This window comes from Brassica rapa, chromosome A03 (genome assembly GCF_000309985.2).
Source record: "Brassica rapa cultivar Chiifu-401-42 chromosome A03, CAAS_Brap_v3.01, whole genome shotgun sequence".
NCBI lineage: Eukaryota > Viridiplantae > Streptophyta > Magnoliopsida > Brassicales > Brassicaceae > Brassica > Brassica rapa.
In genome coordinates, this window is record NC_024797.2 from 36,621,699 (window position 1) to 36,693,659 (window position 71,961).

Below are 71,961 nucleotides of genomic sequence, written 5' to 3' on the forward strand. Positions count from 1 at the left end.
GAGAACACAAAGATGGAGGTAAGGGCGAGTAGGAGCAAGCGAAGGAGTTTAGACGAGTCTTACTTGTTTTTGTCGTACAATCTCAATGAAAACTCCGATTGAGACGAAACGAAAAGCGATTCGATGAGGATTCAAAAGAGAACCCAAAGGAGGACCTTTCTGAGGCCTGACAGGTCGCTATGTAGCGAGTGAAGGTCTGACAGGTCCCTACGTAGCGAGTGGAAGCAAGCCAAGAGGAGTCCTACTTGTTTTCGTCGTAAAATCTCAACGGAAACTCCGATTGAGACGAAACGAAAAACTTTTCGATGATGATCTAAAAGAGAACCCAAAGGAGTACCTTTCTGAGGCCTGACAGTGGATGTAGCGAGCTGGAGGTCTGACAGGTCGCTACGTAGCGAGCGGAAGCAAGCCAAGAAGAGTCCTACTTGATTTTGTCGTAAAATCTCAACGGAAACTCCGATTGAGACGAAACGAAAAGCATTTCGATGAGGATTCAAAAGAGAACCCAAAGGAGGACCTTTCTGAGGCCTTACAGGTTGCTACGTAGCGAGTGGAGAGTTGGCTTCAGCTCGGTCGCTACGTAGCGACCGAGCCGTGTGCGTGCTCAGTCGCTATGTAGCGACCGAGCTGTGTATGTGCTCGGTCGCTACGTGCTCGGTCGCTACGTAACGACCTAGCCGTGTGCGTGCTCGCTCGCTACGTAAAGACAAGGTAGTTCTTATTCCGAATCTGCGTTTGAACGTTTACAACAAGGTAAGTGCCTGGGCTACGAGAGCTGTCGGTGAGATTTCTAGTTCTAAAAACCCTAAGATGGCAAAAACCTAATTGAGTCGCAGCTCGAATAACAAAAACGGAAAAAAATTGCCTAAAATCGCTTTAAGTGCTAAGTTTACTGTGAAAAAGTTCTTCTCATGCCTCTCGCCTAGGACTCCTTATATACTCGCTCCTAGGTCGGTTTACGCTTTTCCCCTTCTGCCCCTAAACCGTCATAGCCTAAAAATGGAGATATTCCATTTTTCCCGATCTTCGTAATTATATTCGAAAACTTCATATATATCCGCGGAAACTTGACATTTATCTTTCCTTGCGAACCAAGCACAAACCATCATACGGCTTATGGGCTATTGGTTAAGAAATCGTAAGTGGGCTTCAAGTCACGTCTTAGGTCTCTTTGGGCCGTCTTTTGACTCGAAACGTTTGTTACGGTTTCTTCGATAAAAATGAACTTTCCGCGGTTTTTATCGTAAAGTTTGATCGATGACTTCGAGTGACGAGAAACATGAAATGGTTCAGCTACGATATTTGAGAGATAGCACTAAAGAGTAGACGAGAATGCATGTATTCGCGTCGTATCGATGTTTTGAGAAAGCTCGATCGCTTCGTAATGATCGAATCGTTCATGTGCTCGCTCACTACGTAGAGACCGAGCTTTGTTCGAGCTCGGTCTCTACGTAGCGACCGAGCAGTACGTGTGCTTGGTCGCTACGTAGTGACCGAGCAGTAGGCGTGCTTGGTCACTACGTAGCGAACGAGCAGTAGGCGTGCTCGGTCGCTACGTAGCGACCGAGCTTGGTTCGAGCTCGGTCGCTATATAGCGACCGAGCTGTGTGCATGCTTGGTCGCCGCGTATCGATCGAGCTTGGCTTGTCCGCGGTCCGATTGCCATACTCGAGCTTGTCTGCGGCCGATTTGGATACATGTCCGTTGCCTTCGAACAATCGATATTTAGTTGTTTGATTGAGATTTGAACAAGATTTTACCGCTAGGCTCTTCGTAAGGATATCTTTACGAAGATTATTTTTCGTAAAATGTTCATGCTGATTTTTACGGACTTTCAGACATTGATTCCGTCGTGACCGATTTTGACCCCAACAGCGGACATCCAACAGGTTTGAAGTACCTCACCAAATGAGCAACACTATCTGGATCTTCAGTAATAGGAAAATCCTTGGAATGCGAGAATTGCCAATGAAACGGCTTGGCAACGGCCGTATCATTCGGGACAACGATACGACGGTCCAAACCATTCATCTTAGCCTTCTTTGGAGGACGATCACGCCCATCCGAACCTGTTTGGCTGCTCGACTTAACACGAGCAACTGACGTTTCACCTTCGGGATCTTTGGTCCCTTAGGATGAAGACCGTGGAAGTCGGGTCTCCTCATGCAGAACCTTTGTAAGCGTGTCGCTCACGTCTCCGGATCGAATACATTCCACATTAGCAACACCAGTTCGAGTTTGCACCCTGTCGGAATCACAAGAGTTTGATCTTCTCGAAGTCATGTTTGTTAGCAAGCAAAAATGAAACTGAGTGAAATACTACGACAAATTCCAGAACAGAGCTGAAAGCTTTACAAAGATCAAGCCCTCGCGATATCCCAACCGACCCAAACAAAAGAATCTCGAAAACTAGGAAAACCGGGATATTCCAAAATTTTATACTTATCCGTTGGAAGATATTCAAAATGTCGAGATCAAAGATTGGCAAAATCTGAAAGATATCAAACAAAAAAAAAGCTAACTAGAAACGGAAACATCGGGGGACAGACGATGTAATAACTCTCACGAGCAGATAGAATTTTGGTCGAGAAAAATTCCACTCGACCAATTTGGAGGTAGTTCGACCAGAATTAAAAATAAAAATTGAGTCAGTGAATTAATCTTTTGACGGGGCTGTCTTTTGGTCGAAAGACCATATCTTGATGGTTCTAGTCGAGTGTTAATTATTATTGTCGATTTTTATTCATGCTGGGCGATTTTCTTCAGAGGAGGACGAGATTCGAAGGATGAAACATATTTAGTCGAAACAGTCCGAAAAATATCGACAAAACTCTTGAAATTATTTCTGAACAGTCGCATGCCATGCACCTTCTAGCCTACTTGCTTCTTCAGTAATTAGGTCACATTACATGCACCTACTTGCTTACCTGCTTGCTCATTAGAAGTCACATGCTGGTCACAAGCTGTTTGCTTCAGCTGCTTGTATCTTTCTTCCTGGAAGGGAAATGTTCAGCTGCTTGTGCTGCTTGGTGTGCTGAAGCATGTCACCAGCTGTCTAACCTCAGCTTTGTCTTTTGTGGGAGAAAACCCTCATCTGAAGCAACTCCTTATGATATAAAATACCCTCTTCTTTCCTCTGGACATCCTGTTACTGCAAGAAAAACCAGAGAAAAATTAAGAGAGAAAGAGAGAAATAAGAGAGAAAAATCTGTGAGAAAAATTAGTTGAAAAATTCAGAGAAAAGAATTGAGCAAGGACGAACCTTTCTCACCATCCTGTGACTTTATCCAGTGTGTTCTTGTGTGGTTAAGAGCTGAAGGTTTGGCATCCAAGAGTTTAGAATCACCCAAGTTCTTTAGCCTTTGATTTTATCGGTAAGAACATATGGGTTTGATGAGATCAGTTTTGCTTGAGCTTCAGTTCTTGTTAGGTAAACAAAACGATTTGGTCTGTTTCGGATCTTGAACCTATCATGGATATCTTGTCCTGATCAGGTTAGACGTGTGTTCAGCTTGATGTTTATATCAACCAAGTTCATCTTAAAGCTTGAGGAAATCGGTAAGCCATAGCTACTAGTTCAGAGAAGTTTTGTTTGGAACAAGTGGACTGATTTGTTAAGCTTCCTGTCTAGATTAGTTTTTAAGCATGTATGTGGATTGATCTTGGTTCTGTTATGTCGCTTAGATATTTTTTTAAAGGCTTAGCTGAACTGAATTATCCTTCAACCGAATTGAACTGCTTTGAACTAAGCTGAGTAGAGTTTCTGTTTGAATCGACCTGGCTGATCTTGTATCCACACGTTCTGAATCAGGAGTGAAATTGAGTGTTATTAGTTGAGCTCGAGTTTAGTCTTCCCTAGATAGATGGTTGATCATTACTGAATGTAGATGATTGGTAGGCTTTGTCTCTTGATCAATTATTGAATTGGGGAGGTGTTTACTTTGTGTAAAAACTAATAAATATTTATGAATGATCATAGAGGTTTATTCTAAACCTTAGTACTTGTTCTCAAGTACTACAAACTATGTATAGTATTAAATATATAAGTATAAATCATGTGAAGTCTTATTGTATACTCACTCTCCCGAAAGTTCCCGCATTACCGTGAATTGTTCCTGCGATACGGAACAAGGATACGAAGACAAGATGATGGGGTCGCACCCTGGAGGCCGTGTAACTGCATGCAGCGTTAGATGTTCGATCTTGGAATATCTAATGAATATGGTGGTTATATTTATTTCTCTGCTAGGCTCGGTTAGCCTTGGTAATTTTCCGGGTTTAGTCTATATATATATATATATGTGTTATAAGTATGAGTGAATGGCAGGTGTCGTGGAGGTGATGTTTAAGATAAGATTCACATCGATGGAATGGTAAGGCTTATATATGTATTTTTATGAGTTATGGAATATATTTCAACTGCATACAAATGGAGTTGATTGCTTGAGATATTATTAATATATGTTGGGGTGAGGGAGTAGGCTCACTGAGTAAACTAGTTACTCATGACTCATTTGTGATGCAGGTAACCAATAGGCGGGAGACCTTACTCTAGGACGCGAAGGAACATCATTAGCCAGCGGTAATTTTATTATTTTGTTATTTCTTATGTATAAGATTTGTTGACCGCAAACCTCGAGGTTAATTTATAAAAATTTTGTAAGATACTTTTGATTGATATATAAAGAATGTTTTTTTAAGTACAGGTTCCATATGATATTAGTCCTTGTCCGGACAAACTAACTATCGGGTATTGCTTTGTCGGGTTGAAAAGCCTAGAGTTATATACGATAGGACGTTGGTGTTCTTTCGTTGTTGGTCTAAGGAGATCAGAAGTATTCTGAGAACCTCAGATCGACCATCGAAGAACATCGACCGTGTCATTTCCGGTCATCTACGATCGGGGGTGTCACAGACGACCCCCCCGATTTGATCCACTGAATCATCTGAAACTTGAGGAAGATCAAACTCAGAGATCGACCAATCAGGCACAGCGGCCGATGCAAGAAGATCCACACAATCTTTTTCCATTTCCTTCAAACGAGAAAGCTCCGCGTTCACAGTCAAGCCCCCATCCTTGAGCTCGGTCAGGAGATCGATAATTGCGACCACCTCCTGAAGCTGAATCGCAGCAGATATTTCATCTTTGCTGCTCGCCCACTTACCCTTCAAAGATTCAAGAACCTCCCGGTGCTTGGCTGCAGTGTCACGACGAGCATTACGAGAAGCGCGGCGGACGTCCTGATCTCTCTCAACCTCGAGTGTTCGCAAGTCTTTCCCTTTGAGCGACCACCACGGATTTGAGAGCCTTATTTTCCAGATGAATTCTCTTCCAGTCTTCAGTTAAAGCTTTGATCTTTTCAGCATCCTCCTTCCCTTCTCGCTTGGTAGCTTCAAGCTCCTTCGAAAGCCTCTTGATCTCAGAACCAATGCTTTTGATTTCCTTATTATACTGAGAAGCCGCGACATGATCTTCCATCATCACGATATATTCATTGAAAGCCTCCATCACCTGAAAAGAAATCAAGATAAGCAAGTACTACGAAGTAGCTTCTTGAAACAAGGTAAACAAGAAACAAACCTTAGAACTCGCCACAGCGGCCTTAGAGTAGGCTTCCCTCTCAACTGATGAAGCAAGGGACGGAAGACGGCAACCTTCTGATGTTCCAGACGTCCCAGCTGAGGTTCATCCTACCGATCAGATCTGACAGATCGATCGGGCCGTCTATCGGCTCGACCCACGAACGTCCGAATTTGGAGCTTCGTCTAGATCCTTGACAAGATGCTCAAACTGATCAAACTGAAGCCCGTCTCTCCCGGCCAACTCGTCAAGCCATGACTGATGGTCAAGCCAGAACCAACTTAGTTCGAGCCAATTCCAATTCAGACCATGGCTTCTCTCTGTTGGCTCGATTGGCCCATACTGCACGTACCGGCGACCGCACTGATCGACCCTTTTGATCAGTTCATGCACTTTGATCATCCAAATCTCACTAAGGCAAGGATCCTTCACCTTTCTGAAGACATAGGACGCACTTGGCCCAGTCTGGTTCATGAAACAGACATGGTGGTTTGTACGGACAGTTCCACATCCGTCCTTCTCCTTACCGCGGTTCATGCTTCAGGATACAACAAATCTGGACAGAAGCCGAGTAGTCACCTTGTCTAGTCTTATCTCTTTATTTTTGTATTAAAGACTAGATCTAGATCTAGATCCACTTTTCTATTTAATTCCTAGATCTACATAACTCTATAAGTATGGAACTCTTTAATTTTGATAAATCAGAAATCGTTTTGGTCAAAAGCTTTTGAGTTTAAACTCTTTGTTCTTCGTTTAAGAACTTGTCTTGTTTCTTGGTGAGTTATATCCAAGTAAACACTTCCTCAAATCGTTGGTCTTGTGAGTCATATCAAGCAACGACGAGAGTTCCTTCACTTGGTGGTCTTGTGAGTCATATCAAGCACCATTTGGAGTCGGGAATATCGAAGGCCAATCTGCATCCTTCGTGAGACCCTTCAATCCATCTAGTTCTCCTTCTGGAGTTCATATCCAAATCTGATCCATTCGAGTGAGCCGAGCTTAGGTTCCTTCAAGTGGTATCAGAGCCACTCGTTTGGTATCTTCTAAATCATTCATCTTTCTCATCTTCCATTTCTAAATCATAAATACTTCTTCTTCTATCTATCTTGAATCCGGGCTCCTCATTACCATCCTCTATCTATTAAAAAAAATATCTATCTATAAAAGAAAAAAAAAAGAATTTGAAAAGTTTTTCATTTGGGGATCGGTGGTGGAAGAGAAATCATGTTGGCTGAGGAGAAATCAAGCCTTTGAGGTGGTTAAAACGGATTCCCAAAACCAAAAATCTCTTATCATTCTCTCTTTTAAAATTCCCTTGTGTTTACTTGGTTTTTGTCCATTGAGTTTCTTTGATTTGTTCTTCTTAGAACTTTTGAGTGAAAACTTACTGTGTGACCATCCAAATTCTGAGAGAAACACGTGTGTGGGTGAGGATCAAACACTTGAGAGAGTGAGGATTTTTATCTAAAGTTTTATGTTTAAGAAATTTCAGGAACCATAAGTAGTGATGATGAACGGAACCGTCCCAGAAACTCAGTTGCTGGATTGTCTAACCTTCAAATGCGTGCCTTGAATGATTCTATGTCTAATATGTTAAACGCAGGTTTATATCAGATCCACCAGAGGCTTGATGAGATTCAGGCCAGCCAAGCTCCTTCTAGAGCCGGAGAAAGAAGAGACCGTCCGCCTAGGAACACTCGGTCAAACGATGAGATCCGAGAGGAGGACGATCAGGAGGACGAGGCCAGATCAGCATACTGTCCAAGAAGAGGTCCTAGAACCCAAGATCCAAGTGATGTCAATCCATTTGCTAGAAATGGTCGTACTGATGATAGCTTGAACGGATTAAAACTGAAAATTCCACCTTTTGATGGTAAAAATGATCCTGATGCTTTTCTTGAGTGGGAAAGGAAAATTGAGCATGTCTTTGATTGTCAAAACTATTCTGAAATTAGAAAAGTAAGGCTTGCTGCCACTGAATTCTCTGGTTATGCTATTAATTGGTATGATCAGGTGTTGACCCAAAGGAGGAGAACAGGTGGACGGCCGATTGAGACATGGGATGAGCTTACCGTGTTGATGAGGAAACGTTTTGTGCCAGCCCACTACAACCGCGATCTCCACCAGAAGCTAAGACGCTTGCTTCAGGGAACCAAGTATGTGGAAGATTATTACCAAGAGATGGAGGTCTTGATGACCAACACGGACACGGACGAGCCCTTGGACGCCACCATGGCCCGCTTTCTTTCAGGCCTCCACCGTGACATCCAAGACCGCATGGAGCTTCAAGAGTATGGTAGTGTGGAACATATGCTACACAAGGCCATCTTGATCGAGCAACAGCTCAAGAGGAAGAGTTTCTCGAAACCGGCCATTACTTCTAACCCGGCCTACTCTCCTAAACCGGCCTTTGCTCCTAAGCCAAGCTACCAAGACAAGGGTAAGTCTTCTTCCACAACACATAATGCTTTTAAAACTAATGTCCCTGCTCGTGATGACAAAGGAAGGCAGTAGAGGCTTCTGGCCGAGCAAGAGACATTAGGTGTTTCAAGTGTCAAGGTCTAGGACATTTTGCCAAAAACTGCCCCAACCAACGAGTGATGATTCTCATGGAGAATGGAGAAGTTGAATCTGAGGATGAGCAGGAGAACAAAGAAGATCTTGGTCCGATCTTTGATGAAGAGGATGATTCCTTTGGATATCCGCATCACGGGCCACTAGTCGTTGCTAGGAAAGGCATGGTCGAGTCTATCTTCGATGAGACGAACGGCCACTTGGTCGATGGTTCCGACCCAGCCTTTGATGATGAGTCCGACCCGATCTATGATGAGGAGCCTTGCTTTGACTATCCAGCTCATGGCCCTCTACTTGTCATGAGAAGAACTCTGAGTGTCCAACCCAAAACCATTGAATAGGAACAGAGGGAGAATCTCTTTCATTCTCAATGTTTAGTTTCTGAAAAGGTTTGCTCTTTGACTATTGATGGTGGGAGTTGTACTAATGTTGCTAGTGTCACTCTTGTCAGGAAACTAGGACTTGCTACTCGGCCTCTCTCTCGTCCTTTCAGGTTGGAATGGCTAAACGAGGCTGGAGAACAGTATGTGAAAGAGCAAGTTACTGTCCATATTACCATTAGCCGATATGAGGACGAGGTCGTTTGCAACGTTCTTCCTATGGACGCATGCCACATTCTCTTGGCGGCCATGGCAATTTGATAAGAGAGCCATGCATGATGGCTTCACAAACCGACACTCCTTTGATCATAAAGGGAAGAAGATCACGCTTGTTCCTTTGACACCTTTGGAGGTTCATCAAGATCAGATCCAGCTCAAGAGGAATCGTGAGAAGGAACCCAAGCCAGATGAACCTGAATCATCCCAACGGAACTCCAATTTATATATCAAACAAAGTCAGGTCAAGAGATCTCTTTACTCTTAAAAGCCATTTCTTTTACTTGTGTACAAAGAATCTCTTATGACTTCTTCTTCTGACCTTGCACCGGAGATTCCGAGTGAACTTTTAGATGTTTTGCAGAAGCATTCTGATGTTTTTCCAGAAGAGAATCCTAAGGGATTGCCACCAGTACAAGGCATAGAGCATCAGATCGACCTTGTTCCTGGCGCGTCTCTACCAAATCGGCCATCTTACCGTACCAATCCGGTGGAGAGCAAGGATCTACAGAAACAGATTGGTGACCTTCTTGAGAAAGGCTACATCCGGGAAAGCCTCAGTCCTTGTGCCGTTCCTGTCCTTCTCGTGCCCAAAAAGGATGGTTCTTGGCGCATGTGTATGGACTGCCGTGCCATCAACAACATCACGGTAAAGTATAGGCATTCCATCCCAAGGCTAGACGACATGCTTGATGAGTTGCATGGATCATGTGTCTTTTCTAAAATTGATTTGAAAAGTGGCTATCACCAGATTAGGATGAAGGAAGGTGATGGGTGGAAAACCGCATTTAAAACCAAGTTAGGATTGTATGAATGTCTTGTTATGCCATTTGGTCTTACTAATGCACTAGCACTTTCATTTGTTTGATGAATCATGTCTTGAGGTCATTCATAGGTCATTTTGTTGTTGTCTACTTTGATGACATTCTTGTATATAGCAAAAACCTTGAAGATCATAAGATGCATCTAAAATCTGTTCTTGAAGTTCTTAGAAAAGAAAAACTCTTTGCCAATCTTGGTAAATGCTCTTTTGGAACAGATCACGTGGTGTTCTTAGGTTTTGTTGTAGGTGCTGATGGACTTAGAGTGGACGAGGAGAAAATCAAAGCCATCCGAGACTGGCCGAGTCTTTCGACCGTGGGCGAGGTAAGAAGCTTTCATGGTCTGGCCGGTTTCTATAGACGGTTTGTTCCAGACTTCAGTTCCATTGCTGCTCCGCTGACTGAAGTGATCAAGAAGAACGTCGGTTTCAAATGGGAACAAGCCCAAGAAAAAGCTTTTCAGATGTTAAAAGGGAAGTTGACTCATGCTCCTTTACTTGTACTTCCTGATTTTTCTAAAACTTTTGAGATTGAATGTGATGCTTCCGGAGTTGGGATCGGTGCTGTCTTGATGCAGGATAGGAAACCCATTGCTTACTTCAGTGAGATGCTTGGAGGCGCCACCCTCAACTACCCCACCTATGACCAGGAGCTATATGCTTTGGTGAGAGCTCTTCAAACGTGGCAACACTATCTTTGGCCTAAGGAGTTTGTTATCCACACGGACCACCAGTCCTTGAGACATCTTAAGGGTCAACAGAAGCTGAACAAGAGACACGCACTTTGGGTTGAGTTCATTGAGACATTTCCTTATGTTATCAAGTACAAGCAAGGTAAGGAAAATGTTGTGGCTGATGCCTTGTCCCGAAGGTAGAGTTCTTTCAGCCCTTGAAACTAAACTACTTGATTTTGAATTTATCAAAGACTTGTATGTGACTGATCCGGATTTCAAAGAAATATTTCAGAAGTGTTCCAAAGTGGCTTACAGAAAGTACTTTCAAAATTCTGGATTTTTATTCTTTGATAACCGTTTGTGTGTGCCCCAATGTTCTTTGAGGAGTTGTTTCTCAGGGAATCTCATGGAGGAGGTCTTATGGGACACTTTGGAGTCAAGAAGACATACAAAATGGTTTATGATCACTTCTACTGGCCAAGCTTGATGAAGGACGTTGAGAGGATTTGTGGCCGATGTTTGATCTGCAAGAAATCCAAAACCAAGGCATCTAATCACGGTTTGTATTCAGCTCTACCCATTCCCTCTCATCCTTGGGTAGATATTTCAATGGATTTTGATCTTGGGTTTCCTAGGACTAAAACTGGCTGAGACTCCATCTTTGTGGTTGTTGATAGATTTTCGAAAATGGTTCATTTCATTCCATGTCATAAAACTGATGATGTTGTGCAAGTTGCTGAATTTTTCTTTAGGGAAATTGTTAGATTGCATGGAATGCCTAAGACCATTGTCTCTGATCGTGATGCTAAGTTCCTTAGCTATTTATGGAAAACTTTGTGGTCTAAATTAGGAACCAGATTGATGTTCTCTACGACTTGTCATCCACAAACTGATGGCCAAACTGAAGTAGTGAATAGAACTTTGTCTGCATTGCTTAGATCATTGGTTAAGAAAAAACTTAAGCTTTGGGAAGAAGGTTTGTGTCATGTTGAGTTTGCTTATAACCGTGCTATGCATTCTGCTACTAAGTTCTCACCTTTTGAAGTCATTTATGGCTTTAATCCTTTATCTCCACTTGATATTTTACCTTTGCGTTTGAGTGAAGGAGTTAGCACAGATGGCAAAAGGAAAGCAGACACTATCAAGAAGTTACATGAGCAGGTTCGTGCAAACATTGAAGCCAAAACCGAAGGGTAGAAAAGATATGCCAACAAGAAGAGAAAGGAGGTGATCATTGAGGAGGGTGATCTTGTTTGGGTTCACATGAGGAAAGAACGGTTTCTAGAAGAAAGAAAGTCTAAACTTATGCCTCGGGTCGATGGTCCATTTCAGATCCTTGGAAAGATCAATGACAATACCTATCAGCTTGATTTGCAAGGTAAGTATGATATTTCTTCAAGCTTTAATGTATCTGATCTTTCTCCTTTTCTTGTAGATGGTCCAGATTTGTGGACAAATCCTTTTAAAGAAGGAGGGAATGATGTGCCCCAGTCCATGGACCAGACCGATCAGAACGTTCCAGACGTCCCAGCTGAGGTTTATCTTATCGATCAGATCAGACAGATCGATCAGGCCGTCTATCGGCTCGACCCGCGAACGTCCGGATTGGAGCTTCGTCTAGATCCTCGACTAGATGCTAAAACTGACCGAACTGAAGCCCGTCTCTCCGGCCAACTCGTTAAGCTAAGATTGATGGTCAAGCCAGAACCAACTTAGCTCGAGCCAAGTCCTATTCAGACCATGGCTTCTCTCTTTTGGCTCGATTGGCCCATACTGCACGTACCGGCGACCGCACTGATCGATTGATCGGCCCTTTTGATCAGTTCATGCACTTTTATAATCCATCTCACTAAGGCAAGGATCCTTCATCTTTCTGAAGACATAGGACGCACTTGGCCCAGTCTGGTTCATTAAACGGACATGGTGGTTCGTACGGACAGTCCCACATCCGTCCTTCTCCTTACCGCGGTTCATGCTTCAGGATACAACGAATCTGGACAGAAGCCGAACAGTCACCTTGTCTAGTCTTATCTCTTTACTTTTTGTATTAAAGACTAGATCAAGATCTACTTTTCTATTTAATTTCTAGATCTACAAAATTCTATAAGTATGAAACTCTTTCATTTTAATAAATCAGAAATCGTTTTGGTCAAAAGCTTTCGAGTTTAAACTCTTTGTTCTTCGTTTAAGAACTTGTCGTGTTTCTTGATGAGTCATATCCAAGTAAACACTTCCTCAAATCGTTGGTCTTGTGAGTCATATCAAGCACCATTTGGAGTCGGGAATATCGAAGGCCAATCTGCATCCTTCGTGAGACCCTTCAATCCATCTAGTTCTCCATCTGGAGTTCATATCCAAATCTGATCCATTCGAGTGAGCCGATCTTAGGGTCCTTCACCTGCGGACGTCATACGACCAGCTAGGGAAATCAGATCGCTCTGAACCGCAAACGAAGAACCATCTCCCTCGGGAACAAACATATGACGAGATGGACCAGGCAAGGGCCCCTCCGACGATTGACGTCGTTTACGAATCACCATGGTCTCGTCATCCATACCAGGACTCAGCGAAACAGGATGCCGACCCTCTTCTGAAGCATCGTCATCGTCGGAATCATGGATTGGGATTAAAGGAGACTTTCCTGAAGTTCGACTTCTCGGTGCAGACCCGGAAGTTCGGAATGACGACCTCCTCACGAGCTGTCTATTTAACCTATCCGAAGACTGGTCATGAGCAGGAGAAGCCCCCGCGACCTCTCGGGAATGCCTGGCCTCATCTTTGGATCCCTCGATTAATGAAGCTCTGCCGGTCCCCACTGGCAAGGCAAAAACAGTCTGAATCCGAATCCGGTCAAAAGTGGACCAATTCGAACGACCTCTCCGAAGGATCAACATCAGACCGCGAATCTCATCCGACATCGAAGAACTTCCAGCGGGAACTACATCAAGCAAAAACGAAACGAAAATTTTAGTTTTCGATCCCGATAAACCCTAAACGCATAGGCAGGACGAGAACTAACCGATATTTTCAGCCCAACGACGAGAAAGCCGGGAAAAATCAAAGTCACCCATGGATGCTCGATCCATCCAGAAAACAATGAATTGCTCTCGCCACTTCTCGTCTCGATAAGGAATATCCTCTATGACGTGACGACCTGGACGTGGAGACACAAGGAAAGTCCCAGGGGTCTGATTGTTCCACTTCACCAGAACGAACTGACGGAACTCCTTAAGACCAAAAGAAAGACCCTCTTCCCTAGCCTTAACCAAAAAGGTGACAAGATGCCTTCGAAAATTCGGGAGAAGCTGAGAAAGCGATAGCCCAATCTCCGCCAAGATCTCAAGTATCGCTTCCGGGATCGGGAAGATAAGACCTCATGAGTGGAAAAAGGAAAGATAGGCTCCGTAGTAGCCCACTCTCACGGTTTCAGGGGTCTCATTCGCACCGGCCAAATCAAGGACGACGGAACGATCAACCCCATAAACCTCGTAAAGGTTCTCGAGATCATCTGCGGTTGTAGTTGGATGAGGAAAATTGAGAGACGAACACATCTTTAGCTCGAAGAATATAAAGATTCAGAGCAAGGGAGAAAGATATTTGAGATTGGAAACGGAGATAAGGCTATAAGAAAAACCTCCCATGTATATATATAAGCCACATTAATTAACGGCTATATCATCGCTATCAAGAAAAGCAATTATAACCTAGTCCACGCCCTAGCGGCAGCTAAAGTAGCCTTTACCAATTAAAATAGTAATAAAAGAAAACGCGCCGACAAACGGCTCTTTTCAAAAACGATTATTAAAACCGAACCCGAATGATTGCAATAATCCAACCACAAGATCCATACCGAAGGATAACCGCCTCCTTTTCCTTTTCGATCAAATCAAAAGAGGCTGGGGGACAAATGTTGCACCAAACTTTGGTCACTACCGAATGGGCCGAGACAGGCCGAGGCCCACAACGAGAATCGAACTCGAAGAAGAGGTCGCAGAGATCGCATAACAAGAAGCTGAGATCGCAGAGCCACCACGGAGATCTCGGAGTCGACTTACTATAAAAGAAGAAGAAGAAACACGGAAGAGGACACATTGAAAACCCTAGAGAGAGCTACACATTCATATCGATCTTGTTGTCTTCCCACTTTTAGATTCTTTCTTTCTCGTTCTAGTTCAATTCATTGTATTCGATCCCAGTTATCAATAAAGTCTATTTTCGCCTACCGTAAACTACTTAACATCGTTGTGTTCTAAAGATAGCGTTGCCCACATCATTTGTTTTCCAAAGATCAACCCCGATCACTATCAAATACTTTGGGTAGAATTTAGGTTATACATCTATTATAGAGTTGATTTTGCTCCAATGGTTAACTCTATAATAGAGTTACTTTATAATATAGTTGAACATAGATAAATGTTGTTTATTTACTCTATATTTGGAGTAAAAAACAACATTTCTCTATATTCTACTCTTTTATGGAGTAACTCTACTATAGAGTTAACCATTGGAGCAATATCAACTCTATAATAGAGTTACTCTATTTTAGAGTGAAATATAGATGAAATTATAGAGTACTATTGGAGATGCCCTTATAAAGTTACTCTATCTAAGAATGAAATATAAAGAATATTATTGTGTACCATTGGAGATAGTCTTAGCCTAAACAATGGCTGGAAAATACATAAATATAGGTTAGACACGTCTAGGGGCTCTTTGCAAATAGGGAAACTTTTGGGCCAAAATGTAATTCTTGAAACTTCAGTCGGAGACCCGCCAAAGCGAACGAGTGTCGATCGATACACTTGGAATGTCAATTGACACTACTTGCAAATATCGAACTCTGGCTTCAACATTTCAGGTCACTTTAAGCTCTGAATGACTTTAAAATTTCTATAATGCTTCAAAACGTACATAGACCTGAAAGACCTTGAATAAGACTTGAAACATAACATAAAGACTCTATAAATAGACTTATACCATGGTTAAAACCGGTAAAAACTAAGACATATCACTCCTGAAGGAGAGTCAACTGTTGTCATTTTGGATTCTTTGGAGACTATGGAAAAATAAGAATTAACTATTATTTGCATCCAATAATATTTTGGAAACGAAAACGGTTAAAAGAGGTAAAGTGGATGTCACCAAATGGATGTATCATACTATGAACTGACTCATATTTGTACACGACGACAAATTAATAGCAGAGGTCATTCCACATGGTCTCCTCCACCGAGTTGGATGGGTAAAATGCAACTATGATATCTCTCATCATTTAGAGAAAAAAATAATCAGGTATGGATGGGTAATATGTGATAGTAATAGCATTGTCTTGGAACGGATATGGGTAAATTTAAAGGTAGACCAACAATAGAGGAACCAGAATTTTCTGATTTAGTCTGCGCAATCCAAGCTTCTTGGTCAACGCGGAACACCAACATTATTTTCAAAGGAGACAATGCCGCCACTATCAACAACGCAAATTTCAAACAAAGGTTTCATTATTATATGTCTACAGTCAGTTGTTGGAAAGAAATGTTCACTTGTTATAAGTTCCAACATACAAAACGAATAAACAACATATTAGCGAACTCATTAGCTAGGAAATCTTTTATGTTAAGTGTTCAATTGAAGTTGTTCTATGATTGTCCTCAATTTCTTGTGGTTCTGGTAAACAATGATAATGAATTAGTGTTTTAGTCGAAAAGATCAAGAAAAAAACCAGAGTCAGTAATTCGAATTGGGGATCTCTGGCACAATGTTCAGGATCTTTTCCAGTTAACCTAATGATCTCTAATAGTACAACTAAACCATTTTAGGAGGGGGGGGGGGGGGGGGGGGGGGGGGTGAAAACATGATGTTTAATTTTTTCAGTGCATGTGTTTCGACAAGCCTCAACATCTTTAGAGCTGGTCCTAGGCAAAGCCGGATGAAACATTGGCTTCAAACCCCTAATTTTGTTAAAGAATATTACATAAACATTGGCCGCAAAATTTACAGCCGCAGAAATCTCAGGGCCAAACGTCTTGGAACATTTTGAATTTGCATTGCAGGCTTTATAGCTTGGTAAAGGAATGCAGGTCTTCATTTTCAGACTTTTTCAACTATTGTATTTGTGGATAGGGAAAGCAGACTTCCTCTAGCTCATTGTGTTTGGTGGTTTGGCGAATTATAAGCTCATACGTCCGACGTTATTCATAATAAATTAGACCTAAAGTGTACATTTTAGCCCCAGTCTGTAAACTATGAATTTCTCTGTATCTTTAAATTTGTTTTGGATTGTATTATATTAATACATTTAAGCCTATTTACTTAGGACGAAACCCTTTCTACACAATCCATGATGCCCCAACATCATGGTTCGAATTGGGGATAATAAACAATGATAATGAATTCGTGTTTTAGTCGAAAAGATCAAGAAAAAAAATCAGAGTCACTAATTCGAATTGGGGATCTCTGGCACAATGTTCAGGATCTTTTCCAATTAACCTAATGATCTCTAATAGTACAACTAAAACATTTTAGGAGGGGGGGGGGGGGGGATGAAAACATGATGTTTAATTTTTTCAGTGCATGTGTTTCGACAAGCCTCAACATCTTTAGAGCTGGTCCCAGGCAAAGCCGGATGAAACATTGGCTTCAAACCCCTAATTTTGTTAAAGAATATTACATAGACATAGGTTTCCAAATTTGTAAAAGAAAAGATTATAGAATTTTTTTGCAAAATTTACAGTCGCCGAAATCTGAAGGCCAAACATCTTGGAACGTTTTGAATTTGCTTTGCAGGCTTTATAGCTTGGTAAAGGAATGAAGGTCTTCATTTTCAGACTTTTTCAACTATCACAAATAGGAAAAGCAGACTTCCTCTAGCTCATTGTGTTTGGTGTTTTGGCAAATTATAAGCTCATCCGTCCGACGTTATTCATAATAAATTAGACCTAAAGTGTACATTTTAGCCCCAGTCTATAAACTATGAAAATCTCTGTATCTTTAAATTTGTTTTGGATTGTATTATATTAATACATTTAAGCCTCTTTACTTAAGACGAAACCCTTTCTACACAATCCATGATGCCCCCCACCACCTAGATCATTAATAGTACAACTAAAACATTTTAGGAGGGGGGGGGGGGGTGGGGGAGGGGGCAATGTGAAAACATGATGTTTAATTTTTTCAGTGCATGTGTTTCGACAAGCCCCAACATCTTTAGGGCTGTTCCTAGGCAAAACTGGATGAAACATTGGCTTCAAACTCTTAATTTTTTTTAAAGAATATTATATAAATATAGGTTTCCAAATTTGTAAAAAAAAAGATTATAGAAAATTTTTGCTAAATTTACAGCCGCCGAAATCTCAGAGCGACACGTCTTGGAACGTTTTGAATTTGCTTTGCAGGCTTTATAGCTTGGTAAAAGAATGCAGGTCTTCATTTTCAGACTTTTTCAACTATTGTATTTGTGGATAGGAAAAGCAGACTTCCTCTAGCTCATTGTGTTTGGTGGCTTGGCGAGTTATAAGCTCATACGTCCAACGTTATTTATAATAAATTAGACCTAAAGTGTACATTTTAGCCCCAGTCTGTAAACTATGAATATCTCTGTATCTTTAAATTTGTTTTGGATTGTATTATATTAATACATTTAAACCTCTTTACTTAGGACGAAACCCTTTATACACAATGCCCCCCACCAGCCGCCCCCCCCCCCCCAGAATTAGCAACTTCACGAAGTTCTCAAACCTAGAGATGGCAATTATGAGATTCGACTAACTAACAAGATTTTATCAACTGATAGAAATGAACAACTAGTTTCAAGTTTCGTGTACAAAGCTATTGACGATCACAAAGTTCTAATCACAAGTTCCTGACATAGATAAAATATTGCGTCTTTTATTAGTATAGTTATTTTACGCAACATTTGTTTTTGGTCTCGGTAGCTAACTCTTCTAATAATTAACAAAAAGACTGAATGAGAGAAAGAAAAAGTCACATTCTCTAATTATTTACAATACAAAAGAGAACGTGACTTTGTAGTTTGTAGAGAACAATTTATTTATTTACTTATAGAGGCTAAGCATGAACACTAGCGCTTTATATTTATAGCTTTTCCACGATTCAAGGCTCCCTACCGCTCCCGCCATTGCTGTCATCTTCATTTCCAAAGTTGTTAGTAGTAGTAAAAACAATTCCTCCTTCAGTGGATACATGAGGCATTCTTATATTGACATCAATGGAAGATTCAATGTCGTAAGTGGCAGGAGTTTCTCTACTTTGTGGCGGAGGAACAACTCCTATAACGCCACCACCACTAAGAGGAGGTTCGGTGCCACCACCTGTTGGTAGAAGAGACGGAGAAACTCCTATAGCATCACCACTAAGAGTAGGTTCAGTGCCACCACCTATTGGGGGAAGAGACGGAGAAACTCCTATAGCATCAACACTAAGAGGAGGTTCGGTGACAATAGGAGAGCGAAGGGGTGCTATAATTCCACCACTAAGAGGAGGTTCAGTACCATTGATGGCTCCACCTTCTTGGATAGGAGACGGAACAACTCCTACAGTGCCACCACTAAGAGGAGATGGAGCAACTCCTATAATTCCACCATTAAGAGGAGCCTCCGTACTATTACTAGCTTCGCGTTCTGGGGCAAGGGATGGGACACCTATGTCCCCGCCACTTAAAGGAGCTTTAGTTCCATTAGTGGCTTCACCTTGTGGAGCAAGGGACGGGACAATTTCTACTGAGCCACCATCAGGGGAAGGTGCGGGACTAGTATTGTTTGGCAAAGTAGGTATTGGTGTATATATAGGTCTAGTATTGTTGCCTATAATGCCTATAATAGGGTCAGTGATGTTCCCAATAATATTGCCGATGATGTCTTCAAGTTGCAACTTTTGATCCTTGAGTTTGGTATCATTGTGCATACCTCTGGGCCGACTTGCACCAACATTATCACACAAAGCTGCAATGAAGACCACCACAGTTAACTTGGTTATATTCATCTTTGGTTTTAATTACTTTTTATCTAAAATATATGGTCAGGTTGTGTTCCCAATGTCATTGCCACAAGTATATATATATATATATATATGACAAGTTTTTCGTATTTGTTACGAAGAACTAAGTAAATGTGATAGAGATTAGGATTTAATGGTAGTATTGGATATTCTTACGATATGTTTTTCATATTGAATTTACCAGTCAGTCAATCAGAGATTGTGAAAAGAACAAGCAAGAAAAGAAGTTATTTCTTTTGCCGGGAATTGAAACATGGATATCTTGTAATGTGCAATCTGCAAGAAATTCATAGCTTGATTTGAGATCCAGACCTGTGTGTAGAGAAGCCTTTAAACTTTAACAAGTATGATACGGTGCTTCTACATTAAAGAAGTTATTTTAAACAACAATATTTACAAAGTTTTATATAACTCTTGAAATTTTTTATATTTTTGTAACAAAAGAAAATTTATATATTTGTAACCAATGTTCTAGAAATCGCTAGGCGGTAACTTGTCGCTAAAAGACTAGCGACTAGGCGGACAATACGGGCTTAGGCAAGGCCTAATGTTAGCAATTTCATTATTTTTGTTTCTGAACAACTCAAATTCATTGTTTTAGATGAATTTTCCAACGTACGTAACTGTCAAAATTTTAAATAAATTTCTAATATAAATGTTTAGTATCGTGTAAAGGTAACTTTCTTTTAATACCAAGATAGGGATTGCAATAAATCGTATCTAATCAAATACCTATCTATGTTTTCAACAAACTTTCATGATTTTTAGCTTGAGTAAAGAAGTTCCATGATAAAAGAAATTCCTAAATATGGATACATTCATTTTCGTAAGACCATCGGTTAAAATCCAAAGCTAAAAGTATGTTGCTAATAATCTAAGATGAAGTTGATTCGTATAGTTGGCGAAATTAGTGTCCTCTCTCTTCTCTCTAGAGCCCGTCCCTTTTACCCAATACAATTTTTTCAGAGGGAGGATGAACTTTTATTTTTGATGTAAAACGTAACTTCTCTATACTCAACTCGCCGTTCGTAAAACAACGAGCTGTAACTCACTCGTAAGAGATCGTGATTTAAGAATAATCTCCAAACAAAATGAATCAAAGAGAATTACAGAGTTATATCCAGGTTTAAATAAAGTTTTACAATCGAATTTTCTGAATGAATGAATCTAAAAGTCTCTCCTCTCTTTTATATTCTTCTTCGAAACTAACGAGTTACTGAGTCGACCCGCCAACGACTCGTTAGTTTCGCATACTCCACGTGTCTTCTTCTCATAGGTTTTCCCTTCCTCCGTAACAACTTCCTAACGACCACTCTCCATACGCCAGCTGTCTCATCATTTCTTTTGTAACAATCTCTTCATATAGACAATTTTAGTGTGTATGTTTCAACCAAATCAGAATCAGTTTTCACTCCTATCTTTCTCTGATTTGAATTGAACATTAACAAAGTTCTATCATAGTTCTTCTCCTTCTGATGGCCTCGTTTATTTCGTTTGAAGGAGAGATTGCCGTTCCTGTTTTGCTGGAAACGCTTAGATCTTGATTTGGATGCGGTGTCAAGCTTCACTTCGTGTCTAGGTGAAGTATCCTTGATGATCAAGACCTGAGATGTGGATCTTTGTTGGGGATTCAAGTTCAAATTCAGAAGAGTTGTAGTTGCCATAAACGTCAATGTTCCGACAAGGTTCTAGTTTTGATTCTTCTTAAGATCTTCCTTGGACTCAATCCTAGCAATTGGAGAAGAAAATCATGAAAGCAACGGCGATTGAAGATATGAAGAACATGCAAACAGCCTCAAAGCAAACCATGACGGAGATGGATGGTTTCCGGCGAGTTTTCGGCACCGCCTTCTTCTTTCAAGGATTGAAGAGATGAAGCCACGAGTCTACAAACATGCACTTAATCATTATCTTTAAGTTATGGGCTTCATTTGGGACACAATATAATTTGTGCATGTTTGTAAAAATTGCCTTTTTGAATAAAAGTGAATCAGTTGACAAAAAAAGTTGATTCTTATAGTTAGAAAAGTATTCTAATAAATAAGTCTTGGAAATAAGGAAAGTATTCTAATATGTCCCGGTTAGAAAAAAAATATTCTTACTAGCTCCACTCTTTTTCTAACTACCCCACCCTTTTTCTATTTTCCTTCTTACCCTTTCTTTCTTTATTATATTTTGTTCTTTCTCTTATACAGCGAGATCCGCCTTTGCTTATTCTTTTTTTTCGCTTGGGCCCCAACTTATTTTTATGTACCAATCAGATTTGTTTCCAAAAGTGTAGAAAACAATTTGTTTTAATGAAGAATTATTAATATTTGTTTTCGACTAAAAAATAAACTAAAGATTAGATAAAATAAAAATTCAAGAGGGTGGTTTCTAATTCTAATAATTCATTAAGGAAATTCTCATATTGTCCCAACTCAATTGAATCCAAAACCCATTAATTTCATTTTTGTTGCATATGCATAATTGTAGAAGAGATTTTTTGTAATGATAATGTGACCCCCCCCCCCCCCATTAATTCATTAAGAGATTTTTTGTAATAAATAAGTCTAGGATTCTTCTTAAGATCTTCCTTGGACTCAATCCTAGCAATTGGAGAAGAAAATCATGAAAGCAACGGCGATTGAAGATATGAAGAACATGCAAACAGCCTCAAAGCAAACCATGACGGAGATGGATGGTTTCCGGCGAGTTTTCGGCACCGCCTTCTTCTTTCAAGGATTGAAGAGATGAAGCCACGAGTCTGCAAACATGCACTTGATCATTATCTTTAAGTTATGGGCTTCATTTGGGACACAATATAATTTGTGCATGTTTGTAAAAATTGCCTTTTTGAATAAAAGTGAATCAGTTGACAAAAAAAGTTGATTCTTATAGTTAGAAAAGTATTCTAATAAATAAGTCTTGGAAATAAGGAAAGTATTTTAATATGTCCCGGTTAGAAAAAAAATATTCTTACTAGCTCCACTCTTTTTCTAACTACCCCACCCTTTTTCTATTTTCCTTCTTACCCTTTCTTTCTTTATTATATTTTGTTCTTTCTCTTATACAGCGTGATCCGCCTTTCCTTATTCTTTTTTTCGCTTGGGCCCCAACTTATTTTTATGTACCAATCAGATTTGTTTCCAAAAGTGTAGAAAACAATTTGTTTTAATGAAGAATTATTAATATTTGTTTTCGACTAAAAAATAAACTATAGATTAGATAAAATAAAAATTCAAGAGGGTGGTTTCTAATTCTAATAATTCATTAAGGAAATTCTCATATTGTTCCAACTCAATTGAATCCAAAACCCATTAATTTCATTTTTGTTGCATATGCATAATTGTAGAAGAGATTTTTTTGTAATGATAATGTGACCCCCCCCCCCCCCCCCCCTTTGCTTATTCTTTTTTTTTTGCGTGGGCCCCAACTTATTTTTATGTACCAATCAGATTTGTTTCCAAAAGTGTAGAAAACAATTTGTTTTAATGAAGAATTATTAATATTTGTTTTCGACTAAAAAATAAACTAAAGATTAGATAAAATAAAAATTCAAGAGGGTGGTTTCTAATTCTAATAATTCATTAAGAAAATTCTCATATTGTCCCAACTCAATTGAATCCAAAACCCATTAATTTCATTTTTGTTGCATATGCATAATTGTAGAAGAGATTTTTTGTAATGATAATGTGACCCCCCCCCCCCCCCCCCCCCCCTTTTCTTGTTATTTCATTTTATTTTAAGGAATTAATTTCCAGAAACAAGAAATGAAAGAATATAAGATTTTTACTCAAGTTTTGGAAGGTTCATATAGACATTGAAGCTCACGATTCGTGGTCATTAACGACTTGGTAGCATTTGTAGTGACAAAAATCATTTCCAGGCTTAAGGTATGAAATCATTTTTTTCCAGTAACAAGAAAAGGAAGAATAGAATTTTTTTTTGTAGTCACAAGAAAAGGAAATCTTCCCGAAGTCTTCTGAAAGTCTTTCTGGGTGCTTGGAGAAGCTAAATAAGTAATCTCATAGGGTGAAGGTATGAAATCATTTTTTTCTCAGATATATTTGCGAAGACCTTCAGAAGACTTCGCTAGATGTGTTCTCCATCAAGAAGTGTACCCTAGAAGTCTACTAACTTTTCTTTGTTAAGAAAAAAAAACCGAAAATCCCAGAGAAGACTTCTCGATTGACTGAAGTTTGTCAGAAATTTGACTTTTTATTGAAGACTTCTCGGCAAAAACTTCTATAGAAGTCTTCTGAAAGTTTTTCCAAAGTCATCTCACTGTCGCAAGAAGTCTGTATGGGTTAATTTTGCAATTTAAAAATAATAATGAAACATTTAATATTAATGAGAAGACTTCTTGAGATTTCTTGTCAAATTTTATTCCGGGTTTCGGTCAAACGTTTGGTTATGAGAGAAAACGTCGGAAAACTTCTAAAGAAGTCTTCTTTGGAAAAGTTCAATATAGTCAATTGCAAAAGTATCTCAGGTAGACTTCTTGCGACATTGAGAAGACTTTCAAAAGACTTCTCTGGAAGTCTTCCCGAGAAGTCTTCTATAAAAAGTCAAGTTTCTGACAAACTTCGGTCAATTGCAAAATTAACATGTTTATTCGAGAAGACTTCTCGAGAAGTCTTCTCTTACATTTTCGAGAATTTGTCAAATTCAAAATTAAGCCAATATTTACAAAAGAAGACTTCTCAAGATGTCTTCTTTAGAGTAGAGTATTTAAGAAGTCTTCCTTCGTAAATTTGCAATTGCAAAAATTACCTAAATAGAAGACTTCTTAGGAAGTCTTCTACGTCAATGTTTAATAAACTTTCATTTTCATACAATTAAATTGACTTTTTAGTAATTTTTTTATTAATTCATGTGTATTACTCTATATTGGGGTTCCTGGATACTTCTTAGGAAGTTTTCTACATCAATGTTTAAAAAACTTTCATTTTTTCTACAATTAAAATGACTTTTTAGTATTTTTTTTATTATTAATTCATGTGTATTAGTCTATATTGGGGCTACTGGATGAAATTCATAACTTATTTGGTGATAATAATGAGATTTAAAATATTTATGTTTAGTAGTGTTTCTATCTAATCCAAAAAGTGTTCTACGTTAGATTTTCAAGAGTGTTAAATAACTTCAAGGTATGTTCTTAACTTTTAAAAGTGTTAAGTAGCTTCAAGAATATCAAGTCATATACTTTAACGTGTCTTTTTAGATCATAAGGTATAATTTTAACTTACATGAGATTTAAAATTTCAACTTTCACTTAAAATTCAAGTATGATCTTTTGTGAATTTGAGTAAATTTTGTTGTGAAATCTTCTCTCTTAGTTTTAGTAAATTTGACTGAGTTTTTTTGTGTTATTGTGTGTTTGTTATGAGTGAGTAGAATGGTTACAAAAATTTCTTGGTATGTACTTTTGGAAAAACATGAACATATATACCAAATTCTTTTGATTAACATCTCTTCAAGTTTACAAAAAATTCACAACTAAAATAATACACATACAAATCATAAACAAAACTATTACAAATGATGCTAGATATCATTCCTCAACATATATTAGCTTGGACTCCACTTGACATCATTCCTTTGTACCACTTTGGGTAGAACACTTCAGAAGACTTCCTGAAGACTTCATGGGAAGTCTTCTAGCATAAAATACATTAGAAGATTCCCCAAGAAGTCTTCTAAGAGTCTTCCGAGAATCTTCCAAAGTCTGACTCAGATCTGAAAAAAATATGCATATTCAAAAGCATTCAAATGGCTTCAAAACAGAAAAAAACTTCAAAAATAAAATCTTTATGCTTAAAAAATAAAATTAGGTTGAATCTATTACTTTTTAGAATCTAATATATAAAACACAAAATACTATCCAAAATTTGTACCACTTTGGGCAGAAGACTTTGGAAGACTTCCTGAAGACTTTGTGGGAAGTCTTCTAGCATAAAATGCATTAGAAGACTTGCCTAAAATCTTCCGAGAGTCTTTTGAGAAGTCTTTCAAAGTCTGTCACAGATCTGAAAAACCTCCAAATTTAAAACATTCAAATGGCTTCAAAACAGAGAAAAACTTCAAAATATAATTTTATGCTTAAATAATAAAAAAACACAGTCACATTAGGTTGAATCTATAGCATTTTAATATATAATATATAACACACAATAATGCATATCAAAATTTCTAGATCTATCTTTGAATGAGTGAAAGATGAGAACCATATAGTGAAAACCCTGCAAAAAAAAAGATAAATTAGTGAGAAGATATAAGAAAAGAATGAGAAATGTATTTAAAGTTTGTTTTGATGTGCAAAGAGATTAGAGAGAGGTTGGAGAGTTTTAGAGTGAAAAATATTACATTTTTGTTGCAGCTATTTGAGAGGAAGAAAGAAAATGTGTAAATTTTCTTTATATAAATTTTCTTTATATATGGAAACAAAAATTCCAATTAAGTTAAATATTTTCGATACGGAAGACTTTCCATCTATCTTCTTGGGAAGTCTTCTAAGAGAAGAATTCTTGGGAAGTCATCTAAGAGAAGAATTTTTGGGAAGTCTTCTAAGAGAAAGTCTTACAGACCCCAAAATCAAATACATTAGAAGACTTCTCTTTAGGCGGGAAAGCTAAATTTTACTGAAATTTAGGCGAGAATATACCAGAAGTCTTCTTGGGAAGTCTACTAGAAGTTTTCCAAACCATAACCTAATCAAATAACTAACTAAATAGCAAAAACACAATTTATTAAATTTAAAATCAATTTATATGGCGTTTAATATACACAAAACTAAACATATGTAAGTGAAAAAGAATTTAAAGTTAAGATTCTTCAATCTAGCCCTAGATACAAACAATACTATAACACTAGCAGGGCGCAGGATAATTTTTTTTGAAAATAAATTGTACTTAAATATTATTAACAATATACATTTTGTTATCAATAACATTTTTTACATTTGATTAGAGGTGGAAATTCGAGAACCATTTGGTTCGATTCGGATCCTTGAGGCTTTGGTTCGGTTTGGATCTTTATGGATTTGGTTCGGGTTTAGGTTCAGATAACCTATTCAATTTGTTTTTCAAAAATTAAAGTTCATTTATTATTTATAATTTAAAATTTTCAAAATCTAAAAATAAAAATAATATATAACATAAAATTGAATGGTGTATGCCAAAATACTTTTACCATTAAAATTGGTTTAGCTTAAATATTTGGATAGAAAATCAATAGATACTTTAAGTATTTTAGGTACTATAAGTATCATTTATCTATTTTAAACATGTACTTATAACTATTTGTATATATTTCCAAATATAATCATTTAGATGTTAAATTTAAAAATAATTAATATATTATGTATATAAATCTTGTTTGGATATATACGGATACCTAATATATTACGGTTTGGATCGGGTTCGGTTTCGGTTCTTTAGATACCGAAATTTTGAACCCATTCGGATATATAACCATTTTTTTGTTAAAGTTTAATGGATTCAGATTTTTTGCCCATCCTTATATTTTTATTGTGACAAAACTATAAATAAAAATGGTGATAGTTCATATTGATTTTTGGGTATGCAACAATTTTTAAACCAAAAGATATTTTACTATGTGTGTGGCCCATTTAGTTAATCATTAAAAACTGTTAAAGGCCCATTTAAGAAAATGATGATGGTTCATATCGATTCTAAGTAAATTTCAAAATTAAAATATTAAGATTTCAATACTCTTTCAATGCAAATTTCAAATCAACATATTTATGTAAATTTAAATGGTACATTGTTTAATTTAAATGATATTAATATACATATATATTATTTAATATGAATATCTATTAAATGATAATTTTATATTAATACGATTGTTTGATCATTCGTATCTGGTTATAACAAAAGATAATTAAGTCATTGATCATAAATTATTCAAAAGCATTTTTAACATTTTTTGTAATTTAAAGTCTTTTTAAAAAATTCAAAATATAACATATAAGAAAAAAATCTATTTTTTTATAATACAGTTAACATGATTGTTTAATTTATTTTAATAATGTAAAATTAAACAAAAAAGAGGAAGGGTGCAAAATTTTTATCAAATGTTTATTATTAATAATTATTAATTCTCATATATATGTTAATCATATTAGGTAATTACGTAGTTTTTATTTAAAGAAAGAATATACACTTCTTCTAGTTTAGGTTAATATAATGTTCCCTAAGAATTGGATTTTGGATCAACATTTTTTTCAATTGATCGTTAAGCTGCCACGTAAGCTAAATTGTCATTCAAATTAAGTGATACGTAACCAGAGTTTCTTTTTAATTAGTTAAAATTTAAGGTTATAATTTTTTTAATAATTCTTAATTAATATATATGGGATATTTTACTAAACCCTAAACCAAAGTCTTCTCGAAGACTTCCAGATCCTATAAGCAAATAACTAAGAAAAACAAATTCCTTAAACATAAAAGAAACTTAGAAAGTGTTTAAATTAAGTAATTAGATAGTCACTAAGCACATATATGTCAAACTAAAAAAACGATAAGATTTGAAAAAATAACCCTAAAAATACTAACAATAGTATAACATATGTTACCAAACCCTAAACCTAAGGTTATCATGACTCAATCTACATTCACTCATCTATGTTAAAAATAATTCAATTTTAGTAAAACTAATTTTTCATCATTTAGAAATGTTTATTAATACATGATTTTATTTTTTCTCTTTCAAAATATTTTTTATAAAATTTATTAATTACTTTTAAGATCTAATATATGAGAAAATTTTCCCTAGAAGACTTCTGAAAGACTTCGATTTAGGCGGAAAACCTAAATTCTTCGAAAATTTAGGTGGAAACCCAAAATTCTACTAAACTTTAAGCGGGATATGTCAGAAAACTTTTTGGAAAGTCTTTTGTGAGTCTTCCAGACTCTGTAAGATACATATAAAGTGTTTAAATCAATTTATTATATAGTCACTAAACACATATGTCAAATATTTAGAAAAAAAAATTTCAAAATCTAACCCTAAGTATACCAACAATATTATAACATATGTTAACAAACCCTAAACCAAAGACTATATACTGAGTTAATCTACTTTCACTCATTTATGTTGAAAATAATTCAGTTTTAGTAAAACTAAATTTACATCATTTAGGAATGTTTATTATTACATGATTTCAATTTTTTCCCATCAAAATATTTTTTATAAAAAATTTAAATTAGTTTAAAGATATAATGATAAAACTTAATACATTTTTTTTTGTTCATAAGGAGGTTGTTGTAGCTTCACTAGCCTTTTGGATTACTTTTGCATTTGACTGAATTTAGAGAACACTTTTGTATTCAAAATCAAGTTTTGAAAGAAAACCTCCGGAAGGAATCAAATTTAGTTAGTTTCTCGGATTAGAAAAATGACTCGAAATTCTCTCTCAAAAGGCGATTTTCTGTCAGCCAATCAGAGGAGAGCAAACCTCCAGAAGGCATTATTCCTTGCCGGCAAAGAGATTTATTCGAATTTCTCCCAAAATCTTTTTGGAAATCTCCAAAAAATATTATGGAAATCTCGATATTTTCCAAAAATATTCATCTAAATATGGTGTTTATCTAGGGTTCTTCTTTAAGCCGCCTCTTTTTTCTTCACACCTTTGGATCTCACTGCGACTTTGTGAACGTCGTCAAGAGATCTTTCTACTTCTGATGGACGATAACTTGGCCGGAGTGATGCAAGGTATGTCGTTAGAAGATGATGTACCAATCGTTTTACCGGAGGATGACGACTATAGTGCAATTGTGCTGAACAGTCGAAGTCTCCTTGGAAGGTTGCTTAATCCATCTTGCCAGAACATGGCAAGAATGCTCCGTACTATGCCGAAGATTTTGAGAGTATATGAACGAGCCCGTGGAATAGCTTTGACGAAAGAGAGATTCCAGTTTATCTTTGAACTGGAATCGGATATACAAACTGTATTGAAACAGGGTTTTTGGACCTTTGATGATTGGGGAATGGCGATGGAGAGATGGGTGGAACAGCCTCCGAGTAACTTCTTCCAAACGGCGGCTGTATGGATCAGAATCTCTAATATCCCGGTTAACTACCTCACCTTTAAAACCATTGATGCGGTAGCAGGAGCCATTGGGTACGTGAAAGTGATTGAATGGGATCCTGAGAAACCCTTACTACAGGACTATGTGAGAGCACAAGTTATTATGGATCTTAGCCTGCCAGTCCGAGAGAAGAAGAGTATAACATTACCAAAAGGAGGTGGTACTGCAGTGGTAGATGTAGACTACGAGCGAATCAGGAAGAAATGCTTTCATTGCTTCAGATTATCACATGAGAAACAGGCTTGTCCTCTCTTAAAAGGCAATCCTCTTGGAAGCGTTAAAGGAAAGGAAAAACATTCTGTCGTCAACATGCAAAGGCTTTCGCAACGTCAACACAACTCCACTCTATCTCAGGACATAATGCCTTTGTTTGCACCATCAATACCCCCGGGTTTTGAACCACCTGCTGGTTTGATAGCTCCAGAAGTGTTTGAGCAGATGCAGTTATACATGAACTGTATTGATCCTGAAGAGAGGAGAATCAGAGAGTTCAGGATGAAAAAGGCGCTTGATGACTTATCAAAAGACTCGATTGCTCAAAGAGCGGGCTAAGAATGGAAGGAGACCCAGTTCTGTCTAACCGTCTGAATAAAGATAAGGGATTAGTCTTTGATTTTAACAGAACGAATGCTGATGCTGCTCCTGAAACTGGTGAATCCTCTAGTCACTCAGAATTAGAGAAGACATTCTAACAACAGGAATCTCCTTGCGATGAGATGGAACAGGGGCAGAGGTCTGTATCAGAGACAAGGTTCAACAGATCTCATGTATCCGGAATGATAAATGATCGAAATCGCAATGTTCACCATGTGCTCGGAACAGAACAAGATGAAGGGGACACCTTTGGCTTAACACCAACTCCAACTTTTGGCGGTTTTGAGATTGGTAGTGGTTACCCAGCTCAGGCTAGGAACATTGGTGCGAGCAGAGGTACGTCGAGGAAAGGGACATCCTGGACGCGTCGAGGAAAGCGTAATGCGCAAGGCAGCCAAAAAGCGACGCTGTAGGATGTAGCAGAGAGTGTATTGAAAAGGAAAGCAGATGAGGAGGTTGAAGTCTCGTCTAAATTGTCAAAGTCAACTAGAGGTTTGATGGTTCACCAGAAACCATCCAGTCCTCAATGACGACGCTCAGTTGGAACTGTCGGGGTTTGAGGAGCATCCTGACAGTTCGACGCCTAGAGGAGATGTGTCGTGAGCATCTTCCAGACTTTTTGTTTCTCCTAGAGACTAAAAACTCTAGTGATCACGTTGAAGGCTTTAAGAGATCTTTGGGTTATGACCACATATTCTTGGTAAATCCAGTGGGTCTCAGTGGTGGTTTGGCATTATTCTGGAGAAATTCACATGAAGTAGAGATTTTATCAGCAAGTGACAGAATAATTGATGTTAGAGTGAAGCAGAGAGATATCGTCTACTTCATATCCTTTGTATATGGAGATCCTGTTCGACATAAACGTCATATAGTGTGGGATAACTTGAAGACTATAGGGTTGAATAGGAAGGCAGGGTGGTGCTTGGTTGGAGATTTTAATGAAATGATGAACAACTCAGAGAAAAGTGGTGGACCGGTTCGCGAAGAATCATCATTCTACCCGTTTCGTTCAATGGCAAGAGACTGTAGGGTTAAGGAAACTCCTATCTCAGGAGACAAATTCTCATGGGTTGGGGCCAGAGAAGTAATGACCAATGGGGTGAAGGAGAACGTGTGGATACAGTGTAGACTCGATAGAGCCTTTGGGAACGCAGAATGGTTTCGCCTATTCCCTCGAACACACACTGTATATCTAGAACATCTTGGCTCTTACCACAGACACATACTAACGAATACTATGGGTACGAGCATGCAGCATAGGGGTCGCTTCATGTATGACAAAAGATGGAGTAAAAAGCCTGAAATATTGGAGCTTATACGCAAAGGCTGGAACTCGTCTAACGGAGGATCAGTATCAGAATGTATTGACTCCTGCGGAAAGATCCTCTCCAAATGGAAGCGTTACGACATTAGTAACTCTAAGAAAATGATTATGACGCTGCAAGCAGAGCTAGAGGAAGAAGAGATGAAGGCAGCTCCTGCTATGCAGATGATCATATACCTTAAATTGGAACTGGCAAAGCTTTTTCAAGAGGAGGAAGAGTACTGGAAGCTTCGTAGCAAGAACAACTGGCTACAGTCGGGTGATAAAAACATCAAAATCTTTCATGGATGGGCTCAGACTAGGAAGATGAAGAACAACATCCCGTGTCTCATAGATTCTGATGGAATTGAGCACACAGCGGAAGAAGCTAAAGGAGATATAACAATAAAATATTTCTCAGAGATTTTCACTTCATCACAGCCTAATGACGCTTCAGAATTACTTCGAGGTTTTTCCCCAAGGGTTACTGACCGTATGATTGAGAGACTGACCAAGACAGTTACTGATGCAGAGATAAAGAAAGCAGTGAAAGCTATAAAGAGTGATAGCTCACCTGGGGCTGACGGTATGACAGGACATTTCTTCCAGACATTTTGGGAGGTCACGGGACCTCAGATCTTAACAGAAGTAAAGAGGTTTTTTGAGGAAGGGGTCATACCACAAGACTGGAACTACACTCAGCTCTGCCTACTACCAAAGAAACCAAACCCTTCTCTCATGACGGATTTACGTCCCATCAGTTTGTGCGCAGTCTCGTACAAGATAATCTCTAATATCTTATGTGCACGTCTGCAAGGGATCCTTCCTTCATTGGTGTCACCGACGCAAGGAGCCTTTGTAGCAGGTCGTCTGATATCTGATAATCTGCTGATAGCTCACGAGATGGTACATGGCCTCAAAACTAACCCGAACTGCAAAGGAGACTACATTGCGATTAAAACGGACATGTCAAAGGCCTATGACCGGGTTGAATGGGATTTCTTGGAGATCTTATTTCAGAGAATGGGTTTTGACAGGAAGTGGATTCAGTGGATTATGATGTGCGTCCGTTCAGTCACTTACACAGTTCTTCTTAATGGTCAGACTTATGGAAGGATCACACCGGAACGAGGCATAAGACAGGGCGATCCGTTGTCCCCATTCTTATTCATACTATGCGCAGAGGCACTTGTACACGTGATGAATAAAGCTGAGTTGGAGGGGAACATCACTGGCATGAGATTAACGCAGAACTGCCCTTCTATCCAACACTTACTTTTCGCTGATGACTCGCTCTTTCTCTGCCAAGCGACACTACAAGAATGTACCAGTTTCCTGCAATGCCTACAGATGTATGGTAAAGCTTCAGGACAAGAGATTAATTTTCACAAATCTTCTATTACATTTGGTGCCGACATCGATCCAGTAATGAAACGCCTTATAGCTGAGTTGTTGGAAATTGAGAATGAGGCTGGAGCTGGTATGTATTTGGGGCTCCCAGAATGTTTCAGCGGCTCGAAACAGAAGCTACTAGATTTTATAGGCGAGAAGCTTGGTAAAATACTTAATGGATGGTATGCCAAAACGCTTTCCCTTGGTGGAAAGGAGGTACTCCTAAAGTCAATTGCTATGGCTCTTCCTGTATACGCCATGTCTTGCTTCAGATTGACGAAACATCATTGCCAAAAAATCATGAGTGCAATGTCGGCATTCTGGTGGAATGAATGTAGTGATAAGAAAAAGATTCACTGGGTATCTTGGCCAAAGCTGTGTATGCCTAAGGAGTTTGGTGGTTTAGGCTTCAGGGACGTAGAAGAGTTCAATCAAGCCTTACTGGCTAAACAAGCTTGGAAGCTCCTTAACGAGCCACAGAGTCTTCTAGCGCAAGTCTACAGAGGTAGATACTATGCTAACAAGGAATTTTTGGAGTGTGGTAAGGGTTATAGGCCATCTTATGCTTGGAGAAGTATTCTGTTTGGCCGAGAGCTCCTTGTGAAGGGACTGATCAAGTCCATTGGGAACGGGAGATCAACATCAATTTGGGGAGATAAGTGGATCATGGACGAAGTTCCTCGTCGGCCTTTTAACCGTCAAATACTCACTGATGTCCTCCTTAAGGTCTCATCGTTGGTAGAGGACTCTGGCTCTTGGAATAATGAGAAACTCATAGAGCTCTTCCCTCCTAACGAGGTCTACCGAATTCAGCAAATGCTACCAGGAGAAGTTGACGACTGCTATATGTGGGCCTACTCAAGACATGGAGCTTACACAGTTAAAACTGGTTATGAGCTGATAGCTAGAACAAAGGCATTATCGATGGGGCCAGTGTCACAAGAGGATCAGGCGCGTAATGCCCTGAAGAGAAGAATATGGAAAATCCCTACACTACCTAAAATTCGAATGTTCTTGTGGAGAGCTGTGTCTGGGGCGCTTGCCGTCGCTGAATGCCTCAACTCCAGAGGCCTCGGCGTCGATATTAGTTGTAAACTATGTCAAAGTGGACCAGAAACCATCAACCACGTATTGTTTCAATGTCCAACAGCTTCACGTATATGGTCTGATATCGGCATTGTTCTACCTCCTACATTCCTGCAACGTCCTTTTGAAGAGAACCTCTCAGTGGCTTTTGATATGATGGAGGATAGGAACATGCTGACGTCCTTAGCTCGTTCCATTCCATGGGTATTATGGTTAATATGGAAGAACAGAAACTCTATTCTGTATGCCGAGACACAGGTTTCTCAAGAGAAAACATTCCGAGACATGAGGGAGGAAGTGGATCAATGGTTCTTACTGAATGCTGTCGCACCACGAGATAGTATGGGGGGACATTGTCTACAGCATAATGATAGATGGTTGCCACCGGAGGAGGGCGTGATCAAGTGTAATATCCACGCCAACTGGAGGAGTTCAACCTTACATAGTGGCATAGCCTGGATAGCAAGAAACCAAGATGGGAATGTGTCTTACCATGCACGTGATGAGATCACTCACGCACTGGACCGTATGGTAGCAGATATTCGATGTGTGATCTGGGCGCTGACGAGTCTTAATGATCTAGGAGTTACAAAAGTGATCATTGCATCAGATTACAATGAGGTGATGGAAGCTATCAAAGTCCCGCTTCAATGGCCAAGGCACAGAGGTTTATTACAACAGGTGATAAAGCTAACAGAGAAATTTGAAATGGTGGCTTTTGAAGGAGAGAAAACTACAGCGACTGGGATTGCCCGTGATATAGCTAGAAGCGTTTTGAGAGATGGAAGATTTCAATCCTATTTAGCGATGGGAGGCCCATCCTGGCTCCACGACCGGATTGCTCGAGAAAAGATTTGAAGTGGCTCTTGACTCTTATTTAGAGTGTTGTCTGCTTTCATTTTAAATTCACTACCATGTGGTAGAAGGCATTGCCTTAATGTTTTATGACTTCGTACGATTAATATCATTCCAGACGTTAAAAAAAAAATCAAGTTTTGAGTCATTTTTTGCAATTTCCCCTTAAATTAATCTAACCTTAAAATTTTATCTGAATTCCACCTTATAATATTGAACCCTAAACTCTAATCACTAAACCTAATTCAATTATAAAATAAATAAAAAATAATTAATTTTTTAATGAATGCTACTTTGGAAAAAAAACTATCTGGTATTATTTTGAAATAAGAATATGTTTTAGTACTATCCTACCATATTTCTCTTTTAAAATTAGTTTTTTTTTTCTTTTTGAAAAGTTTATTGTAAAACTGAGCAAATTACTCTTATTGTAAGAAGGAAAAACTGTTTTGAATAGTTAGAAAAATGAAAAAAAAAAGCAAAAAAAAAAACAAAATTCGGAAACCCAACAAATTTTAGGAATTTTCATGTTTACCACATTGTTTTTACCATTATTCATGTTTACCACCACTAAAGAGACATTTTCAAAAATAAATTTTTCATTAAGCGACAAAAGACACTTATATCCTTTATATATATAATAAATAATTATTTAAATAAATAAAAAATAAAAAAAATATTATGTTTTTGAATTACACTTTATGAAATTTGAGCTTTTTTATAAAAAAATTTTGAACTTTTTTTCGAAATTGTTATAATTAACTAATGGAAATACATGTTTACGAAATGTCTCCAAATAATTGAGCATCAATAGGATGATCTACAAGCGTACACTAATGGCTGCATACTTTACCTAAAGTCCAACTGACATTTTAAGAAACTCCCTAAAATCCAATATGCGATTATTTAAAAAAAGAATATTGAAATTGACCATGCAAATTATAATGGAATTTGAGTTTTGGAACTTTTCAATTAAATATTTGAATTTTTCGTGAAAATAAAATGGACGATTGTTATAAACATTATAATTTTTTGTTTAGTTTCATAAAATTGTCAAAGTTCTTGGTAAATAAAATTTAAAACTTAATATCAATTTAAAAATAAAAACCCTCGCGACTTGTTCTCTTCCAAAACAAAAGAGCGCCGTCTTTATTAAGCAAAGTTGATATCTCTTTGGCGTTCGGCCGCTCGTGCGAGCGCGTTCCATCGCCGGAGGAACCATCCCTCTCCATTTTCCTCTGTTTTTCTCTTTGCTTCACCATCGTCTCATCTCGCCTCCGTCTTGCGTGAGTTCTCTGTTTCTGGAGAGTTCACCGGCTTAAGACTTTGCTCGCGAAGAGGCTCGAATCCGGTTTGTTTAGGGTTTGCTTGTCTTTGACCCGCTAGAAGAGAAAGCGGGGAGTGGATGAAGAGACCAGACTCTTGGTTCTTCGGGCAGTGGATTCGCAGATCTACGTCATCCGATGTACCGTGGAGTGGAGTCGAGTGGTGTTTGGTGGGTTTTTCTTGGTGTCTCTGTGAATTGCCTCCTCCTACTCAGAATCAGGAGAGTCTCTGAGTTATTTCCTTACTAGATCTCGTGCTTAGCCTTCGACGCCAGTGTATGTTGGGTCTTTTGGTGGTGGCGCGTGGAGGCTTGTGATGTTGCGGATCGATGCTGTCGTCTATGGCAGCTCGTGAAATGTCATGGGCTACCTTTTTCTGGTCTTAGCTTCCTTGTATATGTTCGGACATCGCCTCTGGAGCTTTGTCGACAAGCTTCTAGGGTCTCGAGCTCGTGTTTATTGGTGTAGCTGCCTCCGGTACCACAGGTCTCAGCTTTTGGACAGTCTTCGATTACCCTTCTTCGGTTCTTGCAGAGGGCGTGCGGCATTGGAGTTTGCGAGTTCGTGTGGTCTGTGAACTTGGCGCCTCCGTGATGGTACTGTGCGGAAGGTTAGCATTTCCCAGGAGCCATGTCGGTCTCTTGACAGCGGCGGCTGTGCTGCCTCTCTTGTCGCTTTTGCAGGTCCTTTGAGCTCAGTCCCGGGTTGTTTTTACGGTTTTCTCTGACCCGATGTCTTGTTGATGGTTTAGAGAATAAACTTGGATAGTTCTTCTTTAGATGCGTTTGGTCCAAGCTGGTTAGCTCCGCTTCGCTGCGGGTTCTCTGTTGTGGGTGTGCGAGAGACGGTTAGGAGTTGGTCTTGTCAACCACGCCTCTCTTTCTCCGTGGGGTCGCGTACTGTGCTGGTTGGTTCAGAGACGAGTTCTTGGGTTGTCTCATCCCTGCCTATGCTAGGTGGTGCCTTCTATCTCTGTCTTCTTGGTGTAGGTCCTTCGCGTGTGGCGATCCTTCGAGTGTGCTAGTCCCCTGGCGTGATTGTCTGTTCTTGTGGGGGGATGCTCAAGATGTTAATCACGAGCTGCTCTTGGTCGAGTTAATTTTTGAAGAGTGGATTATCGGGGAAGCCAATATTACCGGGTTCTAGCTCTCGTTATAATTGTAACTCTTTTTTTGGCGGCAAGCGATTGTGCAGATTGATAGAATCTTCTTGATAGTGTTTATTGCTTGTTGTGTATGTTCATTCTTAGATCAAATTGAGTTGCTGTCTAGATATTATTTTATTTTCTTCTGTTTCTTGTTCTCATTGTACTTCTGTCAAAAATCTAAGAACTGATAATAATATCTTTTTATTTTACCAAAAAAAATATTAAAAACTCAAGAGCAGAGTATCTTGTCTCAGTGGATGATATTTATATCTGCTATAAAAACGATGCGATGTTTTACAGGTTCCAATTTGAGCATTTGCTCTTCTTATTACTACGTGATTCAGCTTAAACCACACACACACTCACATATTCTCTTACCATTTTATTTCGTTGATAAAAAGACGTGGTCCTAACATCTTATCTCAACATTTATTTAGAAAGAAAAATAATAATAATTGATGTATACATTTTTGACCAAAAAAAAATTGATGTACACATTTCTGTCACTATTTATACGTAAGTTTAATAAACAAGAATTTAGATATTTTTGTTGTCAACTATCCGTTTTAAGCTAAATCAAGTGGTAGTCAGACGAGCAATTCTCCGAAGAGCATCTTCGTCTGACCGGGTCTAATATATATAGGAAAAATATTTAAAGATCAGTAAAGCTCAAGTGTCAAAATTGAAAATGTTATCCGGAAACTTGTGGTCTATTGGCAAAAAGACAGACTAAAAACACCAAACCATTTTGAGTTTTAACTCACTTACTGCGAAACTACAATATATTGTTCTTCGATATCCACACGGATATGAACCTTTGATTACGGTCTATTTGAATATTCAAAAGAAAAAAATTATATGTAGACTTTATTTCTTTCATGAATTAGTTAATCCTTTACTTTGAACACTAAAAAAACTCATAACCCTTATATATTAAAAGATGAACAATTTTAGAAAACATTCTTATTTTGTACTCATTCCGTTTCTAAATGATTCATGTTTTATGTTTTAGAAAAATATTTTATTTCTAAAAGATTAATATTTTACATTTTCAATGTATGTAATAATGTCAAATTGTATTCAAAAACATTAATTGTGTTTACCGAATTTTGATTGGTTAAACGTCATAGAAAATAACTAAACATGGAAAGTAATACATTTATTATCAAAAATTTACGTGTTTTCTTAATAAGTATGAAAATTTTAAAACATGAATAAACGAAATACGGAAGAAGTATATTATTAACAAGTTTGTCATTATGCTTAGGTGTCAACTCTACGATCTTTCTCACAACCTCAATTTAACTACCTTCATTTACTAGATTAGTTACAAAAAATGTCATGTAAATCTCTATATACAGTAACAATATAAATAGTTTTGCATATACAAAACAATGAATATATCTTATACGGATGATAAATTTTATAGTTCCACATCTTACCATATACGTATTTTATATATATAAATATATAATTAAAATATTTTTTTGTTATTTTGTTTGTTGTTCACCGTACCATCAAACTTTTATTATTGGTGCTTTTTATTAATGTAATCATATATCTCTATGATTATTTTTATACATTTTAAAATAGAAACGTATTCTATAGTTGTACAACATACGCATTTTTAATGTAATACATATGCATTAAAATTTATGTTTAAATTGTGTATCTTCGAATATGGCCTCGGTATAGGTTAGATGCATTCCTATAAGATGTCATTAGTTTATAATTACACAAAGACTAAATATGGCAAAGTTTTTGGCAACAAACGGAAGTTATGGCAAGTTATATTGATGTTAGGCATATTTAAAACTTAAGTATGAACCGCATGTTCAGTTTGCTTAGCGGATCATTCACCATTAAGGTTTGATATCACCATGTTTAAGGCAGTTTGCTCAATTTCATCATGTTCATCCGCGAATCTCAATGTTTCTCTTCTTGCAGTACTTTCAGTAAGGTCTAGGCAGCTTGCGTATTGGATAAGTACTTCTCGGAGTTCTTCGTGAGCTTCTGCAAAGGCCTCAGTAGGAATATTCTGATTTTTTTTTATAAAGCATATTCTGATTTGTCTAACTTCAAAAAATCTATATCTACCTATTAATATCAGAAATCTTTGTCACTAATTAACGACTTGCTTGATAATCTGTCACTAATTATCGGCTTGCTTGATATTTCTTATATAATAAAGTTATAAGTTGGTGCTTCAACCCATTATTCACTTCAACCAAAAAAATTGCTACGGTTATCACCGAACAAAAGAAAAACACACTAGATTTCATGTAATATTATGTAACCAAAATAAATTTCATATATTGTTATCTATTATTGTTCAGAGCAATTTCATCTTGTTCAAAGCACGGGTCTTTACCTTGTATTATCTAAAATTCAAGATGACTGAACCACTCTTAAAATTCAAGATTACTCAAATATAACTGCGAAACCACTCTCCAAGAATCAAATAGTTTAATTAAAGTGCATATGACAAAAAGAGTTAGAAGAAAAATATTTTTTTAAATAGATAATTATATATTCTGATAGAACGACGATCTGTTTTTTTTTTTTTTTGAAGCTTTGTATCCTTTGCTCAACCCCAAAGGTCAACATGTTAATACTATGTGCTACAGCACAATTATTATATTCGAGAGAAAAGCATTTTCCCCACCCGAATCTTAATTTATTTTGTGAAAAAGGGGCCACTGAATATCATAATCAACCTTTTGGAAATATAATATGAATAATATATTTTAATATGAATAATTATGTCATGAAATTAACTTAGATCATGCTTATATGGACCACATTTTAAATTGAAAAGAAGTTCCACCATTAGTTTCGCATGTTCCAAGGGTTGTGTAGTTTCACATTGAGGGTTGCAATCCAAATTCAAAACCAGTTACGATTTAAATTTTGCACTTGCAAGTATGCCTCAAACCCCATAGGCCATTATTACTGCGAATATAAATAGTATCTACTTTTTGATAACATCATAATACCAAATATTTCTTCTTCTTTTTTGCTGAAATAATACCAAATGTTTTGCAGATTTAAATTGAACGCTACTGTTATAACAACGAAAAGGATGAATACTGCAAAATTTTTATGTTTTATTTTAATCACAACACTGTTCACCGCGGTACTGTTCACTCCAGTATTAATCATCCATGTACTGTTCATCTAAGGTATTGTACATCTCGACACTGTTCATAACGCATCGATCGACACTATTCATACCGCGTCGATCGACACTATTCATCCCGCGTCGATCGACACTGTTCATTCCGCGTCGATCGACACTGTTCATTCGACGTTATTGTTCACTACGGCACTGTTCATCGTGACATTGTTCATCCCGATACTGTTCATCCGGTGAGCTACGACATCACTTGAAGGGAGATAGAGAAGATCAAAGTGCTATACTTAAGGTCGATGAGAATGGGATGTGAAGAGACTAAGAAGGTCGCACTTGCAACATCACATGATAATTGATTAATGCTCAAGGTCTTGTGATTCCTGATGTGATTGTTGTTCTGAGATGAATGACTTTGAAGTAAGCCGAGAATGGTATGATTGGGTAGGTAAAGACTCCTTCCAGGGTCTTCCTCACCAAAATCTCAGAAACCACATCACAGAGCTTGAAGATCTAGTGTCAAGGAGTGAGCAGAATGAAGTGTCTGAATATCACATACTCTGCAAGATCTTACCCTATTCTATCTCTGGGGATACATTTAGTTGATTCAGTCAACTACAACCAGGATCTCTAACTAGCTGGGAGGACATTGAAAGAGCCTTCCTTTACAAATTTCTTGATGAAGCTGAAGCAACTAGAGAAAAGGAGAAGAATGATAAGTGGGACAAGCTTGTGGAAAGTTGGCAGATAAAGAGGGAAGATCAGATTCCGAGAGAGTTGGTCCACTACATTATGGTAGAGGGTAATAAACAACATGGATCTGGAGAGCTGAACAGAGTAGAAGAAGCCGATATTAGTGACACGGCCTCTGCATCGATCATCATCACCACTTCATCGTCGATCAACGGTACAACCTCAACGTTGACCAACAGCACGACCTCAATGTCGATCGACGGTAAGACCTCAACGTCGACCAGCGGCACGACCTCAACTTCGATCGACGGTACGACATCAACGTCGACTAACGGCACGACTTCAACGTTCATCGACGGTACGACCTTGGGGATGATCGACAACACCATCTCAGCATCGATCAACAAAAACACATGTTGCCGATTGACACTATTGAAATCCCTGAAAGTTCGAGTTGTCCTGAGGACATTACAGACTCGACATTGGAGAGCACCGATGAATCAAGCTATTATCTTTCCTCAGATCTAGACAAAGAAATCACCATGGAAGATTTCTTGTAGCTAGAAGAATTTTTGGAACTAGAGGATGGAGAAAAGCTTAAAGATTGAGATATTAATAAAGAGATCACCATGGAAGATTTCTTAGAGCTAGAGGATTTCTTGAAGGTGTTGGATGAAGCACAGCCAGCGAATTTGGGTCAGGACTAAGAGCTAAAGCTTGATGACGATCAGCACACTTCGGGAAAATATTAGGAAACTTCACCAGAGGCCAGCATCGATTGACACCGCACACCCCACATCTATCGGCACCGCCAACTTGATACCGATCGCCACCACCCACCTGATATCGATCGACACCCATCGTTTGACGAACAGCCAAGATACATGATTGAACCAGGACCGAACGAGGAAATGACGTACATGTCTCAAGCCTCACACATTGTTGTCCATGAACATCGTAGACCACCTATATGGGCAGAAGAAGCTGATGGATTTCACAAAAGAGTGAAAATGATACATGACCCTATTGAGAATCAACATCGATAGACACTAGAACTTTAGAAACAACGCATGGAACATCGATTCTGAAGCTTCTCCATGGGGGCACTTGATGATCATCAGCATGCAGAAGCTTCTCAGAGATGGTTGAGATTTAGAGGTGAAGTCGACAAAGGCTTAACTAAAGCAACATCGATCGACACTACAACTTCATCGTTGATCGACACCAGACGCGTATCAGAGCAGAATAAGTTTGAAGTGTGTCAAAATATTTTATATGGGGGAGAAACACTGAGATGCTCTTAATGAGGCGAAATTCATTATGTCATACTCTTACTTATTCTGTCATACTCTTATCAATTCCGATACTCTCCATATTGATGGTTAATGTCGACAGAGCCCTTTCTCTACCTGACCGATTCAATGGGGATTGAATGACGTCAAACGACCAATCAAAAATCATTATTCCATTTCCAAATTGGGAGTAATCGAATCTGTTATTTTCTCTCTCTCATCTCACCCGCGGGTTTCTTTGGGTTCTTCGGGCGTTCTCTTCTTCCTCGCTATCATCGCATTGAGCTAACTCGGTTTCGTCTCTTGGATACTGAATCATTGAGCTATTAATTTCGTTTTACAAGGTATGTATCTTAAAGCTAATGTTTGAAATTCTTCATCCACCATAGACGATCGATTTACAGAGATTCCTTTTTACAAGATTCGTAGTTGTAATTGGACTGGACTAATCGAGGATCAGAAAGTATGAATGGTCTGTCTATTAGGGAATTGGATAATCAACAACTGTATAAGAAAAGAAAGAACATCGGGAATCAAAGAATGCTAATAACTCTGAGATAACTATTGAAACGAATTGAAGAGGAAAAAACAGTTAAAACTGGGAAACGTTGGGCAAAGTTGGGAAAAGTTGGTTACTGACAAAACTGTGTAAGAAGGTATAACTTAGTATAACTTAAATGCTATAATTGTATAACCAGGTATAACTTAATGGTTTGGCTTAATTTTTTTTTTTTGTATTGAAGATGTATCTTTCTTCTACAAACATACACTTTGATTATGATGGACATTATTATAAGTGTGGACATGATTATGAATGGATTCCAACGGATGCTCATTTGTATGCTATATCCTTTAGGACATCATCATTAGAGGAGATCACTTATTCATTGTTGATGGAGAGAATATGCTGGAAGATGGGCATAGATCTGTTTACGAAGAGCCTGAATTTGAGTTACATTCCATTGGTAGTGGAACCTAAGAGGCAATCATATATTTTTGATGATAAAGATGTGTTTGTTTATCTAACATTGGTGGATAAATAACAAAGAAGAAGTATTTTGCATGTAGAGGACATCAAATAATTGGAAATAGTTCAAATAATCGAGCAACTACCAAAAGTTGAGAAAAAAAGCTCATGTAGTAGGAACTATGGTGAGCGTGAGAGTTGATATGGAGAAGAAGAGAATGTGGGCACTGATTTGGAACAGAAGAAACACAAGAGTAGTAGGTTGTAAACCTTACACTTTCAGTTCTAATGTGTTTATTGTATGGGAACGTTGAAAGGTGAAATTTGTATTTTGTGTTTGTACAACTAAGTGAAACTTTTTTCTTTACTGGTATAACTTTTTTTTTACTGAATATGAGTGAAATTTGTATTTTGTGTTTGTACAACTAAATGAACATTCCCGCAAGAAACATTGTGTTCAGAACTAATTATGACTTGATCAGAACTAATAAATTTCTCTTCTCTTGCTTATTAGTAATCATATACAAAATACATTATGTTCTTATAGCTTTTTCGCTAATATTCACCTTGTCACATTTGAAAACTTACTATGGCCTGGAATCAGGTTTATGTTTACATAATCATATTATAAATGAATCTAGGAAACAAAATATAATTGGTATAACCATGAAATCAGTCATTCAAGTAGAGTAAACTAAGATAAATGAAAAAAAAAAAATTAAAAGTACAACTTTGATGTTTTATGTAAAACTGCAAACTTGGTGAAACTTCTATCACAAAAATCGTAGGATAATTTTTTCCGCCCCCAACTTTTTTGAATTTCCAATTCTCCCAATTTTTCTGCAGACCCCAAAATCATTTAAGCGAAGTATTTAAATCTTTTTTGGGTTTTCCTCATTTTCATCTTCCCATTTCTCTCTCTTCCCCATTTATCTCTCAACTTTCATTTCATTCTCTCTCCCAAGAAATAATGTTCGATTCATCGTCTTCCACGACAGTTGGTCGGATAAGAGTAAGAACTCCAGGAATACCTATTAAGTGTTGGTGCGTGGAGCGCATCAAGGAGCTCATCTCCAAAACCAATCTAAATCCATATCGCTGGTATTATCGGTGTCGCTATGCGGCTCAAAGGAAGGTACGTTCGTGTAGCCTTATATTGAAGGCTTTTTAACTAAAGTTGTACCTTTATATTTTTTGAACAGTTGTGCCTTTAATTTTTTTGAACAAAATGTTGTAGCTTGAGAACGAAAATCACATCTTCAAATGGGTTGATGAAGCTTTCACTGATGAAATACAACAGTTGGACTACCAAGTTTGATTGCTAGAAGAAAAAGTTCAAGTACTCAAAGCAACAATAACGAGTGGTCCCAAAATATTGAAAGGAGGTTGTCTTATTCTGGGTCTTGGTGTCGTTGTAGTTGTAGGAATTATGATGTACAAGTAATTCCTAAAGCTATGACGAAGTTAAGCTTTCTGTTTTTTCTAAGTTTTTCGTATGTTTCTCCTAAGTTATGCGAAGTTGAACGATTATGAAATTTGATCTATTGAAAAAGTTTCTTTAATTTTTACGATGTTGGACAATTGAGAAAGTGAACCTAACACAAAATTTGACATGTTTATACGAACAAGAACTTCATGTTTGTCTAATTTTTACAAAGTTGTAAAATTGAAAAAGTTAAAACCATAAAGTTTCACCAACATTTAACATAAGAATTTTAACACAATCTGTGTAAATGAGTTTAGGAAAGGTTTTACTCAAGAAAGATTCTAAGTTTTCGTTAGTTTCTCCTAAATTATGCGAAGTTGGACTACTACCAAGTTTGGTCAATTGAAAAAATTTCTCTAATGTTTACTATGTTGGACAACTGAGAAAGTGAAACTAACACAAAATTTGACCTGCTTATACGAACACGAACTTCATGGTAACTTCAAATTTTCCAAGATTTTACGCAGTTGGATAATTACAAAAGCTAACAAAACCAGTTTTAAAACACATAAGCACAAACCCAACATAAAATAAGAGCATTCAACATCACAAACCAAGTTTCAGCACACACTAACAAGTTTCAGAAACGTTAATACATAAGATAAAACCTTACAACGGCCCTAGAGCATCGTGCCTCCGAACATAAGGGTCACTGTTATTGACCGATTGTATGAACTCCTCAACCTCCGGCAAAAGAGGATTGAACCTGAAGTCAGATAATCCACCCTCGGTCTCAAGTCAAAGCTCAGAAGGACCAAAATAACCTGCATAAATGAGTTTAGTAAATGTTTTACTCAACTATCACATTTAAAACTAAACATATAAACTGCACTTACTGAAAAAAATTCATCTTGGTTCCCTGCATAGATAAAGTGCAAGGATCAAGTTTTTATTTTTCATTGTTGCATGATATTAAAAACTTGAGAGGCGATGATTTAACACTTACATCTTCATCTGCTAGGATATAAGTCCAGTGTGGTCTGTTGCCGGTAACATAGGAATAGAAAGGGTAGATCCGGTGTATTTTGACTCTGAAGACTTATTTCGTGAATCCTTTTTGGAATCGTTATGAAACTTGACTTAGTTCTTCCGCTTCTATATTCTTTTAAGTTTTATCTTCTTCTTTTTTTCTTTTGAAGAGGACATTTATGGGGAAGTTTTCTGACTTTGATTTCGTCATAACCGATTTTGACCCCAACAATATTGCTTCATACGCTAGAGGTACAATGGAAATCAGCCGAGTACGTAGAAGATTTCATCAACATCCAGAAACCTCTGGGTTTCAGGACGAATATCCAGAACCTCTGGGCTTCAGGAGGATATATTCCATAGTCTTCGGGTCTCAAGAAGGACCACGTGTCTCACAATACTTATGGAATCATGAAGCTGTCTTATAGAGCTTGAAGACATTTCGAACGACTCCACAGAACGCAACGAGTGCAATCCCGACAACAGCCCACATCCAATAAACATTGAGAGTGGTCCATCTCCGGAGGACAGAGTGCGATGCCGTATTAAGTCAATAGAGACTCTGTTTTTGAGAAAGCAAAATAAGAATTCATCCTTTGGTCAGAAAAAGATATTCATTATAACCTCAGGGTTCTTAAGGAAAATATCGACAGATCCTCCTATGCCTGAGGACTAGTTCCTTGGAACCTCCGGATTTCCAAGGATAAATCTACGCGTCCAATAGGATCAGAACATGAAGTCCTTTGAAATTCCAGATTCTAAAGAGAAATCAAGAGGAACTCCGAGCACTTAGGCGACACGCTTCGAGACCTCAGGGTGATACAACGATTTATCAGCCTCCACATAGGGTCTCGTTTTCCTGGAAAAGGAAAACGGAAGGCGTATAGTCTTCATCTTTTTGCTACCTGGTAGAGAATTTTTCCTGCTTAGAGTCAGGGTACGTCCCAAAAGACCAAGCAGAAGGAAAAGAAAATACCAGCAGAAAAATACTGTTTCACCATGGTGTATGCTCTTCAGAAGACGTTCTCCTGATGATATCTAGTTATTGGGCACATAAGCGAGAAAAACAACGTACTCACTGAAGTAAATTGACAATTCTTGTTTGTCCCGGCCATGTGCCCTGGCTTTGTGCCACAAAGGTCCCGCACTGAAATAGACGGATTTTGTTTATCACTGTAATGTGAATCCGAGATTAATTCCTACTTCCAAGAGGGGCAACTGATCACTTACGGCAGATTCCAAGAGATACAAGCGATCCTCGTTAGCCGGGCAACGATGTATGCCCATTTTAGCATTCTACTACCCAGAATTCCGGTCCATGCAAGGAATCATCAACTAAAGAAAGAAGATCAAGTACCTGCTATAATACATCAATAATTCCTTTCCCTTATCAGGCCATGCGCGACTACTATAGCAGGTACTTGATCTTCGTCAGTAGGGCAACGATGTATGCCCATTGTAGCATTCTACTACCCAGAATTCCCGGTCCATGCAAGGAATCATCAACTAAAGAAAGAAGATCAAGTACCTGCTATAGTACATCAATAATTCCTTCCCCTAATCAGGCCATGCGCCACTAATATCAAAAAGCTAGATACTTGAAAGGCCACAAACCAAACCTACGAGTCTTGGCGTCCACTGAAATGCAAGGCCTGGATCTTGAACCCTCCGAGGTCAATCGACCTAAACAGGCTCGAGCATGGAAATATCCATTAGACCCAGGTCTACATCGGTAAAAAAAACTTTCCTCCAGGTTCAAACACAGCTCACGCCTAAGAACCCGAAAAAGGGCATTTCAGAAGCGACGTCTTGTCTACAATAAGCCAGACAAGATGGAACGACTCCAGTTGACCAAAGCGCACAAGATATCTCTCGACTTTACCAACGAAAAGGGAAAGAAAATCTTCATAGTGAGGATCTCTTCAACAACGCCAAGTCCAAGGGCCCTACCACCAACAAGTTGATGTTGATGCCCACTGAAGCATCAAACGTTCCTCCATTAGGTCATGCGCCAACCAAAGAGAACTACGTCAAGCCACAAGCCATGTGAATAAGTATTGCCATCCAATGGAATGCAAGACCAAGGTCATGAACCTTGCCAAGTCATCTCTAAACAAGTCCAGAACCTAGGAACGTCTACTAGACCCCGATCCATCTTGGGGAAATAGGTTCTCTTCCAGGTTAGAACATGGTTCAGGCCTAAGAAGAAACTGAAAAAGAGGAATTACTGGATTGATGTCCTGCTCAAGGGAAGCCCGCTAAGATGGAGCAACTCCGGTTGACTCAAGTGCACAAGTTATCTCCCGATTTCGATAGCGAAATCGAGAAATAAGGGGCAAACTGTTTGGGAAAAATACTTCTGTATAAAATTCCTCTAGGCCTCGGACAGGACACCGGCCCCCAGGCTCCTGCTGAGAGAAACTTCGACTCTGACTGCTGCATCCATCCCTGCCTCCGGGTAAAAGGGAAATGGTCACTCTGAAGAAAGATTTCCTCTTACGAAAGGATATAACCCAGATCCTAACTACTAAAGATCAATAAAAGAGATTTCTATACCCTATGATCTTGCGCATAAGTGAAAAACCCATGTATATGGCGCATGAAAAGCATTTGACAATCGCAAGAATGGGCTAGCACAAGCCATAATATGCAGTCAAATATAGTAGTCCTACATGAAAGCTCAAGAGCCTATCCCATGCAGGATACATAGTACAAAATTGCAAAGTACTGCCTGAGAAGCTTACACGCTTACTCTTAGGCAGTGAGCATATTACATAACATGCAAAGTACTTCGTAAGGAGCTCACACGTTTACTCTTACGCATGGAGCATCGTACGAAACATGCCAATTCCTGCACCAACGCAGGAAGCATAAGTACAAGTGCATTGTATTGTATCCAAACTCAGGGTTAATACAGGGAGCTAACACATTGCAAAGTACTGTAAACCTCAGGGTTGATACATGGAGCAAAAGTGCAAAGTCCGAGAGCACACTAAAATTCCTACTTATACAGACGTGGAACAGCAAGTCCGGCGCATGAGTCACTACACCAGGTAGATTCACTCCAGCACAATACCTGGGGGCTGACAATGGCTTTCTGCAGAAGCATAGTGCAGCATTAGGACCTCGATATTGGCCTACTTCCTAGTGGCAGAATGCGAGGTCCAAAATGGAATAGATAGTGGCCTACTTCCGAGTGACAGAATGTGATGTCCAAACAGGGAACAGTAGTAGCCTTACCCTAGGAGGGCAGAATACAGTCTCTAAAAAAAGTAACCTTCGGGTTCAAAAAGACGTCCGGGTCCAAAAGCGACGTCTGGGTTCAAAAAGACCTTCGGGTCCAAAAGCAACCTCCGGGTTCAAAACGACCTTCGGGTCCAAAAGCAACCTCCTGTTTCAAAAGTACCTTCGGGTCCAAAAGTAACCTCCGGGTTTAAAACGACCTCCAGGTCCAAAAGCAACCTCTGGGTTCAAAAAGACCTTCGGGTCAAAAAGCAACCTCCGGGTACATAATAACCTTCGGGTCAAAAAGCAATCTCAAGGTTCCAAACGACCTCTGGGTCGGGAGCAACTTTTAGGTTCAAAAATGACCTCCGGGTCCAAAAGCAATCTTCTGGTTCCAAACGACCTCCGGGTCGGGAGCAACCTCCTGGTTCAAAACGACCTCTGGGTTCCAAATGACCTCTGGGTTGGGAGAAACCTCCAGGTTCAAAACGACCCCCGGGTCTAAGAGCAATCTTCGGGTTCAAAACAACCTATGGGTTCCAAAGCAGGCTTCTGGTTCAAATCGATATCATGATTCTACCATTACCTACAGGTTCCTGGATGAAAGTCCATATAAGCCTTCGGGTTCTTGGACGAAAGACCATCCAGGCTCCGGGTTCATGGACGAAAGTCCATCCAGCATCTGGGTTCATGGGCAAAAAGTCTATCCAACCTCTGGGTTCTTGGATAGGACTTTATAGAACCTCCGGGTTAAAAAATCACGTCTTCGAAGACATTCCCAATATCCTTCAGGTTCCATGAAAGCATGACACAAGGTCATCTCAGCATCGATTGTGGCCTCCGGGAGCAGATTGCAATGTTACATAATTGAGAGTGGCCAAGAAGCAATGGTAGAGTTCAACTAATGTTTCCACCTTCTTTATTCGGCATGGACACTACTGCTCGCCGCAAACAACATGTCCAAGAAATCTACTCTGGTACCAAGATTCAACTAGGTTATCTCCAGGTACCAAGACGAACATGCCGAATGTCCCTTCCCAAAAGTCAAGGTACAATCCCGAGACAAGGCAAGAAGCTACAAGCTACAACATCAAAACCTCAAGAAACATGAAGTATGATAAACACAAAAAAGGGGACCGGCACGAAGACCTGCTGAAAGGCCATTGCTGCTTTTACAAGCTCAACGAAGATCACTATCTTAAAAACAAGAGATAAAAGAGGCGCGAGTAAGGCCAGCAGAATCAAGCATGAAGATCCTCAGTTTTTGCCTACGGGTCTATTAATCCACCTTGTCCTTCTGATCCTTAGCCTCGCCAAGATTCTCCTACGTGCTCCCAAGGCCACGTAACCATTAGGCCATGTGCCCAACAGGCTATGCGCCCATCTAGGCGACACGCCTCCTTTACATGAACCCTCACTGAAGGGTACGTAGGCAATACCCACTGAAGGATGTAGCTATAAATCCAAACAACCTCCATGGTTTCATGACATAGCTCCCCAAAGATACCTTTGGAAGCAGGAACCATCGACTATAGAGCATGAAGACCATGCGGCCTTCACTGTAGACAGTCAACTCCTGCCTAATGACCAATATCTCCTGCTGCTATTAAGGCACTGGCGACATATACTGGCCCATACCCGTATGGCAGTATCCCAAAGCAGGATCTCCTTGTTTATCAACAATCTAAGCAGTAGAATGTACTATAAAGACATGTTTCCTTGTCCCTATCTTTTCGTAGAGCTGAGCACGAATCACTTGTACTCAAAAATACACTAGCAATTGCAATCACAAACAAGTATGGAGATAAAGGATTACCTTGCTTTAGGACCCTTTTACCTTTAAAGTAACCAGTGACTGTGCCATTATATCCAATCATAAAGCTTGTTTTGCATACGCATGCTTTGAGCAAGGAGAGGAAATGGCGTGGCAGATTGAGACATTCAAGGCAAAAAATAGGAATTTCCACGACATAGTATCAAAAGCCTTTCCAATGATGTTTTTTATCCAGGTTGTGCTCTTATTCAGTTCATCATCTAGGGCCTCTCCTCTACTTTCGTTTGCGAGGTAGGACTGTTTGATGGTCGTGTTTGTGTTGTTCTGGTTCCGCTCTGGCTCCTCTTGATAGGTCAAGCTTCTTCTTGGGTTGTTTCTCTGTTGCTAGCCTCTTTCCAGTTTGAGTGTGCAGTTCAAGCTTATTCGCTGTTCTATGTCAACCTATTTGTGTTACTTTGGTCATTCTTATGCATCTGTGTGCCTCTCTAGTGCTCAGATTATTAGTTTGGCGATGGACGTGTGTGGCTATCATCTCATCGTGTGTGACTTTATAATACCATGAGTTTGGGGTACGTACACTCTGCTAAAGCCCAATGAATGCCACTGTAGCTACACATTCAAGGATCCTCACTTTCTATTATTGAGGCCTTCTCTTTGACTCACTAGAGTCTCCTTGTTACATGATGCCTACTGGTATCTTAATTTTTCTGCAATTTTTATTTATATGCACGTCTTCCTGCTGGTTATTGGCTATGTATGAACTTTACAGATTTTATTCAACATTACACAAAGTGTTAAAAAAAAAAGAATAGTATTCACAACAAGCAGACGATCTTTAACAAAAGCAGTTTGGCGCGGTAGAATCAAATGTTGTAGGATGGGTTTTAGTCTAGCAACCAGAATACGGGATATGACTTTGTAGACAGTATTTAGGCGTGCAATGGGCCGGAACTCTGACACTTTTGAGGCTCCTGGAAAATTTGGAACTAGAGATAAGATAGTCGAGTTAGCAGTAGCAGGAAGAAAAACATATGTGAAGAAATGTTTGACAGATGCAATTGCTTCTTCTCCCACAAAGTCCCATGCGCTTTTGATGAAACCAGAGGTCAACCCATCTAGCCCCGGGGCTTTGTTGGTGTTGAGTTTGAAGAACAACTTCCTTATCTCCTCAGAGGAAGAGAAAGATAGCATGGCTTGAGCTTGCTGAGGATCACATTGGAAGTCAAGGTGATCCATAAACCAGGAGGAAGGCGAGGGGATGCTAGGTGGGGAATACCAATGTGGACCAAGTACAGATTTGAAGTGTTCCACCGCTGGAAAACTCATCTCTAACAGGTCGGTGATCATGATATTTGAGCTGGTGGAAAATAACTTGATGGCGTTATAGCTTGCTCTCACTTGGCACATCCTATGGAAATAGGTGGCGTTGAAATCCCCTTCTCGAAACCTATTTATCCTTTATATTGATGGAAATATGCTTCCTCTATCTCTAGCAGGAAAAGCCAAGTTTGATGGAGGTTTCTTTCTTGTTGGAACAGCTGCTGGGAAGGATAATGAAGAGCTATAACCTGCACATTTTGTAACAAATTGTAAGTTTCAATCGCTCTCTCGTGGATTTTTGAGCTGTTCTCTGGATTTAGTAATTTTAGATCTCTATTAATGACTTTTAGCTTCTAACATAACTCCGTAACGGTTGAGAATATGCTTCTTGTTGGGGTCAAAAGGGATACGACGAAGTTAACATCAAAAATTCCATAAAAATCGGCATGAACGCTTTACGAAAAGTAATCCTCGTAAAAAAATCTTTACGAAGAACTTTGCGGTGAAATCTTGCACTAATCTCTGTTGATTCATCGAAACTGAGCACCCATACTCCAAGAACACGTTCATAAAACGTCATAAAAGGATCCAAACAAGGTCGCCACATAGCGACCGACCCAGCGCGGATCAGGTCGTTACGTAGCGACCGAACTGTCTCGGACATCGATCAATGGGTATGACCCAAATTCGTGCATTCTCATCTGTTCCTCAATGCTAGCTCCCCTGTACCGCAGCCATATCATTCTCACTCCCATCGATTGGAGTTATCACTTAAAATATACGATAAAAATCGTGGAAAGTCTATTTTTATCGATAAAAATCGTGATAAACTTTTCGAGTCGAAAGACGTCCCTAATAGGTCTCAAACGTGATTAGAAATCCACTTACGATTTTTTAAGGAAAAGGCCAAAGATATTATGGCGGTTTATACTTAGTCCGCAAGAAAATATAAATGTCAAATTTCTGCAGATAAATGTTAATCTTTCGCAGATAAACATGAAGATCGGAAAAAAATGGAATATCTCCATTTTTAACTTAAGACGGCTTAAAGGCAGGAAGGGAAAAGCTAAAACCGACCTCGGAGGAGTATATAAAGATTCCTAGGCAAGGGGCACAAGGAGAGAACTTTTTCAGAGCAAACTTAGCATTTAGAGCTGCGACTGAATTAGGTTTTTGCTATTCGAGCTGCGATTCAATTAGGTTTTGCAGTCTTAGGGTTATACAACTAGAAATCTTGCTGACAGCTCTCGTATCCCAGGCTCTTACCTTGTTGTAACGCTCAAACGCGAATTCAGAATAAGATCTATTTTGCTCTCTTTTCGATTTCTTATTTTTCTCGTCTTTATTTCGTGTTCTGATTATTTGGCGTCTGGTTTAGCAGATATCTGGGACCTCTGGAAAGTAGGGTTTTCCTAACATTCCTTATTTAAACGGAAATCGATTGTGGAATTTTCGGTTCCCACAGTTTGGCGCTAGAAGGGGGGGGGGGGGTACGGATCAATCTAACTCTCATCCGCAAGACGTTCAACCAGACATGACAACTAACAATACGAATAACTTGCAAACTCCTATCAACGGAGGAAGCAACGACAATCAAAACACTCCAAAAGCGGCCGTTTCTACAGCCAACGCAACAGCTAACGCCGCGGCGCTCGAGGAGTTCAAAAAGATTTTCACTTCCTACGAAAAGATGTCAGGATAACAGAACAAACTCGTGGATACCTTGACGAAAAAGGTCGAAACCTTAACGGCAAGAACCCGTGCATTCGCAACTCCACTCGACAGGCCTGGAACGTCGCGGGAACGTCCTTCGGGTCAAAACCCCAGCGAAACATCCTCTGCCGAGGAACGGAACTCTGAAAACCCTCTACCTCCCGCAAGGGACATAGAGGTCGATGAAGTCGGGCCTGTCAACGTGGATCCCAGCTGCATTTCTGACGATACGGAAGAGAACGCTGACATACATCCAAGAAATCCCAGATCCATCATGCTACCAGCGCTGCCTCAGAGATCAACAGATTACTTGAGGGAGCTCGGAAAACGCCTTTCACTGCTCGCATCTCTGATACCAAGGTATCTGACCCGGGAAAAACTCGAAGTACCAATATACAATGGTACGACTGACCTAAAGCATATCTTCAAGCCTTCCACATCACGATGGGAAGGGCCAGACTGAAGGAGAGCGAAAAAGACGTCGGCTACTGCCGTCTGTTCGTCAAAAATCTGGAAGGAGCGGCGCTCGAATGATTCGCACGCCTTAAGCAAAACTCCATCAGAAGTTTCGGCCAGCTCGCATCAGAATTTCTCAAACAGTATTCTATGTTCATAGATAGAGAAACATCTGATGTCGATCTCTGTTGTCTATCCCAGAGGGAGGACGAACCTCTCCGCGAGTTTATAAGCCGATTCAAGCTGGTTATGTCAAGGGTTAGCGGAAAAAGCGACAAGGTGGCCATAGACGCACTAAAAAAAACGCTCTGTACAAGTCGAAATTTAGAAAATGGATAACCCTCGACAAACCACGAACGATCCAAGACACCCTTCACAAGTCAATAGAATACATTATAATCGAGGAAGAAACCAAAGTTTTGTCGCAAAAACATAAGCCGACAAAGACGTCCTCGAAAGATGTAGACCAAAAGACTAAAAAGAAAAACTCTCGTAACGACAACTACGTCAATCACGAGGGGGAAGAACTCCAAGGGGCGTATAACTATGCAGACATTCCGGAACAAGGCAGAACCTCGGGCAGTACATGGACTCGCAATCGAGGATACAATGAAAACACCTTCTGTGAGTTCCACCAGACTCGAGGACACTCGACGACTAACTGAAAAGTCTTGGGAGTGAGAGTGGCCGCAAAGCTACTAGCTGGAGAGCTCTCCGAAATAACCATCGTTAAAGATCTCATCATTGAGACCGATCGTCCTCCAAAAACCGACAAAAATCCACCTGCAGAAAATTCTCCTCGGAGAAATCAAGTAGAGGATAAACACGGAAGGAGATCGGATGACAAAGGAAACGATAACAATCATCACAGAGTGAGCATAATCATCGGAGGATCACAGTACTGCAACGACACGTTCTCGGCGATCAAGGCCTACCAGAGAAAGGCCGAGTCAAGTGCAAATTGGCCTACATGGTCTCCTCCCCGAGATGGTCAAAGCGATTCGATAACTTTCACGAAAGAGGAAGCCGGCGGAATCGATCAGCCTCACTGCGATCCACTCGTCATAGACCTCACTATACGAGATTTGGAGGTCGCGAGAGTCCTCATTGACACAGGGAGCACGGTTGACGTTATCTTTCCGCGACACTCTCAAAAGGTTGAACATTGAACTTGGGGAAATTACCCCGATACCAAAACCATTGACGGGTTTTTCGGGCGAAACGTCAATGACTCTCGGATCAATCCAGCTACCAGTCATGGCCAAGGAAGTCTCAAAGATCGTCGACTTTGCGGTGGCCGATCATCCTGCCATCTATAACGTGATCATGGGAACCCTATGGCTGAACGCCATGAAAGCCGTTCCGTCTACATATCACCAGGGCATCAAATTACCGACCCAGAGCGGGGTCGCTGCTATCTGGGGTTGTCAGAAACAGTCGCGACTTTGCTTTCTCGCAGAGCATAAGTTAAGACAAATCACAACTACCGCGATGGTAAACCGCAAACGCACAACGTTAGCTCAGCCTTCGGCTGAAAACACTTCAAAGTTAGCTCAGCCTTCGGCTGAAAACACTTCAAAGAAATACAACTCGACATCGTCTGCTGAAGCAAATGCCTCGGATATCGAAACTCAGCCTGATTCCAAAGTCAATGTTGTCACTCAACCGGAAAAGAAAAACCCGGACAAAGACTTCGATCATGCCACACTCACCGCGATTAAGGCGGTCAACACAGCACCAACCGCTGAGTAGAAACACTTGTGGCATAAAATAGAACTACAAGATGGCTTGATCCTCGAAAGGGGTACGTAGGCAGCTCGTCGAAAGACGAGTTCAGCTATCCCCCTCTCTAAAAAGGGGGGGGAGTGGTACGCATACTCGTATACTCCCACGTTTTAAAACATGCATTATTGTACTCGAGCTTTTTAAAACTTTTACTACAATACGCATTTTATGACCTCTTACGCTTCAGCTACGTAAAAATCTCTACAAACATTAAATTCTCGTGAACGGCCACATCTGGTCCAAATCGCAAAACGTTCACAAACATTTCATAACTTAAAACATTTGTATAGTCTTCGAAATAACAGAGAGAGACGTCGCCAAAGTTAGAATTGAAACTATACGAACAATTGTCCAAACGCGACAATAAAATTTCAACGAATATTTACATCATGCTCGTCGATTGGCCCCGACGAACACATCAGCCATCTTAAACAAACGCACGGTGATCATTCTGATCCTCAAACATCCGACACAAGGATAAAAGCACGCTATATAAAAAAATCAGAAATTTTGGTCAAGCACTTCCAGTTGGCTTAAAATTGTCTCTGGAGAGATGCTCGATTCACACCATACAAGTCGTAAAAGCCGAGAACCTATTGCGGACTTTAAATCGGAATGAATCAGGTTGAAATCGCACCAGGAAAATCAATAGCCGACTAGTCACCGCATAAGCCTTAAAACCGAAAGTAAACCTAGGTCTTGCCCTAAACCCAACACACTGGTCTCTAACATCTCAAGACATGATATCTAAAAAATGATACGAGATCTTAAAACATGTTTCTCCATCCATATCTTAACGTTCATAAAACTTCGTAAAAATAAATAAAATATTTTTACGAAAATTCACATATCGAGCAAACCAACAGATTGAACGTCTAACTAAAACTAAATATGAGACGACAACTCATATTTATTTCAGACATATTCAGAACAAAGTAGTTCGATAAATATTCGTCATATATAAAACCGCATAGCGGTAGGGATTCGAAGCCACCAACGGCGAGTCCCAATAAAACAAAGCAGCCAAACAGGCCCACACAAAGTCTCAACATAAAGGCCACACTCGGCCAGATACAAATAATAAAGGCCACACTCGGCCACAAACACAAGATAGGGGGAAACCTCTTCCCTTCAAATGCTAACTTCGATTCTCACATATCAAAGTTAAAACCCCCGGACATGGAAGCTCCGAATGCATCCGCAGGACAATCCACTTCCTCATCATAACCAGCATCCTCGGTCGTGACCTCCTCTGTGTTGGGAGAAACCGGGATGGGATCCCTGAATCCCCCCCATCCATCGGGGAAATAAGCGCCTCAGCATGGGCATGATCATTCATGCCACCTTTCATGATTTCCATCTCATCCTTGAAAAAAAAGTCGTTCGCCTGTGTCTTCTAGAGGGTACCAACTGAACCGCGAAAATCCCCCACCGAGGAATAAGCCTCCTTAAGGTTTTCATACTCGGCCTTGAACTGAAAAGCACTGTTTCTCATCACCTCGACAATCTCTCTCCTACCTCTCCTTTCCGCTTGACTGACGGCCTTGGCATTATCCTTGGCAAGTTCCGAATCTCGCTCTAAACTTTCGTTTTGAACACGTGCAAGGTCTTTTTCCGCTTTCTCTGCCTTGAAGCGATAAACCATGTCCTCCCTGTGGCTCGTCTCAAGGGCTGAGCCAAGCATGTTCCGACCATGCAAAAACGACTAACGTCTTTAAAAAAGAAAGAAACTATCGCGAAGTTCCTAAAGAAGAAAGTAACTAACCCAGTTGAATGTGAGATCCTTCCGCAACTACCTTGGACCTTCCCAATTCGTCCACTGACGAAGGAGGATCGAAACTTGAGGGTAAACTAGCAAACAACTCGTTAAAATTCGGAATAGGTACCGCCCTCGAACCACTACCATCACCATAAGCAAGGTCCGAGTCCCATCCTAGAAGAATAGAGTCATCTACGGTAAAATCTATATCACCAAGATCGATGCCGTTACCCTTAGAAGATCTCACGTTCGTTTCCTCCGCGGGAACGTCACAAGAAGTAGGATCATCGGACTCAGAATCACTATCCGCTTCTACGCCCACTCCAAGATCGGGATGCACGAGTCTCAACGCATTGCAGACTCTCCTATGCGTAAAGAAGGTCCAGAAAAATGGACCATTCCTGAGGAGATCCCTCATTTTGATCACGTCTTCGGGGAATGGGTAAAGAGGGTTGATGAAGGGACTGTCATTCGGCTTGCTCAGGAACAGTGTGATGCAATTCTCTTTGACGGATGCAGCGTTTACACGGACAAAGAAAAAGAACTTTGTCCACGAGTTAGAGTTGGAAATAAGCCCCTTAATCACCGTCATATATTTCCGAGCGACCAACCGGTAGAGGTGCGGTTTCGAAACAAGTTGCAGCCTGAAGATCTCTTCAAAGTGGTCAGTGGTAAGGGAGAGGCCATGCTCATAGCTCAGGAGCATGACGCCAATGAGATGCTGAAAACTGCTGGGATTCAGCTGGCTTATCGATACCTCGAAACGGTCCAACACACGGACTATGATTTCAGGGATCGGAAACCACAGGCAACAGCGCACCAAGAAGAAACCCTCTGGGGGATTATCAACACTTTTCCCTCGACAAGGAATTCGAAACTCTACCGCATCCGAAATCCGACAGAATCCCCTAACGGCCTTATAGAATTCACTGGTGCTTTTGCTCGGTGTGCCTTTTTCGACCGAACGCTGGTTCATGACAGGAAATGACTTCTCGATAGGGGGAGTAATCGAACCATATCTCGCTATCCAGTACGCCTCACCATCGGCAGGATCCATCGAGTGGGGCACGAACCGGCCTTCGGGACAAGAATACCGTCGTCATGAACACCCTCTGACGAAGAACCACGGGAGGTACCTCTTTTCAAAGTCTTTTTTCTGCTAGACATCTTTTAAACTTAAAGAAAAAAGAGAAGAAGAGGGAAAGGAAAATTTTTCTCAAGAAACTTCTTATGAAAATAAGTGAGTGAAAATTATTAGGAGAGTTACCTTCCTCCTTATAGGCATTAAAAATTACTATTTGTTTGCGGATAATTGGATATAAACTTCGTCCAAATACACCTATCTTGCCTAAATCGCCAAACCGCGCGCTAGAATCTCATCGTAATCCACGATTCTAACAGGATGGGGGCTAACTGTTGGGATCACAAACGGACACGACGAAGTTAACATTCAAATATCCGTAAAAATCGGCATGAACGCCTTTACAAAAAGTAATCCTCGTAAAGAAATATTTACGAAGAACTTTGCGGTGAAATCTTGCACTAATCTCGGTTGATAAAACGCCATAAAAGGATCCAAACAAGGTCGCCACATAGCGACCGGTCGGCAAACGAGCCGGTCGCTACGTACCGACCGACCAAGCCATCGACCGACCCGCGAACGAGTTGGTCCCTACGTAGCGACTGACCAAGCCACTCGATCGGTCGCTACGTAGCGACCGAACTGTCTCGGAAATCGTTCAACGGGTACGACCCAAATCCGTGCATTCTCGTATGTTCCTCAATGCTAGCTCCCCTGTACCACAGCCATAAAATTTCTCACTCCCATCGATTAGAGTTATCACTTAAACTTTACGATAAAAATTGCGGAAAATTTATTTTTATCGATAAAAATCGTGATAAACGTTTCGAGTCTAAAGACGGCCCAAATAGGTCTAAAACGTGATTAGAAACTCACTTACATTTTTTTAAGGAAAAGCCCATAGATACTATGGCGGTTTATACTTAGTCTGCAAGAAAAGATAAATGTCAAATTTCCGCACATAAATGTTAAGTTTCCGCATATAAACATGAAGATCTGAAAAAATAGAATATCTCTATTTTTAACTTAAGACGGCTTAAGGGCAGGAAGGGAAAAGCTAAAAACGAGAGAACGAGGAAGGAAAAAGCTAAAATGGAATATCTCGGAGGAGTATATAAGGAGTCCTAGGCGAGAGGCACATGGAGAGAACGTTTTCAGAAGAAACTTAACACTTAGAGCAATTTTAGGCAACTTTATGTTTTGTTATTCGAGCTGCGACTCAATTAGGTTTTGCAGTCTTAGGGTTTTACAACTAGGAATCTCGCCGACAACTCTCGTAGCCCAGGCTCTTACCTTGTTGTAACGCTCAAACGTGAATTCAGAATAAGATCTATTTTTCTCTCTTTTAGATTTCTTATTTTTCTCGTCTTTATTTCGTGTTCTGATTGCTTGGCATGTGGTATCCGCGACCTCTGGGAAATTAGGGTTTTTCTAACTTTCCTTATTTAAATAGAAATCGACAGTGCGAATTTCGGTTCCCACACTTCTGGTGCGAATCCATGCGTCATTTACTACCGTGGAGAAACCACGATGTTTGGTTAGGAATTTGAAGGGTTGGGTACCAGCTTTGGGTAGGGTAACAGTTAGGTCTATGAGGCAAGGGCAGTGGTCTGAGAATATCTGAGGGAGGAAGGTTGCGTGGGCATGAGGGAAGGACAAGACAGTGGAGTTGTTTGCAGGCTGGATGTTAGTCCAAGTAAGGCTAGGCTCACTGTATCTCTGATCAAACACCCCCGACTGGAGCAGACATTCACGGAAGATGAATATCTGATTATCAGGAGAGGTGAAAATAGGGAAAGATTGCTCAACTGGGTACAGGATGTGATTAAAATATCCTCCAATCATCCACGCATGGCTATCAAGAATTAGGGAGCTTTGAATCTCTATTAACTCTGTACAAAGATCAATTTTTTCCTCCGATTCATTTGAAGCATACACTGCTGTGTAGTAAAAAGGTGGCTGGTTTGGGAGAAAGAGCAAGCAGGTGAGAGATTGCCTACTCTTACAGACCACTTGAATCATGGCAAGGGTTTTCCAAATCAAGATGATCCGTCCATCCTCATCCTCAGAATGGTTTGAAGGAAAGTTCCAATCCGGGCAAACTTTGGATATTAAGGGGTTCAAAAATTGTTCTTTTATATGAGTTTTTAAGATGACACCAAAACATTTTCAATCCTCTTTCTTCCGGAACTCCCTCCTCGTCCTTCCTTAAAGCGTTCTCGCTCCTCCCCTTGGGTTTGTATATTTCTTTCTGTAGAGGGGAGTCTGAGGCTTAGCAGAAGGGACTTGGAAAGGTTTTTTAGGTTTTTTAGGTTTTTCAATGATTTTATGTAGGTGATCAGTAGAGTTTTTGGATGAGGAGGCAGGGGGAGGAACATAGTGGAGACATTGTCTGACTATATGGCCAAGCTCGTGGAAGTGAGAGCACATCGGAGGAGTTCATGGATAGTGGACTTGCACTTCTACTACCTCTCTACTTTCACGCTTAAATTCTACAACTGATGGAAGGGGCTGAGTGAGATCAACTTCAACTTTGACGTGGGAGAGAGTTAAGCTTACGAGGTTTTTTGTAAAATAATCAGTCTTCTTTGGTTCTTCGACTAATCATGCAACTAGACTAAGCCCTTCCTCATGTCTCAGGTCCAAGAGAACACCGGTGAGATGAGACCATATTTTTATTGCTCTCGGTGGGGGAGTAGCCTCTGAGTATTCCGATGACCATTGAGCAGTGTGAAACATCGAATCGCATACATACCAAATGCACTTATCCAGAATTTTCTCTTTGAGGTACGCATTCGGTATTCGGACAATTGTTGATCTGTTGAGGAGATTGTTGTGGATTTCAAGATTATTTTCTTTACCCCACATATGGTTGAAAACACTCTGAATCTGATTAAATGGTGGAGCTTTACTATTGTAATAGCAGATAATAAAATATTTGTGCATTTCTACCCCTTTTTGGAACACATAATCTAGAGTCACTATACGAGGTCTCACGGTTTCAGACAAGGCGACCGGTGCAAGATGACGGAGGGTTTTGTCCTCTGCACGGCGCAACCTTTGGACAAGTGAGCGGGTACTAATAGTTGATTGGTATGGATTTTGAGTGGGTGGGGGAGGGGCGATGGTCGGAGCTTGAATGACTGGAGGAAAGTTTTCAGTAATGGTGTCGGAGGTTGTGGAGTTTATTTGGCTATGAGGTTTTGTTTGTGTGAAGTGGGGATGACGATTTTGGGTTCAAAGGGATAAGGTTTTGAGGATCTTTACTAGAAGAGGGTAGGTGATTTTTTTGGTAGGATTTTGAGATTCAGATCTAGGAAGAGTAGTTAAATGCTTCAAGAGAGTAATTTGCGTTTTTTCAAGTACTAGTGGAGAACTAGCACATGAAGGAACATTTGGGGGATGCTGAGCAACAACACCAGTAGGGGGTCCAGTAGGGGGTTAAAGGATTTCATCAATTCCTTACTTTTGGAAAAGGATGAAGAATCAGTTTTGGCGGAAAAGAATTGTGGTGGATAGTCATGAGGGGAGAGGACGGGGGTTTGAATCAGGTGGTCGGGAGGAAGGGAGGGGGGAGGGGGTTCTCCGGCGGAGAACGACGGTGAATTCGCGGTGGAAGCGGTGGTCGGGATTTTCTAAACGTTATTCATTAGAAAAAGAACAAGAAAGAGTTTGACTTTTTGTTTTTTTTTTTCTTTTCTTTCATCTCTTTCCATTTTTTTATTCCATATTACTCATATTAATACCAATCAAGTTATATATTAATATTTTAATCATTATATAATTATAATTATATAAGTATATTTAGTAATCATTTCAAAAAGTTCATTGTATACTTTAAAAACAATAGAAAAGTATGTATATTTAAGTTTTTAAGTATTATTTTGAACGGGTTATATTTTAATCCATTAACTACATAATCTAAACCATAAACAATTTACATGAAAGTTTGCGTGAAAAGTTTATATAAGTTTCAAATATCTTATTTGAGCTAAGGATAAATTCTCTACTTTAAATTTCGCAATTGTTATGTGATGATTCAAATTTTATAAATTTATATCATATTTTGTTTAGATATTGCGAAACGCGACTTATTATCTAGTACTCTAATTAAAAGATTTAAACTGAAGTGGAAAATTCAAAATTTGTAATAAGATTTATTCCAGCCGTGTGTCGTTTCCAAATTCAAGGCCGCCACATATCACACACCAGTGCTCACCACGCGATACAACCACAAGAGCTGAGTTATAATTTTAAAGATTTAGCTTCAACCAATCATAAGTAAACACGTCAACAAAACGAATAGATCCGTAAAAACATCCAGATTCTTAGAGCCTAGAAGTAGGCATATTCGGTCGGCCATTATTTAACGCGGGCTTGTATCCAATCTACTCATCTTCCCTGAACAACAACCAAAGAGATTATCTCCTTCATTCCTTTTGAACATTTTCGAATCGGAGAGTTATGGCCTTAGCTGTCACTTCTTCTTCAACTGCCATCTCTGGATCAAGTTTCTCACGCTCTGGACCTTGTTCTGATCGTAAAGGTACTTACTAGCTCCTCATTCTCAAAAACGATCCTCAGATGGTGTTCACTGTAACCTGATGATGTGCCGTTCACTTTCGCAGCTCTTCAAATCTGTTCGTTTAGGTTATCTGATCTATCCCATGTCTCTCAAAGACGTTACTCTCTAAAGGCTGAGTCACCACCTACACGCAACGACTCTTTGGTTACCCGTGCTTCGACCCTAATCACTCCTGGTTCGTTACGATTCGATTTTTCACATTCCGATTAGTATCTACCGGTTTGCACTAAACCATCTAATTAGACAAGTGTTAAGCAGACTATAACAGATTTTGCTTAATTTTTGGATTTTGATCCCAGGAGTGGAAGAGAAGGAAGAAGACGTTGAGGATTTCGAGCAACTCGCGAAGAAGCTCGAAGAGGCTTCTCCACTTGAAATCATGGACAAAGCTCTCCAGAGATTCGGAAGCAACATCGCAATTGCTTTCAGGTAAAACAATCGATTCAGTTGAAAGAAGTTGAATTTGAGATACGAATCTTGTTTTTATTTTTCTTCAGTGGTGCGGAAGATGTTGCACTGATCGAATACGCTCGGTTAACCGGAAGGCCCTTCAGGGTTTTCAGCTTAGACACAGGGAGGTTAAACCCCGAAACCTACAGGCTCTTCGATGCCGTGGAGAAGCAGTACGGGATCCGAATCGAGTACACGTTCCCTGATGCGGTCGAGGTTCAAGCTTTGGTGAGGAACAAGGGTTTGTTCTCTTTCTACGAGGACGGTCACCAGGAGTGTTGCCGTGTGAGGAAAGTAAGACCCTTGCGCCGCGCTCTCAAGGGTCTCAAAGCTTGGATCACTGGACAGAGGAAAGATCAGTCTCCAGGGACGAGATCAGAGATCCCGATCGTTCAGGTCGATCCGGTGTTTGAAGGGTTGGATGGTGGTGTTGGGAGTCTTGTCAAGTGGAATCCTTTGGCTAATGTCGAAGGTGGTGATGTTTGGAACTTCTTGAGGACGATGGACGTTCCGGTGAATGCATTGCACGCGCAAGGGTATGTTTCTATTGGGTGTGAGCCGTGCACTAGGCCCGTGCTTCCGGGTCAGCACGAGAGAGAAGGAAGGTGGTGGTGGGAAGATGCTAAAGCTAAAGAATGTGGTCTGCACAAAGGGAACATCAAGAAGGAAGATGACTCCACCACCGCGGATTTAGCACCTGCTATTGTGCATGATATCTTCGAAAGCAGCAATGTGGTTGCATTGAGCAGAGGAGGGATTGAGAATCTGTTGAAGCTTGGTAACCGCAAAGAGCCGTGGTTGGTTGTGCTTTACGCTCCTTGGTGCCCGTTTTGCCAGGCCATGGAAGCTTCCTACGTCGAATTGGCTGAGAAACTGGCGGTCAAAGGGATTAAGGTGGCCAAGTTTCGGGCTGATGGTGACCAGAAGGAGTTTGCCAAGCAAGAGCTTCAATTAGGAAGCTTCCCGACGATACTTCTCTTCCCGAAAAGCGCTCCGCGGGCAATTAAGTACCCGTCAGAGCATAGAGATGTGGATTCGCTTATGTCATTTGTCAATCTTCTCCGGTGAGTTGTGAGATTGGAAAGTTAAACAGTGTGATGAGGAATGAAGAAAACTGAGATGAAGGATGATTTCATCTTCAGATTGTGGATCTAAAAGAATAAGCAAAAGCTATGTGTTCTATATGGTATTGTAGGGTTTATAGACTCTTTTTCTGTCTTCTTGTCGTTAAATGTGTTTTTGTTCTTTCTTTTTTGAGTTTTACTTGAGAAGGAAAAGGATCCATGTAATGGGATTTTGTTGATTATGTTTTTCTAGATATGTGATTTTTCTACAGTTTTTGATGCGTGCACTTCTAAAGTTTTTACAAACATCCTTCAACTTATATGTCAGCATATAGTGAACTCCACTAAAACATATCTAGGCCTAGGAAACAGCAGAGATGAGTTAAGTGCTGTCATCCGTGCATTGGATATTCTGCAGGCTGTAGCTTCAAACCCTGCAGTATTTGGATACAGCGAGGAGAACAGGATTGTACCAAGGTGTCATGTAATCAAAACTCTCATGTCCAACGGATAATCGAATGTGAACTCCCTGCAATGTCACTTGTGTTGGCGATTACGGATGAAGCTTTTTTTAAACAGGTCTGTGAGGAAGCATGATGACAAGGAGCTTGTGCTTGAGTTGATGGCTACCCTAACTAGAGGTAGAGAGTCTTATTAGCTCATAAGGCATGTCAAATTTCTTTATTTGTTTGATTCTGCTAGTTTTAAGCACTACCTCTGTAGCGTTTGTAGTCTCGAAACTTGGAGATATGTCATGCTTCGGACCAAAGCAAAGAACCAAACTGAATCCATTCCGAAAAGGTAGTACCGAACCCGAATAGAAACTTGTAAGATATCCAAATAGGTTCAAAATTTTGGCACCTGGAAAAACCGGAACAAACCCGATCCGAACCGAAATATTTCGGATATCTGAATATATCCGAATCAGAATTATATACTCGAATGTATTGGCTACTAGATAAGGCCCGTGCGTTGCAATGGGTTTTGTTTGATGTTTTAGTAAAAACATAAAAATCATAAATCATTTTATTATAGATTGAGGATTTTTTTTGTTTGGATAAGTTGTGAGATATTTATTTTATAATTACAAACTCATTTACACACTCAAATTCCAATTCTACACTAATGGTTTAGAATTGAGGGGTGTGGTAGGTTTTAGAAATATGAAATTTACGATTCTAATAAATATATAAATAAATACTTAATTTTTTTAATTTATTTTATGTTAACTAAATATAGTTAACTCATTTAAGTTAACATAAATATATATATATATATATATATATATATATATGTTAACTAATATTGAGCTTCATTATTCATTTATGGATTTTCAATCATATCGCCAAGATTAACTAAGCAACCACCATCATAGCTGAAACTAATAGAAATAATAAAAATTAGTATATTAAATTTTCTTCAACTAATTAGAGTTACCTAATAAAATAAACATCTAAGTTTTTTCATTAGAATTTAGTTCAGAAGATGCTGATAAAAAATTTACACCTTGATATCTCTTGATAAAAGACTTTCATGATAAAAACAATATTATCACATTTTACAGCGCGATATATATCTTCAAATAGTTATACTTGTCTAGTTCATAATGTTGCTTGTATTTCAATTTCACTATATAGAATAAAGTTTTTGTAGAAAAAAAATTTGAAATTGCTTAATGGAATTAGACTAATAATTCATAGAGTAAAAGTGCTACAGTTATTTATAGAAAAATACCTCCTTAACTAAGTTAGAGTAACTTTTCAGAGGCCGGGTGTAGTCTAACTATGAACATCAGCTAAAATTTTGAAATTGCTTAATGGAATTAGACTAATAATTCTTAGAGAAAAAAATGCTACAGTTATTTATAGAAAAATACCTCCTTAACTAAGTTAGAGTAACTCTTCAGAAGCCGGGTGTAGTCTAACTATGAACATCAGCTTTTTAATATTATTGATATATCTATATATATATATATATATGCATGAATACTATCATCTAATTAATATTTTCTTGTATCTTTAAGTTGAGCAAAATATTTGTAGTTGAAATCGATTTTTTTTCACAGAGTATTTGAGGTAATGGTTGTTTCACACATATGCAGTTGTTGTTCTCTCAATCACTCTTATCTGAAATTTATGATCGGAGCCTTTATAACTCTTACTGCAATCTTGCACGTTATAAATAGAAGATATCGATAATAATTCCTTCACATAGTTCATCTCCAAGCTTTTCAAGAAGAGAATGATGCACACAACCTAGATTGTATTTTTCTATATAATAAAAAATCAATTTGAATAAAAAGTTATAAAATATTTTTTAAAAAATTACCTTTATTAAGTATGAGATATTCCTTCCTATAAGTTCATTATTATTTTTTTCAAATTTCTTACATTTTAATATTTTAAAATGATTTAGTGTTAAAGAACCTTATGAATTCATTGTTTCCTTGATAATGTATGATAGCAAATTAAGTAAAAATTTCATTTAGAAAATATTAAATATACTTTTTTCAAACATAATCGTATCGTAAGAAGTGTCTAGTTAACATTTTGACTAAACCCTGATGACAATCAAAATCATAACAATTGTTGTTGATTTTAAAATTATTATCTAACTCGCATAACCATAATAAACTGTTTATACTGCTTTGATCAATCATTGTTGACGTAACATAATACATTGATGTTGATATTGACTTATTATGACAGAATAACCAATTTTATATCATCTATAGGAACTAACACATAATTGTGTCAATAACTTACGCACAACAACATCATAGTTTATGACGGTCTCTACTCTCTAGTAAGTGATATTAGTCCAATAGGACAATGTTAGTGTGTTTTTTTTATCTAAAAAAAAACAATTTTCCCAATAATTTAAAGCTATATAAAAAAACACACCTAATGTTTTTCTTGTATTAGAGAGTTTCTGATTTTAATCAATTATGTTTGGTGACAAAATATAGGAGAGTTTAATCTTATATATTGATGTGAATAATTGTAATCCTTTCAGTTACAAAAAAAAAAAACGAATAATTGTAATCTTTTTGGATTATGATTTCTTAAACATAAAATTTACTATTTAAATAAGAAAGTTTATTATTATATGGAAATATTTGAAATACTTGTTTTACATTTTTTTGTTTAGATTTGAAGAAAAAAGAAAAAAATACAATTAAACAGTCTTTAACAATTTTATTTTGTAGAAGATTTGATAAAAGGATAATTACTATCAAACAATTTTGTACAATTATATTTTCTTTATGATTTTAGAAAACGAAAATTAGTATTAAGTAAATTATTATAAATATTTTTTGGTTAAGAATTATAAAAAGGAAAAAAATTAGAAAAAGGAAATTATTGTCAACTAAAAACTATCAAATAATCTTTTGTTATTATCTTTGTTTAGGATTTTTAAAAACAAAAATTACTATTAAATAATTCTTGTGTTATTATATTATTATACTTATATTATTAATTATGATATATTAAGCAATTATGTTTTGTGACAAAATATAGAAGAATTTAATCTTATATATATGTGAATAATTGTAATCCTCTCATTTCCTTAAACATGATTCTTCCCAATGCCTTCTTGGTTAGAATGTCCGCCTTTTGCTCAGTTCTAGGTACATGATCAACTTCTATCAACTCGCTCTCAACACATTCACGTATGAAGTGATATCGAGAATGCATATGTTTACTCCTTCCATGAAAAACATGATTCTTGGTCAAGGAAATAGCGGACCGATTATCAATTCGTATGGTGAGCTTGTCACAAGGATATCCGGTGATCTCGCTCAGCAACTCTTGCAGCCATAGTGCTTGTCTTGCAGCTTCTGTTCCAGCCATAAACTCTGCTTTACAAGAGGAGTGAACACCAAGTAATTGGACTTTCTCCAAGATAGAAAATATGACCCGTCGTACTCTTGTCATCATCGAGATCATTCTTAAAGCTACTATCACTTTATCCAAGAAGCCTTGGTACCTTCGAAGGGATCCTTTGAAACGTCAAGACATGACTAGTAGAGCCTTGCAAGTACCGTAGACACTGTTTCATCGCATCACCATGCGAAACCTTTGGACTATGCATATAGGGACTCAACACTCCTACACAATAGGCCATGTCAGGTCGTGTGTGAAGTAGATACCGTAGGCAACCAACATTCTTTTTGAACTTTGTGGCATCAATCCCTCTTTCCTCATCGGCTCTAGATAGCTTCAATCCAACTTCCATTGGTGTATGCACAAGATTACAATGACTCATCCCTTGTTCTTGTAATATCTTCTACGCATGTCGCTTCTGATTAAGTGTTATCCCTTCGCTATGTTGACACACTTCTATCTCGAGATAGTAGGTTAGTCTACCAAGGTCGAACTTCATGTCGAACTTTGAAGCCATCATTGCTTTAAACTCGTCGGTGATTCCCTTGTTGGTTCCTGTAACAAACAAATCGTCCACATAGACAGAACCCCAAGAAGGTGTCCATTGATCATATTCCGGTATACAGATGGCGCCTTCTTACATTTTTTAAATTCCAACTCTATAAGAATGCTGTTTAGATTTGTGTTCCAAACCCTCAGTGCTTGTCGCAGTCCGTATAAGGCTTCATTCAGCTTGTATACCTTGTGTTCTTGTCCTTTCTTCTCGAACCCCTCTGGTTGTGAGACGTACACAACTTCCTTAAGCTCACCATGCAAGAATGTTGTCTTTACGTCAAGGTGATGTACTTCCCAACCATAAGATGCTGCCAAGTTTATGAGAAGTCTAATTGTTTCCAGTCGAGCTACTGGAGCAAAAACCTCGTCGAAATCTATTCCATATTGCTGCACATATCCATTCACAACAAGTCGAGCCTTGAACTTGTTGATACTACCACCTGAGCTTCGCTTGATCTTAAAAATCCACTTCAAACTGATTGGTTTGATTCCAAGTGGAAGTTCAACTAGTTCCCACATATTGTTCTGACAATAGAGTCAATCTCATATTCACATGCTTATCTCCACTCTCTCGATTCACTTGCTTCTCTTAAGGTCAACAGCTCGTTGTTGAGACATAGTAATAGTCTTTCTCCTTCTTTTATCGCAAGAAAAATATAGTCGTCCAAGTACTTTGGTTTGATACTTTGACGTTCTGATCTCCTCAAGCATGGATGAGTTGCTTCTTCTTCTTCCTCTGCTTCAAGTTCATCATGCTCAGACGAACCGTTCTCTTCATCTACTACGGTCACACTTTGACTATCTTCAATCGCCCTAACCTCGCCTGTACACTCCGTACCGTCATTGTTTCCTTGAATCCCATGATTAACATATGTTCCAAATGTAACATCAAAACTCTCATCTTGTCTCTGTTCGCTATCAGTTTTACTCCAAACCCAGCTTCTCATGAGAGGAAAACAACATCTCTGCTCCCTACTACCTTGCGGGTTTGAGGATCATATGTGCAATATAAGCCTTTGATCCTGGTTCTGTTCCAAGGTTCAAAAGCATCTTTGATCTATCGTCAAGCTTTCTCAATTGTGTTTTCTCAATTTTTGTGTATCCAATACATCCAAAAATTCTAAGATGATTGATGTTTGGTTTCTTCTCATGAAACAATTCATACGAAGTCCTGTCCTTGAGAGCTCTTGTAGCAATTATATTCAGGAGATATGTTGAGTGTCGAATTGCCTCACCCCATAAATAGTTTGGCATGCCCATGTGCTTTAATATGCTTCTCGTCATCTCCAATAAGGTTCTGTTTCGCCTCTCAACCACGCCGTTCTGGTGTGGAGTATATGGAGCTGTAAGATGCCTCTTAATTCCTGTGTTTTCTCAGTAAACATTGAACTCGTTAGAGGTAAACTCCCCTACTCTATCTGTTCTGATGGTTTGAATCTTCTTTCTCGTCTCATGTTCTACTAAGATCCTTAACTTCTTGAACTTTGTGAAAGCTTCACTTTTATTTTCAAGCAAAATGGTCCACATATACCTTGTGTAGTCAATGAGAACGAAGATATAGCTCTTACCAGCTTGAGTACTTGGAGTTATTTGACCGCACAAATCTCCGTGTATAAGCTGAAGCTTCTTGATGCTCGGTACTGTGTTGCTTGAGGAAAAACTTGCCTTGTTTGTTTTCCTTTTACACATGATCCACATACTTCTTTTTCAATGTTGATACTCGGAATCCCTAACACGAGTTCTCTTTGTATCATCGCTCTCATCATCTCGAGGTTTACGTGCCCAAGCCTTGCATGCCACCTACTTGGCTCAATTGATCCTGTTAGATGCTGACTTGTGTCCGGGTTTAAACCCATGCGGACCTTATACAGTCGATTTCTTGATCTGCTTGCTGTAGTAAGTAACTTCCTATTCTTGTCATGCATTGTTAGTTGTTCTCCTCTCACCTGTATGTCACACCCATTTTTAGTGGCTTGACCTAGACTTATTATGTTACTCTTTAGATCCAGAATGTAATACATGTCTGTCATCTTTCTTGATTCACCATTCATATCGATGAATGATATTGTTCCCTTTCCTTTTATATCGATGCATGAGTCGTCACCGAATCTAACCTTTCCCGTAATTAAAGTATTGATCATAGAGAAGTATCTCTTATCTCCTGTCATATGATTACTTGCACCATTATCGAGATACCATATGTTTTCTCCTCCAGTGTTTGTCTCGTATACTTCTGGCACGGCATGTTTTTCTTTCAAGAAAAAGATTTCATGCATCATTAGCTCATATGCGTCTTGTGTCTCTGTGTTGTCCATTTCTTGAGTTTCTTGAAGCTTTATTAGGCGATCCGAACAGTCAGCAGCAAAGTGCCCATTCTTATTACAACGATAGCATGTGATTCTTGAGTAACCAAAGTTTCTTCCGTGACCTCTTCCTTAATTATAGAAGCGTCCTCCACGACATCTGCCTCTGTATTCTCTATTGTAGTCGCGAGTTTGCTGTCCATTTTAGTTAGCCAAACCTCTATTATAGTTTCGGTTAGACTGACTAGCTTGAAGTATGAGAGCCTCGGGAATTGATTGAAACAACAAGACTGAAACAACAAGATCGTAGCCATGGCATTCTTATCACCTTCCGTCGACTCTGTTTCGATTACCTCCCAAACTTTATGGACTTTCAGAGTTATCTTCATTCTCATGGCCCATACAGTATAG

General features: G+C 39.1%; 3 protein-coding genes and 1 long non-coding RNA gene across 4 annotated transcripts; 2 read left to right on the top strand and 2 right to left on the bottom strand.

Moving 5' to 3' along the window:
* Positions 1-10,853: 10,853 nt before the first annotated feature.
* On the bottom strand, positions 10,854-19,304 carry LOC103848212 (tetra-peptide repeat homeobox protein 1). Its single transcript, XM_033286247.1, has one exon. The coding sequence runs from the start codon at positions 19,240-19,242 to the stop codon at positions 18,355-18,357; it is 888 nt and encodes a 295-aa protein (XP_033142138.1). The 5' UTR covers positions 19,243-19,304; the 3' UTR covers positions 10,854-18,354.
* Positions 19,305-28,946: 9,642 nt separating this feature from the next.
* Positions 28,947-29,906, top strand: LOC103848210 (uncharacterized protein At4g02000-like). Its single transcript, XM_009125166.1, has one exon. The coding sequence runs from the start codon at positions 28,947-28,949 to the stop codon at positions 29,904-29,906; it is 960 nt and encodes a 319-aa protein (XP_009123414.1).
* A 20,916-nt stretch (positions 29,907-50,822) lies between these two features.
* LOC117132386 lies at positions 50,823-62,747 on the bottom strand. The gene is made up of 2 exons (XR_004455964.1): positions 60,117-62,747; positions 50,823-53,304 (listed from the first exon to the last, which is right to left on the bottom strand). It is a non-coding gene; the product is annotated as an uncharacterized LOC117132386 (long non-coding RNA).
* Positions 62,748-62,995: 248 nt separating this feature from the next.
* On the top strand, positions 62,996-65,079 carry LOC103848153 (5'-adenylylsulfate reductase 2, chloroplastic). The gene is made up of 4 exons (XM_009125111.3): positions 62,996-63,252; positions 63,335-63,466; positions 63,591-63,720; positions 63,789-65,079. Exons 1-4 carry the CDS (start codon positions 63,171-63,173, stop codon positions 64,807-64,809), a joined length of 1,365 nt encoding a protein of 454 aa, XP_009123359.1. The 5' UTR covers positions 62,996-63,170; the 3' UTR covers positions 64,810-65,079.
* The last annotated feature ends 6,882 nt before the right edge of the window (positions 65,080-71,961 follow it).

Excerpts from the sequence above, each read along its gene's own strand:
- LOC103848153 (XM_009125111.3), top strand. The coding sequence starts at position 63,171 with ATGGCCTTAGCTGTCACTTCTTCTTCAACTGCCATCTCTGGATCAAGT. Across the intron at positions 63,253-63,334 it reads ACCTTGTTCTGATCGTAAAG|CTCTTCAAATCTGTTCGTTT; the intron begins GTACTTACTAGC and ends TCACTTTCGCAG. Across the intron at positions 63,721-63,788 it reads AACATCGCAATTGCTTTCAG|TGGTGCGGAAGATGTTGCAC; the intron begins GTAAAACAATCG and ends ATTTTTCTTCAG.
- LOC103848210 (XM_009125166.1), top strand. The coding sequence starts at position 28,947 with ATGGACGATAACTTGGCCGGAGTGATGCAAGGTATGTCGTTAGAAGAT.
- LOC103848212 (XM_033286247.1), bottom strand. The coding sequence starts at position 19,242 with ATGAATATAACCAAGTTAACTGTGGTGGTCTTCATTGCAGCTTTGTGT.